This window comes from Amborella trichopoda, chromosome 7 (genome assembly GCF_054954075.1).
Source record: "Amborella trichopoda isolate Santa Cruz 75 chromosome 7, AtrichopodaSantaCruz75HAP2 v2.0, whole genome shotgun sequence".
Lineage (NCBI taxonomy): Eukaryota > Viridiplantae > Streptophyta > Magnoliopsida > Amborellales > Amborellaceae > Amborella > Amborella trichopoda.
The window spans coordinates 40,450,117-40,522,205 of NC_142342.1; the positions used below are offsets into that span (position 1 = coordinate 40,450,117).

A 72,089-nucleotide genomic window follows, 5' to 3' on the forward strand; every position below is an offset into this window, starting at 1 on the left:
AAGAGATATTTAATTATATGGGGAATATACTGTGTATTTATTGCCAAGTTTGGGGATGTAATCTTGTAGATCCCAAGTTTGGGGATATCCTGTAGATCCCAAGTTGGGGGATCTATCCAAAGTTTACCCTAGGGATATCTTGTAGATCCCAAGTTTGGGGATGTAATCTTTAGAACTTGTCAACCAACTTGAAATAAATAATTAAATAAGTCTCACTCCCTATGTGCTTAAAACATATGAGATCTCAAGATTGCACGGAAACCGTTCAATCTTTGGAGGGAATGATCTAGATATTTAAGAATTCAAAATCCACATTTTCATGATAAATGATTTTATAGGACTCTCTCCACCCATATGTGTAGGATCTCAAAGGATCACCATTAAATTTGGTACTGATCTATAGAAAAGTCAAGTCCCACACCCATGCGATAACTTTTTTAGATACATGGGTGAAGCCGAGTCCTACAGGATCATTACTCCATTTTCATTTGAAAATAATCATCTAATTGTAAGTATATAGATCTCCAAATTTCAAAATCTCCCTAATCAGTTTTTGCCAGATGGAGTATATGTATAGTATACTCCCGAAGGATCACCATATTACGCTAAAAAAAAATTTGTCTAGAGAGAAAACGTTCGGCACGATGCCCTTATTGTCGATGTTGGACGGAGATGAGGAGAGAGAGAGTGCTTGCGGAGACAGAAAGAGAGAGTGAGAGAGAGGACTGAAGTGCTTGCGTAAAGAAACCGGCACGCCACGTCACCATTTAATTTTCCACGTCACCAGAAAAACCAAAAAAAATGAAACAAAAAAAACCATGGAATACTGCATTGTACGCCAACTATTTCTTTTCTCTCTCTAAATAAAACATGGTTTATTAGACTGTCTCGGTTTGTATGCAGCCAACCCCCGCATACGTAGAAATACACGTTTATTAATAAATTTATTTTTGAGAGAGGTTTTTTAGACTTAATTTTAAAAAATTTAATTTTTAAAGAGATCATGAATATAAAATAAATAAATAAATTTTAAAAAAAATTAAAAATAATAATTTTAATAAAAAAAAACATTTGAACCATCAATTTTTATTATTTTTTTATTTTTTTTTGATAAAACACGTACTTGCATATATCCATCCATTTCTAAGATAGATACTTACACTTTTGTTTTGGACCGCATGTGTAGTTATACGGTCCATCCCGCATGAAACAATTTTCCATATTAGTCACCCCATCCATCCCCTTTTCTAACACAGAAAAACCACATTCTTTTCTCTCTCTAGAAAATGCCTTAGTGGATACCTAATGTCCGAATCCGTTTCCTTCTCTCTCTAGCAAAAAAAAGTATACCCACTCCTTTCTCTCTCTAGAAAAAACGGAAGTACTTTATTAGCAGGCAGCCGTGGCCAAGCATCAAAGCATTCGCAGACACAGCATAAACCTGTCCTTTGCAACAATGGCCACATCTGCAAACCCCTGTGACCTGGCAAAAGTAAAAGCACTATGGTGGCCTTTCTCTCTCTCTCAGCCATGGCTTGCACGTCTGATAAAGCTTACACACTTCTCTTCATTTCCTCAAAGGCTGCCTAAATCCGTTATGGCCATGGCCGAAAGCTGAAAAAATTAGGTCGAATGCTTCGATTCTTTGGTGGTGGCGTAAAAGTTTGGGAACTAGGGGGTCAAAGGCTTTGAATCTTCTGTTGTGGTAATGGTTAGAAACTATAAACAAATGGAAAAGCAGAGTTTGATTCGTTTGTGATGACGGAAAGTTAGAAAATTGGGTAGAAAAAGCACTGATCATGGTGGGAAGTTGAAATAGAGTGGCGAAAATTCTGTAAGGAAACGGGAGAGAAGTTTCTGAGTCTTCTGGTTTTCAGTGGAAAGTTCGGTTGCTTTGTTAATGGTAGAGAGGTAGAAAATTATAGAGAAATGAAGCTATTGGAATTGTTCTAAGTTGAATGAAAAAAGAGAATAAAGCTCTGATTTTTCTAGTAATGGAGAAGAACTTAAGCAAAGGAAGAAAAGCTTCAATTGCACTGGATATTCACTATTGCTTGCTTTCCAAGATTCCGGTAAGATTTTTTTGCATCACTTCACGGTTTATTCAGTGGACTAAAAGAAGAAGCTTTAGTTCTTCTGGCGTTGTTGGAAAGTTGAAGCCATAAGAGGAAATAAAGTTCGTTTTGGTAAATAAAAAGAGAAAAAAGCTTCAATTGCATGCTAATGGCTCTTTAATTAGAGAGATAAAGGGGGAAAAGAATTTATTTTTCTTAATTTTCAGTGATATTTTGTTTTAGACGCAGGGGTAAGATTCTATGGCAATTATTCTTTGCTATATCAGCCTTTTTATGATACGCTTATTAAGAAATTCATGGTTGTCTCTGGCTTTCTTTCTGCTCCTTTAAGGCCAGCCTGTGTTTGCTTCGTCTAGGGTTTGTTCCACTGTTTTCTTAATTATTTTTCTTTTCTTCTTTCGTTATGTACATATAACTTCTATGAAGCATGCTAATCTGAATTATCAACAAAAAAGGAAACCAGTTTTGTAGTTTGAAAGTTAGCCTGTGTTTGCTTCATCCTGGGTTCATTCTATTGCTTTCCCTTCTTCTGCTTTTTCGACTCCTTTAAACGAAATTATTCCCTATTTTTATATTTCTGCCACTTTCTACTTTATGATAGCTGGTGTTTGCTTGTTTGAGGGTTTATTCTATGATTTCTACTGCTCTTTTGTCCCTTCTAGAGGAAATTGACTGGTAATTTGTTTTTTTGTACGAGTTTTCTTTCTGATTCTTTAAGCCTTGGAATCATGAATTTCTGTGATCAATCATGTATATGATCATGGAAATCCGCTTTTCCTGTCTGGCAGTTCAAGTTTTCAAACGTCAGGTTTGTCTATGATGGTGTGATTCATAAATTTCAATTCTACTGGAATTTAGGGTCTTGGATGGCTTGATTTCAGATTATATATTGTTTATTATCAAAATCTAAGAAATGAAGTAGGAAGGATCCTTGACAAATAGATTTAACAGGTATCCTTGCATTGATTATTTACCATTTCTTTTTTTTATGTTTTCTGTTTTTGCTCATTAATTTTGACTCCGTTAGTCCTTTGCAACTTCATCTTGAATTCCCCACTAGGTACTATTACACTCTTTCTAGATACTACCAATAATTTGTTTATTGGTTTTTATTATGAATTCCTGTCCTTTGTTTAATTGAGTCCCAAACATTTTCATTGATTATATGTTGTTGCACAAGTTTGTTCGATTTCAATTCTGTAATGTATGCTTTTTGTTGCTTTGTTTCTGCTTGCTTGAGCATTTAGTGGACCTGGAAATCTGGATGTAGATGTGGTTGTTTTGTGTGAGATTATTAACTTATTTTTATCTTTTTCCTGCTATTCTTAATTCTATCTAATCACTCTTTTTCAGCTATATATTTGCTCTTAGAGTTCATATGCATTTAACACCTATTTTGGAGCCTGGATTTGTTGATTAAGTTTCTAATTTATATAATTTTATTTTTGATGAAAGTTGTAATTTTGATCCCTTCAAGTTAGCAAAACCATCTCTTTGTTTCAGTTTCATAAAAATAATAATAATAGTAATAATAATAATAATAATAAACTTATCTTTTTTTTTTTCTTTGTTATTCTAGATTCCTCATCTCGTACTTTTTATCCTTGAACTATTCTTCTGAGTTTTTTTTTAAGGGTGTGGTTTGCATAAGGTTGCAACCTTGATCCAATTAAGGTACACCTCTAAAATTTATCATAAATGCAATTTTGATATAAAAAATTTTTAAGATGGCTTTAGAATCTATTTTCATCTCTAATTATAAAATTTTAAACTCTAAAAATGGTTCAAATCAAGTAGATCTATAAACACGTGAAAATCTTGAAAATGGACAGTCCAAATAATGTGTTGCTAGATACATTATTTCGTGGACTCAAAATCTTTTTTTTTTTTATATTCATACATCTCGATGTCGAGATGATTAATTAAGGGTTTTCCGACATCCATACAACCTTTTATGATGGATTTTTGAGGTGCACCTTTAATTCTATATTTTAAGGTTGCAACCTTATCTAAACTTTTTCCTTTTTTTAATGTGGTTTATACCAATCCTTCTATTGATAAGGCAAACACGAAAATCATCTATACCAAGTTTGTTTGATTCATCTGCATTCTGGTTCTTATTTTCTTCTTTACGTGGCCTTCCAGAAAAACACTTCTGTAATTCGTGCACCCATTTCTTTATCTTTAAATAGTATAACAATGATATCTTTTTTAGGATAAGTAAGGATGATGTTATTATGTCCAGGTGTCCAGCCTTTCTTTTATTTAGACTTTTTTGTTTATAATTTCCTGTTTTCTATTCTTTCTCTTTTTTTTTATTACTTAATGCTCTCAATTACCTTTTTTTGGGCGGTTTGCTGTTTTCCTTTTGGGATGTAACATGTTATGATGAATTCATATTCTTCATTTCTTTTGAATTTTGTGCATTTTCACAGTTTTCTCTCTAAGGTTTGCGGGATAGTGTTTTTTTATTTCTCCAATTTTTGTATTTTCCTTGTTTATGTTGGAAGTTTCATTTTCTCGGGTTTGCATTTTCCTGCATAATGTTCAGATATGCCATTCATTTCATTTCCTTTAATTGGCCAGTCATTGGTTCTCCTAGTTTATTGCTCCAATTTGATTTTGTGCCTTTGTTTCCATTTTATATTCCCTTTTGAATCCCTTCTTAATTGTCAAGCATATTTAAATTTGCATATTTGTTTTTGTAGGCTTATTTGGCTCAATGTGATATGTTTTATAGTATTTTAACTTTTCCCTTCTTCATAATTTCTGGTTTGGGCATTTGGATGGTCTTACTTGAAACTGTTCACTTCTGTGCTTGATGTTTCTTTTCTTTAGTTTGGTTTTTTATATTGTTTCACTCCCTGTTTCAATTTCTGATATGCTTATGAAACTAGGGGGGTCTCTCTGTATTTGCTTCTCTAGGATTTCATTGGTTCAGCTTTACCTTGAAGTTCATTGTGTTTTCTTATGTGTTTTGTGCTGTTCTCCTGTTTTAGTCATGCATTTTGCAGTTTCACTTGGAAGCCTGGCATAATTATCAAAAAGAACAGACCAAAGCATAGTTAATGCTTGTGGCTTCCTTCAGAGTATCATTCATGTTTTCTGCTGTAAATTCCTCTCTTGTGTGATTTATTTCGTGAATTTTGGCATTTCTTTATTTTTTTCACCCTTTTCAGATGAGCATTTCTTCGTTGAGATTTTGTTTCATTGTCTTCTACATTGTTTGTAAATCATTGGTGGCTTTTCTACTGAATTCTTGTTCTTCTTTGAGTTATGGATCTGTTTCTGGAAGTCGAAGCGATCTTGTCCTAGTAATATGCTTTGAAGACAACAGTTATGTTTGTTCTATTCCTTTCTCAAATTCTGTATCCTAACTAGAATCTTTGAGGTGTTCTCATTTTAGCACAAATCTTATGAATTTTATGTAGTTCATTGCTTTCTCTGAGTTGATGCATACTGGGAAAGTTTTCAAACTTTTACTACAGGAAAGTGGTGTTTGCTAAAGAGTAATGCAGTTTATTTTGATTTTTCTTATTCATATGATTACAATTTACTTTTAATTTTTATAAAGAATATGTTATCATGATATTTACCGGATGTTTGCATGAAAGAATTGCATTGTATTTGTTGAAAACAAAACCTTACAAAACTGAAAATCTATTTTGGTTTCAATTTCATCATCATCATCATCATCATCATCATAGCCTTTTTTCAATTATTTGGGGTCGGCCACACGAATCCTGGTCTACCAGCCTATTCTATTAAATGTCATACTCTCAGTGAGGCCACAAGTCCTCATATCTTTTCAAACTACTTCCAACCACGTCCTTTTGGGCCTACCCCTTGCCATTTTCAATTTTTCAACTTGAACTAACTCGCACCTCCTAACAAGTGCTGCATTGGGTCGGCGCCACACATGGCCAGCCCGTTGAAGTCTACTCTCTCTCATCTTATCGTCAATTGGTGCCACTCCTAAATTTTTTCGAATAGATTCATATCGAATTCTATCCTTTCTTGTCTTGTCACTAATCCATCTCAACATCCTCATCTCCACTACTCATTCAATGGTATACTGTTTTTTGTCTGCTCAGCATTCTGCTCCATAAAGCAAAGCTGGTTTCACAGCTATGTTTAGAACCTCCCCTTCAGCTTTATTGTTATGAGGCATCACATAAAATTTTAGTTGCTCATCTCCTCTCCGCCCACCCAGCTCTAATTTTGTATGTAACATCGTCCTCAATCTCTCTATTTTCTTAGATTATCGACCCAAGATATCAAAAGTACAGTCTTTTTTGTACTTCTTGGCCGTCAATCTTTACTACTTCCTCTTCTCTACTCCTATTATTGCTGAACTTGCATTCTATATACTCTGTCTTAGTCTGGTTAATTTTAAAACCTTTGGATTCTAGAGCATCGCTCCAAAGTTCTAACTTTGTGTTAACGTTATTCCGGGTCTCATCAATCAAAACTATGTCATCTGTGAACAACATTCACCATGTTACCTCATCTTGTAGGTGCTTAAGTAAGTCATCCATAACTAAAACAAAGCATATGGGCTCAATGCTGACCCTTGATGTAGACCTGTTCTCACTGAAAACTCAGTCGTCTCTCCACTAATAGGTTGTACACTAGTTAGCGCTCCATCGTACATATCTCTCACCAAGTCGATGTAGTGCTTGGAGACTCCTTTCTTTTCCAACACCCGCCAAATCAAATCTTGAGGTACTCTATCATAAGTTTTCTCTAGATCAATAAAGACCATATGGAGGTCTTTTCCTTTCACCCTAAACTTCTAAATCAGTTATCTAAGTAGAAAAATAGCTTCGGTTGTTGATCTTCCTAGCATGAAACCAAATTGGTTTTCAGGTGAACTCGTTTCATGGCTTAGTCGTTGCTCAATCACTATCTCCCAGAGCTTCATAGTATGGCTCATAAGCTTGATCCCTCGATAGTTCGCACAATTCTGTATGTCTTATTTATTTTTGACAATAAGTTCCACAATACTTGTCCTCCATTCGTTTGCAATGTTCTTGGTTCTCAACACCTTGTTGAACCGCTTCGTCAACCAATAAATACCAATCTCCCCTATGCACTTCCAAACCTCGATTGGGTACCATCTGGTCCTAAAGCCTTTCCTATCCTCATCCTTTTCAAAGCTTCTTTTACTTCCGACATCCTAATCCTACGAATGTATCTATGACCTCCGCCATCATTTATACCAACAGTTCCTTCTACTGTTATGTTCCCATTGTATTCGTCATTTAAAAGTTTTTGAAAATAAACTCTCCACCTTTCCTTGACCTCGTCATCCTTCACCAAGACCCTTTGATCCTCACTTTTAATGCATTTAATATGGTTTAGATCCCTACATTTTTTTCTCTCGTTTTTTTGCTAATTTGAGGACAACTTTTCACCTTCTCTTGTTCCTAGTTTGTTATATAGATTATCATATGCTTTAAGTTTAGCTTTAGTTACTATTTGTTTAACGTTTTTCTTAGCATTTTTATATTCTTCTAAGTTTTTATCATTTCTATTACACCGTTAAGTTTTATAACATGATCGTTTCTCGCTAATGGCCTTTTGAACCTCATCATTCCACCACCAAGTTTCCTTATTATAATTTCTTTTCCCTAGATTCTCCTAAGTCTTCTTTTGCCACTTTCTTGATACAGTCAGTCATTTCATTCCATATGACATTGATATCATTTTCAGAATTTCATTTTCCTTCCTCAACTAATTTATCCCTAAATAAGTCAATTTTCTTATTTTTTTAAATTCCACCACCTAGTTCTTGGACACCCACTACTTTCGCCCTTCTTTTCCATGTCTTTATGCAGACTTCCATAACCACAAGCCTATTTGGGTTTCAATTTGTGGAAACGTAAATATTAAAATGGGAAGATAACTTTCTCTTCCCTTTCTTGCATAAGCTTGGAAGAAATTAATTGTTATCAGACTGCATAGTCCATGCTGAACTATAGTGATAATTCTATGTGATACATTTCAATTCCCAGAAAAGGCATACTTGAAAACTCTTCCAATACATAGTTATCTTGTTTAGGAGTGTCATCGAATATAGAACTTCATCGAAACGAATGTATTCCCTGACTCTCTCTGGTGTTTGTGATCAGGTTTAATGTTGTTTTGCTGGAGCTTACTGTATGAGTGAGAATCTTTTCAACATTGGTTCTGTCTATCATGGCAAAGATTTCTCAACAGAGGCGGTCCATAAGGACTGAAAAAGACCATCCAGGATGCATATGGGGACTGCTGAGTATCTTTGACACTCGCCACAGCCACTCAATTAGAAGGTTGATTGCAGACAGGAGGCATGGAAGTGCTAGATATGCTATTGGTGAGGGCATCGCTGCATAAGGCTGTATCTTGTAGCGCCTGAAATTTCGTGTGCAGTTACTGAAGCATATTTAATTCAAGCTACCCTTTTCCTTTTTCCCCTTATTTTTCTGTGTCCGAGTTACTTCGCTTTTCTATCTTGCTTAAAAAGCATATCAAAGTACTATGTGTTCATTGTATTCCTTTTGATACTTTGCTGGGCCCAGAATGTTTATTTTCTTATGTTTCACTAAATTTGATCAAATTACTATGGCATTCAGGTTTAGGGAATCACATTGTATACAGTAGAACAAGTCCTCGAACGGATGTTGTTTTCAATAGTTAGCTTATGTCTAATCATCCTCTCTAGCTATGCCATATTAGTATAGCATAGCTGTGGATTTGTTGGTTATCTCCCGCTCTTGAAAAGCCAGGAAAGTGTTTCTCTCTGTATTGGTGTATGTTCAATAGAAAAAACAAACAATAGCCGTAAAAACTACGAGCTATGAATTTATTAAAGTTTACCAAGGAGAATGGAATTGCAAAGTTGCAGTAGTAAGACATTTGGTAATTGTCAGAAGGGATCTGTTACAGTTTATGCAGTTGCTTTCTCGTTCCCCTGGATACTTTTTTACTGGTTTCATATGCTAATCGTTACATGTTATCACTTTTCAGGTAATAGATATTCAAAAAGTACACTCAACATGCTCCCTGGAGTTGATAAAAAACAGGAAACCATCGATTCAGGAGTACCGGTAAGCCTATCATACGTATGAAGTTACTTTTTCCCTTACATCACTAGTAGATTACACTGGAGATGGGTTCTGTTCAAAGGTTTAACAACAGAAACTTTTATTGTAACGTGTCATATTGGGGACCATGGATAATCCATCCCTCCCTCCCTCGATGCAATACTATGTAGCATAATATCACTAAATTTAAATTGGTTCTTTTTATGCCTCAGGTCAATAAAAAAACAGAAGAAAATGTGCCAATGAAGGTGAATGAAGCGATCAAAGAAAATCATTCAAAGAAGCAGATTAACAGTGCTCTAGCCTGTGGGCTCATACCCGATCCAAGATTAGGATCTCATCTAGAAGTGAACCATGCTAACCACCATGATGGGCTAGATAAGCAGCTTATTGAGAAACAAGTTCTTCTTCAGGAGAAGTTGGGAGAAGCAGCAGAGGCCTTTCTTAACCAGAAGTTCATGGATGCAACCAAAGATGGAACAACGCCCCACCCCAAGGAACTTCTTGATGCCCTAGAGATATTAAATTCAAACAAGGAATTGTTTTTAAAGCTCCTTCAGGATCCAGATTCAGTATTAGTGAAGCATATCCAGGCATTAAGGAATGCTCAGACTAAGAAATCAAAAAGAAATTCATCGAAATCACTTGAAGAATCCAAGTTATCAGAGCTTCTCCTTAGTGAAAACGTAGAGCCTGTGGAGCTTCCCAACGAGAGAAAACATCAGAAGCCTAGTGGGCATAAAATTTTTAGGAAGAGAGAGAAAGCCAAGAGTGGAGACCCTTTAAGAGAGAAATCTGAAGGTCTGCACTCAATGCCTAATGGTCCCCAAATCTCAACCAGAATAGTATTGTTGAAACCTAGCCTAGCAACTGCTCACCAAGATGCAGTTGGATCAAATCCAAGTTCTTCACATAAGACTGAATGTGAATTATTAGGCAAAGGAGCTGGCTTCTCTCTCAAAGAAATTAAACAAAGGATTAAGCATGCAATAGGTGACAACAAAAAAGGGCCTTGGCTAAGTATGGATGGTTTTCTTCATAGAGCTCCTTATGGGGCCAAACATTTAAAACAACTCGATAGCACGGTCGCAATGGATGTTGAAAGGACCACAGAAACAGATATAACTAGTGGTAATTCTGGGGATAGTGAGAGAAACTCTAAAACTACCACACCTACCAGCAGGAGAGAGAGAGGAGGCAAACTAAAACTAAACCAAGTTCACTTAAAGACTGATTCTTTACATTCACTATACCTCAACGGTCTTGGGACTTCAAGTTTAACTCTTTCTCCAGTTAGTAGAGAAGCCAGAAAGCATCTCAGAGAAAGATTGAGTTCAGAGAATGAAGAGGATATGCAGAGCCCCAAACAGGCTCCAAGAACCTTAGGGAGAATACTTGATTTGCCTGAGTATAATGCATTGTCACCAAGGTTAATTGCTATAAGGGAGAGGAAGCCCTACAATACTTCTGATTATGAATCAGAAAGTGCACTGCAGCAGGTGCATTGGAATATGGATCTCTCAGAAGAAATGTCTAGAGTTTCTAATTCTGGCATTGAGAGTTCTACTATTGTTGATAAAGTAAGCTCAAATTGCATAAGACCTGATCTTCAATCAAGCCCAAGGACCCCAAAAGAGCTTGGTAGTGAGAGAAAAGATGAGGGCATCCCTTCTGTAGAAGATTTATTTCCATCAGGTATCTTTTTTTTCTTTTTGCTAAGCTAGCGGGAGTAAACCTCTTGGGTGGGATTCAGTCCTCGTTCCTCGTTTTCAAATGTTTTAAGAAATTCTTGTTCAGAGGAACCAGACTAGGAAATCAATCGGTGAGAATAAAAAAACTAACAGGCTCATTAAACAACAGTTGACAAATCTGTTAAAAATTTGACTATTCTCATAACTCTGTTTTACAGAAGATACTGCAAAAGCGTCTCTGAATTTTTTTAAAAAAAATTGATATTTTCTTTAGTAGTATTCGGTTTTTACTATTTATTGTAACTTTTTGAAAAATGGCATATCATCATCATCATTGTTATAGCCTTTTTCCAACTAATTGGGGTCGGCTATACAAATCCTGGTTCCCTATTCTGTCCTATTAAGACCATACCTTCAGTGAGGCCATAAATCTTTATATCTTTTCTCACTACTTCCAACCATGTTTGTTTTCTGGTAAATATTTTCAGTGAGGCCTTTTAAAAATAGCATATTTGTTTTCTGGTAAATGTGAATGCATGTGTGTGTATATAGATTTTTAAGAACTTACATCTTGAAAAATATAGGAAAAATATCGTGTTCTTTATGTCTCTTTATACCCTTGTTTTTATGATTGTAAATATTCCCTTATATTTGGTTCTTCCTGAAATTGGCGCATGAACTCCAGCAAGAATAAAAAAATTGGAAATTTTTCTTTTAATTACCTCGATGAGAAATTTCGGGAGTAACACACTGCATGTGTTTGGATAGGAAGTGCATCTGTAATATACATAAAAAATATCTCAGAATTATTTATTTAATATCATGGCCATTTTGGTTATAGGTCTATTTGTTGTCTCTGTACTTTTCTTGTTCAAGACTAGTTGATTTATGAGATGGCTTCCACAGCTGATAATGAGATAAGTGATCTCGATCACATGGAAAGAACAGAAGGCAGTGATGTGTTGCATGTTACCGAAGAACCGGAAAGCATTGGAACCACTTCAGAAAACACAAAGGAGAACCTTCTCACAGATACAACTGAAAATTGTGCCCTAGAAAGAGTCTTGGAAGCAAGAGAATCAAGCTGCAAATGCTCTCATTTTGACCTCCAAAAGAATAATATTGAAGAAGTCCCTCTACTGGTAAATTTTGTACATATATTATCCTTTCAATGAAATTTATTTATTGTGTGTGTGCACGCGCTCGTGTGCATGCATTTGCATGTTCATGGATGTGTTTGTCTAAGAGAGAGAGAGAGAGAGAGAGGCCATGCACAATAACTCCTACTCGGAAATGATGTTCTCTATTTTGAAAGAAGAAACAAGACTTGCAAAACTTAAATGCTTGTCTTTTCTTCATTTAGTCCCCAATATTGAAAGTGATACAGGAGTTTGCTTGTTATCATGCATTATACTGTCATAACGAAATGCTTGATTTTTGTTTGGTCTGAAATGTTGACAATATGTATTTATAGTAATAGAATTACAGAGGTCATCACGAGGAGTAGCGGTAAGGCAGCACCCAAGCTCGGCGCTCTGTACAAAAAAAAATTTACATTTCTCAAAATAGAAGTGAAAGCACCTGCACATCAGGTGCTCAAAGCCTGTTAAAGACTATGACAGCAAGAGAGCATGGCACTAAGAGAGAGTGATTTCTTTTTCTCTTTTTTTTTTGGGGGGGGTGTGGGGGTGGGGGTGGGGGTGGGATGGGGGATGCAGCTGATACAGGGTAACAGCAAGATACAGTGAGAGGGGAGAGGCCCCCGAATAATAGAAATTCAGAAAATAGAAGAGAACAAAGTCCATTCATTTCACATGCCGTGTTTGGCGAGTCAGCTGATTGGTCCATCAACAAAATGCTTGAAGTTTGTTGACCATTAACTGGAAAAGAAAAATAATGATACAGAAATAAATTGGCAAGAAAAATGTCAATAAAGAATATGATTTTTGCTTTTGGTTTTGCAGGAAACAACCGTGGTAAAATCACCATCGAGCTCCCCAACTCGTTACTTCTCATCTAGCTATTCACTAATCCATGAAGCTGAGGCCTTGGAGAGCATATGTGAAAAGCCAGAGCTACCAAGTCCTATATCGGTTCTGGATCCATCTTTCCATGAAGATGTGCTCAGTCCTGCAAGCTCCCTCAGCCCTCGACAAGGTGCATTTTCCTTATATCCATATGACTAGATTTTTCGTTTTTTTGTGAAGATCTATAACAAACTATCAAATTGCCGTCATTTTTTATGAAGATCTATAACAAACTACTAGTTTTGGAAGCAAAGACAACCTATATTTTTGCCTTTGTACTTTTTTCCTTTCTCCTAGCTTTTTCTCTGAAAAATGACGACTGATATTGAACTTATGATAAACGGACACTAAGAAAAGCAAGACATCACTTTCTCTGCAATTGAGTGTCATATTAAATCTGTATTCCCTCCCACCAGTTTTGGAATGGAAGGCAACCATTCAATTCCTTATGATTGAGAGAGAGAGAGAGAGAGAGAGAGATTCTCATAACTCATAACACACACACGCACACAGATTCTCATAACACATTCACCAGCCTAAAATAACACACATTTAGTAACTTGCATTAGTAGTCTTTGCCAATAGAGATAATGTGATGCTCATATAGTTTCTCACTCTTTCTTCCTTTCAGTTCGAATCATTGATGAGCGACAAACTCCATCACGATTCGCTGAAGAGCTCCATATAGAACCACGAAGAATCCAATTCAAAGAGCCCAAGAGCTACAGAGACCCGAAAATTTCCATTGAGAGAAATGCAGCCATATTTGAGTACGTAAGCGACGTGCTTGAGGCCTCCGGATTCAGCAAGGGCGGGTTTCAGGAGAGCTGGCATTCATCAGACGAGCCATTGGACTTTTCTCTATTCAATGAAGTAGCATACCCATCTTGTCAAATTCATGAAGATCAGAGGCACCTCATATTTGATTGCATCAATGAGGTTCTTGTGGAGCTTTACAAGAGGTATTTTGGTTATTCCTTATGGTTTTCTCTCTCTAGAAATAACATTCGGCCTATCCCAACCAGTAAGCATGTATTGGAAGAGGTATGGACAGGAATTAGATGGCATTTACAGTCAGAAATACTACCCAATACATTGGACTCTCTCTCTAAAAGAGACTTGGAGAGAAGGGAAGGTTGGATGGACCTTGGAGTCGATATAGAACAACTGATAATAGAAATTGAAGAAGAGATCTTTGAAGACTTGATAGATGAGGCCGTCTTTGGCGACTTGTTGGAAGAAGCTTCTTCTGATACATGGTAGAGGAAACACTGGTTTCTGATTTTGTGGGGTTCTTAGGCTGCTTTGTTGGCGTGTGTACATTTGGTTCGAGATTAAGTTTTGTGTTGTAATTCGGTGTGAATAGGTCCTTCCCTCTCTCTCTACAAATTGTAATTTAGGAGGTAAATGTGTATTTGAGGCCAATGCATTCCTTGGCAGTGTAAGATATCACAGAGGTGTTATTTTTAGGAGGAATGTTATAATTGTACTCGGGTTATACAGAAATAAAAGATGAGTTACACTGTTTTCGATACAATTTGAGAGAGAGAGCACTCAAACTTCATCATCAAAAATCAAGAATAAGAGGTATCCAAGCCTCTGCTATTGAAGTTTGAATTTCCAAACAGGTTTCTAGATCTGATTTGTGAATTGTCCATTTATGGTGCACCCATGCTGTAAAAACTCGAAAGTAGACTGGAAATCTGCTGCATAATTGCTTCCATGAGAACACGCTCACTCACACGGGCTACCTTTTAGAGCTCTCTAAATCCACACACATCCGAGCCTCCAATGGTGGAAGAAATTTGGGAAAAAAGACGAAATCCCCTTCTAAAATTATTATCCCCCTAGAAGCCCGTAAAACCCCTCAAAAAATATGTTTAACTTCCTCAACTTTTTCATTATCTATGTTATAGACTTTTACTTTTCTTTGTTCATTCTATTAGTTTTTCTCTCTCTAGATATGTATTTTCTATCTCCAGTCAAGCTCTATGGTCTTATTTAGAGTTTTTATATGTGAAAAAAACTCTTAAGAGTAAATTAATATGTATGACAACCAACGGAGGTAGTTTTAGATCCTTTAAAATAACTTGTGGTTATCCTACACCAATGAATATAGCTAATCTATTCAATATAAGTTCTACTAAAAACTAGTGCTTCGAACAGTGCAATGAGTCATTTTTGTGGTGGCATTATGTTGTGCTACCCACTCAATTTGTGCAAAATTTATCCTAAAGAAGTTAATATGAATGTAGGATTTATTTGAACTGGATTTATTGTTTCATTATGGAGTTTAAATAGTCATGAGTGTTACATGGCCTAAAATATGAAAAAATGAAGTTCTTTATTGTGATTTTTCTAGACTAAATTATAAGTTCGACTTTAATTAATTTTTTACTAGTATAATATGACATTTATATGGTTGCCCTATGTTGTGCCACCCAATCAATTTGTATAAAATTTATTTAAAAGAAAATAACCAGCATATAGAATTTATTTAAAACTGTTTTAAAAAATCATGATTCTAATTTTGTATTTCGAGAAATATATCTTTTTCAAATTGAATTAGAATTTCATTTAAAACAATAAATTTTAATCTCTCCCGAGGTTTTTAAACTTTTGAATTTTAAAAGTCAGTTAAATTGAATGTTGATGTGATTTTGACCATTTTTAGTTAATATGAAAAAATAATAACAAACTAATTTGAAATAAAACATTAAAACACCCATTTTAAACTACCCTATATCAGGGTTAGATGGGAAATCCTGAATCCGTTAGATGGCTATAGTGGATTCCGTTTAAAAAATCAGCAAAGTCAGTTCGGACTCTGGCAGTAGCCGAGCTCAAGCCCAAGTTTTTCTAAGTAGGGATCCAACTTGGGGATCTTAAAAAAATTCAAAAAAATATATATATATAAAAAATAAATAAATATATCTGTAACATATTTATTCATGTGTTTTATCGTTTTGGCAAAGATTGAAAAGTATTTTAGCCATGAAATTTAGTTACATATTGATTCTTCAAAATCTATTTTTTTATATAATTATAATTTTTTTGAGTTTAAATTAATCTTTTTAAAAATTTGACCCTTTTTCTTGAATTTATGCTCATAAAAAGAAATTATTATTTATATGAATTGGAAAAATGTTTGGTGCATCCAAGGCCGCACTTGTTGCTATGCGGGCTTGGAGCTCTACTCCATCCACTAAAATGGGATCATATAAACAGTACTCCAAAGAAAAAGAAATATCAATGATTCAAATATTTTCTCTAAAAATATCATTTCTAATTTTTTAAATTTATTTATTTTTACAGATCAATAATCTTCATATTAAAGATTATATATTGCCCAGAAATTAGGATCAAATTCCATTTGAAAAATACATTATTAAGGGGCCCGCATATCTACATGTGAGTCGTGGACTCATAGAAGTATCCATGTGAATTAAATTTTCAAGAAAGGGATGTTTATAAAAATCAAATTTTATTGTGCTCTTTTTACTAATTTATAGTATTTATGAAATGTACTCCATTAAAAAATAGTAATGGAGAATATTATCTTTAGTAAAAATATATTGGTTATTTTGGAAGAAATAAAAAGTAACTTCGTGGAGTGTAGGATTTTAGTATTTAATGTTAGCATGGTTCAAACATCTTGCGTTAAAAATATTGTTTCATTATGCTCCCTTAGGAGTACGTTGTGTTTATGATCCCTCAGGAAGTAGATGTCATGGCATTTATGGATTTAAAAGAAATTTATAGTGTGTGTGATATTATGAATATCTGAAAATAAAAATGTTACAAATTGTTTTAAAAAATAAGAGTTTCTTTTCGTATAGCATGTGATGGAACATACAATAAACTGACATTTTTACTATTGGTTGGTGACAAGTACAAAAGAAACTAGTTTTTAATAATGAATCAATTTCATTATAACAATAAAATATAAAATAAGATAAAATACTTTATATTTATAAGATAGAGTATTGTCTTTACAATATAAGTTCACACTACTCGAGGATGTTAAAGTATATTTTTTTAAAGTGCACCCAAGGGACTACACTGTATGGTTGATCCATCAAGAAAATATTTATTAATAGTGTTTTATGCATGCTAAATATGAGGATCTATTTTAAAAAACGCAGTTTAAAAGAAAACATTTAAATTTTTAGTTCTTAGTAAAAGTTTGTGGTGAGACATCATACACCCTTGAACACATAAGATCAACTTCTATGGCATTTTGTTATTTATACGCAATAATGAATGAACTTATATTTTTCTTCTTCTTTTCTTTTTATTTTTTTTTTATTTTTTTTTTTTTTTAGGGTGTGGTTTCCATACAGTTGCAACAGTAAAAAATCCCACTACGGTGCACCTCCTAATTTTATCATAATATATAATTTTAATGTAAAATGTTCTTCAAATTATCTCAAAATCTATTGTTATATCTAATTATAAAATTTTAAATTTCAAAAATAATTAAAATCAAATAAATCTATAAACATATGAAAATCTTAAAAATAAACAGTATAGATAATATGCTGTAAAATACACTATTTCTTAAACTTAAGTTTTTTTTTTTTCATGGTCATACATCTCGATGTCGAGATGATCAATCAAAAGGATTTTCAACATTAAAACTACATTTTCCGATGGATTTTTGAAGTGCATTCGTAGTTCTACATTATAAGATTGCATCGTTATATAAACTTTTTCCTTTTTTATATGCTATTTATTGATGGACACATAGGGAAACCTCTTGTAATCGGAACCTAACCTAGTTCTCTTTATTTTCTTTCCTAACCAAACTCCAAAGCTAAGATAAGTTTTTTGCTTGACACCTAATCACGAACCTGGTCATGTTTTATATATAATATAATATAATATAATATAATATAATATATACATATATATATATATATATATATATATATATATATATATATATATATATATATATATATATATATAGAAAAGTTGCTAGAAAAAGAGGGAGGAAGAAGTCCACAAGTGAAGAAGACAATTTTTCTAAGATTTAGATGGCTGGGTGATTAAAGAAAAACAAAAGGGAGGTAAATTCTATAATTTGGACAAAAGAAAAAGTAAAGAGGGAGTTAAACAAATCTTTTTTTTTTGGGTTGAACATAAGGGATTTTATGGGATATTTATAAGTTATTTGATTAATTTGAGATTATAATTTTAGAGAGAGGGGTTTTTGTCCCTTTTCCCATGAAACTTCGCTCATCTTGCACGAAACTTTGCCTCCCCAACTAAAACATGTGCTTTGCAATATGTACATCCAGAGGAGTGATATAAACAGTGAAATGGAAGAGATGCACAATTCTCTGTACCCTTTAGGAGTAAAGCACAGCACAGTTTGGTCTGCTCCACTATTCATTCAAGGAAACATTAAAAATTTGATAATTAACTGTAAAAATTTGAAAAGGATTAGAAATTAGCTAAGTCATTAGACCTACATGATCTCTCCCTCTCTCTCACTTTACAACTAAAGTTCTTCCAGCTTCACATCCAATCGGAAGTTTTAACCAGCAGCCTGGACTATCTACTCATCTTCTCTTTCTCTTTTTCCCACTCGAATTCCTTCCCTGCAAAAACTCAGCCCAAACCCCTGTGCTTTTCTTACAAATTGCAATGCTTCTGCTTTCTAAAGCTTCCTCATCTTCATCATCATCTTTAACACCTTTAGAATTCTGGTCTTGCTCGACATTTTCTCTGTCATTTCGAGCTCTTGCAGGGACAAGTTTGGCGTGAAGTTTTCTCTCAAGGGGGTCAGTTATTGCAACCGTTTTTGAATGGGGTATGTACTTAGCACCCAGTCCAAGCCTAGAATGAGTGAAATATTCAATTAGTCTAGAACTGTTACAATAAAACAAAACCCAAAGGAAATGATAGACAGGATGGGAGAAATATTTCCAGAGTAAAAAAGAGTACTAACAACCAACATCAATGAAGTGGTGTGAGAAACCTCTACTTCATGAATGGAATAGTAAGGATGTTGACAATAGCAAAAAAGAAATTGGGAAGGACTTGGTAGTTTGGAAAGAATTTAGTTAAGTAATTTGATCTTGGAGCATAAATTACTTCACTGGCTCTATATGGTTGAAGATTAAAATTTTGGAAATTGTTCCATGGCCATGTCATGTCACCCATGGATTTATTTTAAAACTAACAAAGCACATGTCCCATGTTCACAGAATTCAAATGTGTAATACAGGCCAAAAAATTTTCAATTGTTTTCCCCACACAAGGCAAAAACATTAGAAACTAAATTTTAGTTTGCAGATTTGTTTGTCCTTTGATTCATTTTCTTTCTTTCTATGTAGTGAGAACTTAATAAAGGCGTATAAAGCAACCAAGTCTAGACGGTCATGACAAGGTTCAGCCACTTTCACATTTCCAAGGTTGGGGGAGTATTACTTTTCTTTATATTCTCAGAGCCCGTTGCCCGCTTGTGATTCACCACACACAAATTCTGTTCGTTAAAATTGGGGAACCCTGTGAGGTAGTAGACTAACATGTTCTAATTCCATGAAGGTTGGAATCATGTGATTGGAGGTTTATGGGTTCAAGGAATTAATGGGAGAAGGAGATCATAGAATCCAAGGGCGGGTGGGGTTTAGAATTTGTAAGAATCTCGATTTACTATTATTTCTTGAAACATGAGAGGAATGATAAAGAATGACTACAGAGCAAATGGGAAAAGTGGTAGAATGGAAGATGGAAGACCTGGATCAGGAATAATACTGCGGCCACTGATGCAAAGGAGGAGGCAATTTCCTTTGTTTAGGGAAGGTGAAACCTAATGATGGGTTTTGTGCTGGAACAAATTACTTTAGAAAAGTAAAAACCGTTGATACGTAGGGACAGTTCTTCGACAAATTCTTAATTTTCTTCTGTTTTTTTTTTTTTCCCTAGTTAGAATATGACAAATCCTTATTTAGGATTTCATCTGTGTTGATAAGCACCAGTGATGAAGCCAGTTGATCACGTCCTTATTAAGGATTGCATCCTAATAGACAGGGGATACTATTACTGCATTTCCGAAAGAACACCCATCGTTATTTAGGATTGCAACTGAATTGGGATACTATTACTACATGGTTCATCCAGAGCCGCTGTAGAAGATCGTATCACTGGATCCCCCAGAGTTAGGCTCAATCAAGTTAAAAACGATGGGTGTTCTTTCAGAAAACCTCGTAGACAGGGGTGTCTTTTGCGATAGCCAAGGATCTGTTTTGTCATCCTTCTAGGGAAACATTGGAATCATAACCTCAACAATGACCAAAGCCCTTGTGTTGCTCTATGGACTCAAACTGTTTGACCATAGGTAGGGCTCTAGTCTAGGAGTCCAAGGAGATTCAGAAAACATTACCAGGTGGTGGTCCCCTCGCCCCCCCCCCCCCCCCCCCCCCCCCCCCTCCTCTCTTCTCCCACCCCTCTTCTATCTCTCTCCAATTCACACTTTACCTCACACCCAGTGTTTTAAAATGCGGCCGCATCGCCACATATGTGGCCACATCATGCGAGATGCGCTCGCATCCGCATCCTGTTCATGCGCATATGCGCTTTTAATAGATGCGGCCGCATCATGGCTGCATCCCGCATCATGGCTGCATCAGACCGCATCTCACCCGCATCTATTTCCACGAATTTTTTTTTCGATTTTGACCCTTGGGGAGGGGCAAAATCGTCTTTTTTTGTTCCAATGTTTAGGGAAACTGTTTGGGGGGTTACTATACCCCCTAATGGAAGATTTCCAGCTACTTTTGTGGCTTTTTTTGCATCGAATCGAAGGAAAAAAAAATATGGCAAAACTTCTTTTTTCATCCAAATCTTTGATTTGGCGGTTGTTTGATACTTGGATGTTCATTTGATGCCTTTTATTGTTGATTTGGGGATGTTAAGGTGAATTTGTGATAAAAAATTGGGGATTTCAGAGGCCGTGAAGAAATCGAACACTACTTCACATAGTCGGTAACTTTTTATTCCTTCTTGTACAATAATACTGTTATACTTATTTTTGGGGCAATGTCTTCTTCTCAATCTTCTAGTAACAAGGATCCGGCTTGAAAATATGCTAAACTAAAAAATCCGAAAGATAGAAATTGTGTGATATGCTTGCTCTGTGGAAATACTTATATGGGTGGTATTTTTTGACAAAAAGAGAATTTAGCTGGAATTTCTAGGAATGTAAGAGCATACCCACAAGCTACAGATGATATAAAAAAGGAGATTAGAAAATATTTGGATAGATTGAACAAAGATAAAGAAAAAAAAAAAGAGCAAAGAATTACTTGATGATATGCAATTATTTGATGATGTTGATGATGATGATGATGATGATATGTCTAAAGTTGCTATGAGGCAAAGGGGTACTCATACTCCAACCTCAAGAGATAGGGTTATAAATATTGGTGGTAGTGCTGAGAGAAGAACACCTCTCTCTAAGGGACCAATGGATGCTTTTTTCACCCCTAGCCCCGAAATTGTGATTCAGGAGAGAGAAAAAAACAAAACAAACCACAATTGACAATAAATATAAGAAAGAACAAAGGAAGTCGGTATGTAAGCGGATTGCAAAGTGGATTTACAAGGCCGGCATTCCTTTTAATACTATAACTCTGGATAGTTTTGCATGTATGGTTCAGGTAATTGGGCAATATGGCCCAGGACTTATTCCTCCTTCACTACATGAGGTTAAGGAGCCTTTGTTGAAGGATGTTGTATTTGATGTGAATAAAATTTTTGATTTCTCAGAGAGAAGGGTAGGAGAAATATGGGGCCACTATTATGTGTGATGGTTGGTCCGATGGAAAATCAAGGGCATTCATTAATTTTTTGGTTAACTGCCCAACAGGTACTTTTTTTGTTAAGTCTATTGATGCATCAGACAAATCACATGATGGTATATACTTATCGGGCTTGATGGATGAGATTGTCGATTTTGTTGGGGAGCAAAATGTGGTACAAATTATCACCGACAATGGCGCCAACTATGCTGCAACTGGGCATTTCTTGACTTTGAAAAGGAAGCATATGTTTTGGACACCTTGTGCAGCTCACTGTGTTAATCTTATGCTTAAGGAAATGGGTACAACATCTTTATTTAGTGGGGCGATTTCAAGAGCTATGTTTGTTGTTGGATTTATTTAAAATTACACCATAGTCCTAAGCATGATGAGGTATTTTACAAAGAAGAGAGAATTAGTGAGACCGGGTATCACTAGATTTGCCACGTCATTTCTCACTCTTCGAAGCCTAGCCAAGCAAAAAAATGCCTTGAGGACCATGTTTGCTTCAAAGCAATGAAGTCAAAGCAAATGGTCAAAGCATAAGGATGGGAGAAAGGCTGAAAAATTTATTTTGAATACATCTTTTCAGAGTCAAATAATTATTGCATTGGAGGTGGCTCGCCCTTTAGTGAGAGTGTTTCGACTGGTTGATGGTCATTCGAAGCCCGCCATGGGCTACATACATGAGGCAATGACTAGGGCAAGAACTGAACGAAAAGATTTTTTAAAGGATGATGAAAATATGCACAAGGCTATTCTTGAAATTATTGATAGGAGATGGGATACCCATCTTCACAGGCACCTCCATTCCGCCGGTTATTTTCTAAACCCATCTCTTCACTACAAGCACCCATCCATTGAGTCAGATCGTGTAATAAATGGTGGGTTCTTAGATGTGCTGGAGAGGTTAGTGCCAAACAAAGATATCAAGAATGAGATCCAAAGCCATGAATTGATTACGTTCAAGTTAGCCTTGAAAAACTTTGGGAGAGATATTGCCACTCGAAATAGGAACACTACAGATCCAGGTAAAGGCCAAAAGCCCAAAATTAATCGTACTTAGTCTCTTACTTTATGTATAGTTCCATTGTTTATTTTATACCCTTAATTTTTAACTATATTCTAAATTATAAAATATTATACAGCTGCATGGTGGGCATTATATGGAAGTGAGACACCAAATCTAAAACGTCTCGCTATTCGAGTGTTGAATCTCACATGTAGCTCATCTGGTTGTGAACACAATTGGAGAGCATTTGAGAATGTAAGTCCTTTACTCCTTATTCCTTAATCCTTATTTCTTGAATTTCAATTTTCGAATCTAAAATGTAATTTATCTAATTTTAGATTTCTACTACAGCTCCTTAAAAAAAAAAAAAATAGGTTAGAGCATAAAAAGTTGAATGATTTGGTTTATGTGCGGTATAACGAGCGGCTTATGGAGAGGTATGAAAATCGCACGAAGCTCAACCCTATTCAATTATATGAAGCTGATGGTGATTCCATAAGTGAGTGGACCGTGGATCCAAGACAAAAGCGTGTGTTTGAGGGTAAGGATCTTACATGGCTTGATGTCGAGCTAACAACAGAGGTTAATGAAGAAGATCGACCTAACAGTAGAGCACAAAGGAGTAGAGGAGCTGTTGAGTCTAGTCACACTCGCACATTAGCTTCAGAGGTCGAGGAGGAAGCTGACTCAGAGGAGACCGATGAAGAAGAATACATGGAGGCCGTCGAGGACGATATTGATGATGCGCATGACGACTCTCAAGATGACTTGTCTGATTGATATTTGAAAAAATGAAATTCAAATTTCAAAATTGACTCTCAAAATGAATGATTGTATTAAGTTATTAACTATTAACTCTTCTTGAGCTTGACTTTTGGTTTGTATTTTGTAATATCACTATTTTGTGCTTATGGTTGTTGATGGTTGTGCTTATGGTGCAAATTGGTGCTTATGGTTGTTGATTGTTGAATGCTTTATGAAGCTGGTTTCAAGTTTCTAGTTTCTATCAGGGGATAGTGGATAACTGGATACAGAATTTCCGACAGCTAATAGTTTTGAAGTTAATCATTAAACTAAAATACCTACTATCACATATATCACCTTCATATTTTTTTCTATGCATTAACTTATTTTTTTAGATTGATTAGAATTTTTTTACATTTATTGATCGCATCATCATGATGCACCCGCATCTGGGCCGCATCAGGGCCGCATCCCGCATTTTAAAACACTACTCACACCCCACAATTTTGTTGGCCATATATGTAGAGATTGTGATGCTTGAACATATCAAGTTTAGCTTAATCTCATGGTTCTAGATAGAGAGGAGTTTAAATATGTGTGCATGCTAGTCATACAAACTGAGAGAGCCAAGGAGAAAGAGAGGTAAAATTTTAAAGGTATGATTCATAAAGCACCTGGCTGGCCGACTTTCAACATCAGGAAACAGTGAGTCATCGGCATCCGATCCACTCATATTCTTGACCCATCCTTCTGCCTACAAATGAATCAAGATGCAAAATGTAAAGTACAAGCCCACTTATCACTTCATTTTCTTCTGATATTTTTGAATCATGATAGAAAACATGTTACACCAAAAATGGTTACCATTTTCTTCCCATTTTCTTAAATCTAAATCTTAATGCAAGAAAGAGAACACCAATACCAAGAGCTCATGAAAAAATGACTGTAACATTGAGAACTGATAATCAAATCGCAAAATAAGCATTGGCAAGCTTTCATCACATTTCTGAATATCAAATAAATAAACTATTGCATCAGAGATATAGCAAACAATCCCAAAGAAATGGTAATAGGCATGATGTACTGAAAAATAGAAACATCATAAACATAGATTTGGTCAATTTTGCGACAGTAATAACATTTTAAAAAATATATATCATGAAGAAAAGCCAATATATATCATGAAGAAAAACCAGGTACATTTACTAGAAAGTGGGTAGAGATTTATCTATTGGAAGAACTTTAGTTCTACAGAATACTTACAAAACAGTTCTAGCATCTTATTGCCTCCATTAAAGTAAAGAAGGCAAGCAAAGTTTCAAGCTGCAAGCCAAGTTGGAATCCTCAGATTCAAAAGCAGAGGAGCAACTGCAACAGGAGGTTCTAGGTAACCTATACTTTACACTTCAAACGCATATGCACTCCAATCCATTCGAAGTCAAGACTCAACAAGTGACCTTACGGGAGGTTCTAGTAACCTAGTAATCATGATTCAAATTTCAAAGGCCAGGTATTCTCAAATCCAGCAGGGATTCAGAGTCTATCCATTCACCCAAAACCAGGTGCATAGACGCTATTCCATGTTAAGATGAATTCGCTCTAGACTTCATCTAATTCTAGCACAGAAATAAATAACAGGTCCATTGATTTTTTGTGGTCAAATTCAACTGAGTTTATGCAATTCCTTTTTCAAGCACTGTTTTCAGTAAATTGAGAAACATCACATTTAGAATAAAAGAAAGCCTAACTTGAAAATGGAAAGTAAAACGAGAATGAGAACTAATTGACCATTGCTTATGTGTTCAAGAGCAATGCTCATGCCTTCTTACAATTGATTTTGCACAAAAACTACCCTTTTAGTTACCTAAGACCAGCAGTAAAAATTAGACTACAATAATGTAGTCGTCTCATTATAACAAAACATGCATAAAAAGTTATAAATCAATGAAAAGTTGTAAAAATTTGAGCATTCAAAAGTCTCAGCGATGATATGTAGATAACCTAGAAGACTTTACTATTTCTTTTTTCTTTCTTTTTTTATTTTGGTAAGAAATAGCCTAGTCGATTTTCTCCAACAAGAAAGAATGCAAGAAAACTTATTGGTTGAAGGGTCAAGTCAAAAGCATGATGTTGACCATTTCATTTTTTGAAATTGTTAAGTGTAGTATAAAAGGAGTAAATATTACAAAGATTCAATGAGAGAGCCCACAGGCTGGGCCACTCGGCAAAAAATAAACTCCCCCGTAGAGGGTAGTCCTATACAAAAAATGGGTAGGGCTTATAATAGTTGTCCATCATAGAGATTATATAAAACCGTGAGAAGCCCAAAATACAAAATGGTCCGAAAGTCCTAAGAGGGAGTGCGAGGGGGCCAGCAGCGGCAAAAAACGAGCTCTCATGGATCTGAGGCGCTTGAGGACACTCCATATTTAGCGAGTTGGTCCGCCAGGGCGTTTGCTTCCCGCCATGTATGCCTCCATAAGATGTCCATAGCCCTGCAAGAATGCATAATCTCATCATAAATCAAGGAGAGGTACCAAGGAGGAGGAACTATGCCTGCTGCCCAAGTGATAATGTTTTGGGTGTCTCCTTCTACAATCAGTGGTTCGCCCCACATGGAGTAAAACATCTTGAGGCCAGAGAGGAGTGCCATGGATTCAGCTAGCTGGGAGTATGTGTGGCCTATGTATCTGGAGAGTGAGGTGAGGATATGGCTGTGGTGGTCTCGAAAGACCCCTCCCACACCTGCTGGCCCAGAGTTACCGAGGGAATACCCGTCGAAATTGAGTTTAATGAGGTCTGGTGGAGGAGGGGACCAGTTGGAGGATCTGGAGATCAGAGGAATTTAGGTGTGAAGAATATTTTTCCAATGCTGCAGGAAAGTAGAAGCCTGGATGCCTTTGAAGGCCTTGTGGTTTGAATCCCAGAAAATGACCAGGGCTGTGATTTTTTGAAACAGAGCCGGGGCTTCGCACTTGGATCCTCGGAAGATCCTTGTGTTTCTTTCGGTCCAGATAACCCACACAGTAGCCGCAATGGATGCCTTTCACAAAATCCTTCCTGCTTTGGGCCATGGAGAGTCCATCGCGAACTGGAGGAGGGCCGGTAGGGAAGCAGGTGTTACCCAATACAGGTCGAAAAGACCTAAAAGCCGACTCCACAGATCATGGGCAAATAGCAATGGATGAAAAGATATGGATTGCTCTCTTCTTCGCAAAGGCACATCGCACACCGATTGGGAATGGGAACTCCCCTCCGTTGGAGCTGGTCCACCATTAGGGGGCTTTCTCAGAAAAAGCAACCCAATTAAAGGCTCACACTTTGGGAGGAGCTATAGTCGCCCACACCTTAGAGACAACTGCTATCGGGGAGAGGGGAAAGGTTGGTGGCTGCATAAGCTTTTTGTAGAATGAGGCCACCGAGAAGCAGCCCGAGGGGTGGGGTCCCCACTAGATGGTCCGGCCTGGAGTGGGCTAGGAAGGTCGAATGTAATAGAGAAGATAGAAGCTAGGAAGTCCAAGGTTTCGGGGTCCGAAAGGGGGCGTCTGAACGACAGGTTCCAAACCCTAAGGTTGCAGAGATGGGCATCTCGCCTGCAACAGAGGACTTGTTGGTGACTAGAGAGAAGAGAGAGAGGTACAAGTCCCTAAGCGGGGTATGACCTAACTAGAGGTGTGACCAGAACTGGATAAGGTGACCTTCCCTTGGGTGGAAATGGATGTTTACCTGGAATTGGGCTAGAGAAGACAAAAAGGACTTCCATGCCCCAGACACTCTACTCGGGGTTCTCCCTTCCGACAGCCAGGTGTTGGAAGGTATTCTATACTTGCCACGAATGACTTGAGCCCAGAGCTGACTGTTATGAGTTGCAAGAAGCCACCACCATTTGCCGAGAAAAGCTGTGTTCTATTTCCTTAGAATCCAGATAACCAGTCCACCAAGGTGCTCGGGTTGGCAGACTTTTTCCCACGAAATGAGGTGTTATTTTTTGTGTTCCGCGACGCCTGACCACATGAAGTTCCTTATTAACTGTTCTAGTCAGCTAGCCACTGTCGCTGGCATGTGGGACAAGGACATGAGGTATACCGGGGTATTGGCCAGGGTCGCCTTAATGAGAGTGTATCTACCTGCGAAGGACAGGAACCTTTCTTTCCACCCTGCTAGGCGATGATTGACCTTTATCTATTATGTGAGACCACTGCTTTTTTTTGGGTTTTTCTAGGCCCAGCGGCATGCCTAGGTAACTCGTAGGAAGGTCTTCCACTTTGCACTCCCAGTAAGGGATGAGGCTTCTAGACTCAAAGAGGTGAGTGCTACTCTGATCATCGTGGAATTCTCCATGTTGACTTTGAACCCTGTGGCAAATTCGAAGCATTTTAAGAAGATGTGCAATGTCTCAATTTCCCACAGAGCAGGATCTATGAAGGTGAGGGTGTCGTCAGCGTACTGTATATGAGATACCATTGGGCCCCTAAGGCTGCTTTTGAAGCCAGAGAGAAGGCCCGACTGGTACATACAGGAGATGGACTGGCTAAAAACCTCAGCTGAAATTGCAAATAGGAAGGGTGAACGGGATCTCCCTACCGGAGACCCCTAGAAGAAGGAAAGTAGCATTTCAAGGCTCCATTAATTAGCATTGAGAAAAAGGGAATGGAATAGCAGCCTCTCATCCACTTTCTCCATTGCTCCCCAAACCCCATACAGGCCATGGTTTCGTCAAGTATCGACCAATCGACATGGTCATACACCCTTTCCCAATCAATCTTGAAGATAAGGCTCGGTTGTTTGGCTAGGTACCTAGAATGTAGGATTCATGCGCCACCAGTACCCCATCCAGAATTTGCCTTTCTTTGATGGAGGCACTCTGGGAGAGAGATATTACAAAGGGAAGGACTTCTTTGAGTCTTGTGGCGAGTACTTTGGATAGAATCTTGTAGGTGGAATTAACAAAATTGATCGGTCTGAAGCCATTCAGTTCTTCAGCTCCTTCAACTTTCAGAACAAATGCAATGACCGTTGTGTTCATGGCTTTGTGAAGTATTCCCCAATGAAAGAACTCTTCAACGAATTCCAAAAACTCGGGTCTGAAGGTTTCCCGTAGAATTTTGAAGGGAACCACTAGGAATCCATTCGGGCCTGGTGCTTTGTCTTCACCCAAGTCCGCTAAGGCTGCCAAGATCTCGGTTTCAAAAAAAGGGCGTCCCAACCATGGAACCCAATGAGCCAGGACCAAGCAAAAGTGAAGGTCGGCCATCCTAGGTCTGGGGCCCGGGCAACAGTATACAGCGATTTGAAGAAAGATAGGATGGCTGCTTCAATTTCGAGAGGTGCAAGATCCTATTTCCAACCTTGATCGTGGAGATAGAGTTGTCCCAGCATTGGCAGTTCGCAATCCTGTGGAAAAATCCCGTGTTCTGGTCCCCAGAGCAGAGCCATTTGACCTTGGACCGTTGGAATCAAAAGATCTCTTTCTTTTTTGAGGGTTGAGAATCAATATAGTTTGTGCTGACTATTATCCACCATTATATCATGTAAAGTTAAAACCTCAACGATGCCACTGGGCCACTCAACCTCCAACCCCATGGAGACTAACTCGGTCTTTTGACCATATTTAATCGCTTAGAAGTAACAATCAGGTTGTCTTCTGCCACATGCTGAGAGCAGCCAACCACATTGCAGATAGGCTGGCCAGGGAGGGTGCTGCTAGAAGGCCCACGAATTACACATCTCCCCCATGATTTTCTTGGTCATCTCTTCCACCATTCCTGAATTCCTGTATCTCACTCACACCTTCCCCTTCCGCTCCCCCCGTCTCCTTTGTTTCTCACACTCTCACAGTTTTTTTGTTCTATTTCTTATAGGCTACAAGTTTCACAGGCGATTCCTCACCTGTTTTTTGTACTTGAGAGTGCCCATGTTGTGGGTAACCAGTTCCCCCTTTTCCCTCCTTGCTTTCCTCTCTCTCTCTCTCTCTCTCTCACCCAGTCTGTGGGCTGCCAACTTGAGAGGCCATTTCTAATTTTCTTCTCTCTCTCTCTCTCTCACCCAGTCTGTGGGTTGCTGACTTGGGGGGCCGTTTCTAATTTTGTCTACACACACACACACACACATAAAGCCAACTAATCTTTCAACAAAAAAAAAGTTAAAACCTTGAAGAAACCGGCAAAACCAGTATATGAATCAAGGTACAAAGCATCAATTCCAATCACCAGTTCCTTAAGGTATAGAGATTCCAATTGAACTCTTCTACACCACTCTTTGATCAACTCTAAATGCACGATGATTCGAACTTAAATACAATATTAGCATAAATATCTAGCCTCATGTACACAATAATACTCAACAGATCACTAACAAATTAATTTGGGTTTTTCTCCTTTTGGTAACTAATGAATTTTTGTAGTTCATATCTAAAACTCGGAGTTTAAATACATTAAAGATTGTGAACTTTCTCTTTTTACGGTTAGCTCCGAAGTTGCCTGTATGAAGAAGAAGAAGAAATTACCAGTTTGAGGGCTTTCCCCAGAGTGACAACTTGTTGAGAAGGTTTAGCTGAGAGTGACTCTGTGCTCATATTAAATCGAAATTAACCTGATAAAACACTTACTTCATTGAGAATCAGAAATCCACTTAAACTGACTTTTACAAATCATAGAGATGCAGTGGAACTCAATGACAATAAAGCAAGAAAAACAACAAACCCATCAAAAAGATTAAATAAATTGAGAAACAGAGAGAGATATATAAAAATTTCCATATAATTCCATAGAAAGACAACATTTAATTTTTTGATCCTCCCACGAGTGAATTCACAACAGGAAAACAGCAGTTAATAGTCATAGGCATGTCCATTGCACGGATACTTAAGGCCAAACAAGTACAGAAAATAAATGAAAAAATGCAAATCAAAATAGTGAAATGTCACAACAAATTATACGTCTAAATGAACAAAATGAATAACAACCAGGGAGAAAGTATAAAGAAGCACCAAATAAGAAATGAATAAACCACATTATCAAAAAAAATATTTATTAACTGGTTATCATCACAAAAAAATTTAGAAACCAAAAAATCCATAAGGCCCAAATGGTGTTCTGTTCATGACACGGTTATACACCATCAAATGCTCTAAAGAGAATTTAGAAAAAAGACAAAATAAAAGTAAGCAATTCAAATACTAGGGGGATAGGGCACAAAAGGGCAGAAAAGAGGAAGAGAGAGAGTGTCTCTATGGGGGACAGAGAAAGAGAGAAAAAGAGATACAAAGGATGGGCCCTGCGGGTGGGGGGCAGCTGTGGCTTAGACAGTGAAATTGTGCAGAGGGATGTGGCCTACCTTAAGCTTAGAGGCAATGGCAGGGGGCCGTTGCGGTTTGCTTGGGGTAATGGGGTTGAGGAGCCAAGATTAAAGGGGTTTGAGGAGAGGAGCGTGGGTAAAGGGATTGACAGAGGAGCTATTAACTACCTCAGCGAACTAAGAATTTTCTACTCCCAAATTTTTTACCATAAAATAACATATTCAGAAATGACTTTTGAGTATAAATAGTTCATGTATTTTAAAAATAGTATTTTGGTCAAAACCCCATAAAAAATAAAAATCAAGCTTAAAAAGTATCCTTCGACTTCATTTTTTTTAAATAAAAGTTTCCTTTGACTTTTTGAATCATATTTGGATTTTGGAAGCAACTTAAAATTTCAAGTATGCCCTTTCTTAAAATTTTCAAACAACATATTGCTAATGTATTTTTTGACTTGTAAGGGTATTTTGTGGTTGAAATTTCAGAGTAGGAAATTCCAAGTTCAACTTTAGAAATGTGTAGCCTAGGTTATAATGGGTTAATAATGGTGGATTTATCAAGTTTGGGGTAGCATTTTACTAAAATTATTAAAAAAAAATTATGGGTAACTTCATTATTAAGTAAAAGTACATGTGTAATTATCAATAAAAGACAAGGGGTACTTTTGTTATCTTTAAAATGACAGTTGAAATTTTCACTAAAAGACAATAAAATTTGTACTAATAAAAAATTTCCTTACGTGGACACTTTTAACATGTATGTGAAAACCTCTAAAACACATTTACTTAATGATTAAGCTACTTATAAAAATTAAATATTACCAAAACGTAAAGAAAGTAATCATTCTTATTAATTACACCCATCACAATGTTAACATTTGTATTTTGACCATCACAAAGCTCATTGAATCGATTATCATCTTGGCGGCCTAAAGCAATCTTTAACGCGAGTGAATGAGACGTGCCTTCCTTGGCATGGCTAAAACTTGATTATGGTACTTTACATACCTGAACACAACCTATTTATGTTTAGCATCTTTGTTTGGATGTGCATCCAGTATTTTATGTGATTGCCGCATACCAATGACACTGAAGGGGAAGTTCTATAGGATAGTTGTAAGACCAGTCATGCTTTATGGGACGGAATGTTGGGCAGTCAAGAACAAACATATCCATAGGATAAGCGTAGCTGAGATGGAGGATGTTAAGATGGATGAGTGGCAAAACAAGAAAGGATTCGGAATGAACATATACGAAGGAACTTAAGTGTGGCTTCAATAGCCGATAAGATGAGGGAAAGTAGACTTAGGTAGTGGCCATGTAAAACGTAAATTTAATATAGCACCGGTTAGGAGGTGCAATTTGGTTCAAGTGAAAGGCCCGAAAAAGACAAGTGGAAGGCCCAAAAGGATATGGATAGAAGTAGAGAGAAAAGATATAGTGACTTAGGTCTTACTGAGGGTACGGCCCTTGATACAAAGAATGGAGGAACAGGATTCATGTAGCCAACTCCAAATAATTGGGATAAAGCTTGGATGATGATGATGATGATGATCGTTTTTTATGAACAACCTCATCGTACACCCACACCTTGTTTAAGGATGTCAATTTGCAAAGACCCCCTTTTTTGTCATTGTAAAAAGCTCCCTTAGAGCAATAATATCCTCTTTCAATCCTTTGACCTTCGTTAGTACAAGTTTTCCCTTGTGAACATCAAATACATTTGCTCAGGCAAAGCATAAGTAATAATTGTCGACATCATCTTATGTACCAAATATCATGCTTAGATAGAATTCATTTGCTCTGTCCCTTTTTCTGTTCCTTTTGTTTTTTAGTGTGGAGGAGGGGGAAGATGTTGTTTCAAAAAGGGAATCAAGTTCCATCATTTGCATGACCTAAGTTATCATGGCCTAATGCAGTGGAAGATAACACACCAGTTGAGATCATCAAAGTCATTTAAGTCAACAGAGTTATCTATGCCCTCACTCGTGTAAAACAAAAAAGTCATCAAGATATGAAGTACGAACCCTAGACCTCTTTTGACCACTTAGCATCGGATGTGTTGTTACCTGAATACCATAATGCTGGTCATGGTCATTAGTATCCACTGCTGGTGATGGTTTTACACACCTAGAATCTTAAGTGGATCGCCATTATCCTCTAAAGGTGGATTTTCTACATCAAGGACTTCTAGGAACATAGCATCTCTATTGTCAATGAGACCCTTATCCTTATGGTAAAACATATAACCCTTTGAACCTTTGGGATATCCTATAAAATTATATATTAGAGTTTCCCAATTTATCTTTGTGTTGGTGTAGAATCAGAACATGTGCTATTGACCCCCAGTTCTTTAAGTTGCTAAAATTAGGTCTCCTACCAGAGTAGAATCTATGGCTAACCCTATTAAGTTTATACATAGCAATGCTCAATGCTTCTTCCCAAAAGTTCTTAGGTAGACTAGCATGAGCATCATAGACCTAGTCATCTCTAAGAAGGTTCTATTGCACCTTTTAGCTACACCGTTATGTTATGGTGTCTAAGACATAGTAGTATGCATTTAAAATTTTAAATACCATTTCCTTTGCAATAAATAATGAAGGCTTCTGAGGAGATGAATTCACTTCCTCAATCAATTCGAAACATTGTGATGTTCCTACCGGATTGAGTTTTTACTTCCTTTTTATACATCTTAAAAATTTATAAAGCTTCTGACTTAAATGGTTTCCTAGTCATTTTTCTGACGAATATTGCTGACAAGTTTGGACTTACTTTATTTAGATTCGGAATGAGAACTTCCTTCAACAACCTAGTTATTTTGTTTTTACTTGTCTATCCTAGCCTAAGGTGCCAAGTATATGCATCAACAACTATTACAATATCAAGATAAGATTAAGCATAACTTTAGTTCTCATTCATATTATTTACATTAGAAGGACTAGGTTCTACTCATCAACCAAGTGTCCCCAAGCATAAATCTGGCCATGCTCACCAATTGAGAAATATAACGAACTTCAAAGCCATTTCGAATAAGTAAGGGGACAAATACAACACTATGGCTCATACTAGCCACAAAATACACATTAATCAATGCAAGATTAATTATCTCTACACACAGTCTATACCAAAGTAGGTGTTGTTTCCCATGTAGATGTGCTTTTCTTTAAAGGCGTGTTTGATAAACTATGGTGTTGCTATTTCACCTGTTTGGTATTGGGAGAGCTGGAAACTGCATGTTTTAACCGTTCATTATGTATATAATTGATTTGATGCGCAAATGCATATTTTGAATAAGATTTTCTTGCTACAAACTATCTAATGCCTTTCTTATAAAATTTAGGGCTAGGCATCTTAAAAATGAAAGACACTCAACAATAATTGAATTGCAACCACACAAGTACATCAGAAAAAATAAGTATATATCCCTCTTAAAAGGTTACCACAAACAACATCTTATGAAATACAGACAACTGAAAGAGGAGCCATATGGTAAGAAGAAGGAATCTACACTGTATATGCATGATAGCAGTATTCTACAAACTAGCTGTAGTAAGCAAGGAAATTAAAGGATATAGAACATTGACTGAAGACCAGTCAACCATACTGGATAAAGGAACTTCATTATCCAATGGAAAGCATGTCAATGAAGATTCTTAGAGAAAAATATACATAAAACATATCATAAACAAAATATTAAAGGAAAAAGAATGAGAACCATTATTTGGAACCTAATTAACAGCCCAAAACTGCGGTGGCAAAAATCTATTGTCTCGGGGGTAGTATCTCCCATGTATTGAGGGGCATAAGTAAAATCATGGGAGGAAAAATTTACATCCAAAATAAAGCAATAGAAATGAAAAAAAAATGAAAATTCACAGTACCAGAAGATCCAAAAATATAAATTGCATCAAGGAATTTAAAGTATATGATTTTTTATTTTTTGTGCAGCAATATCAACTTATTTCCTAAAAATTCAAGGGGAGAAAAAAAATAATCTTTACACTCACTGAATACTAATTCATCATGAGATGCAATACATTTCAAACAGATTTAACAGCATGCAAGCCCTAAAATCAGAAGATCTGAAATCACCAAGAGGATTATGCAAAAACCATCACAATGAAATAATTGAAAAATAAAGCTCTCAAAACCTTAAACCGTAATCCACAAACCAAACCCTATGTTTTAAAAACTTAAGACCCAAAAATTCCTAAAATCCAGTAGCTCCACGACCACTAGGCCCCATTTCCCAGATCCCATACCCTAATTCATCCAAAACCATGAGACACTGCCCATATATCATAGCATACAAGCTCTGAAAATTATGTGTGCAAAGATGAGAGAGATTAAGCAGAGAGACCAGGAATTTGTAGGTGAAGAAGATTGATTTGCTTGTTTTTAGAGATAGAAGGTCGGATGGAGAAGCTAACGAGCATTGTGAATGTGAGGTGGGGATTAAAACAAGAGCCATTTTCTTGGTGGTTGAAACAATTCAAGAACTTTGCAGCATTAATGTCATCTCTCTCTCTCTCTCTCTCTCTCTCTCTCTCTCTCTCTCTCTCACTTGGTCTAATGCAGTCAGCAAACCAATCATCTCAGTTGGTAGGCTTAGAGTTTAACTCAACTCGTGGTGGAGAAGGGCAGGGAGGGAGAGTGGAGCAAGTAAGAATGAGGAATGGGATGGGAGAGGGTCATAAAGTTTTCCGAGCGGGGTTACTTAAGGGAACTACAAAATGGGGAAAAGTGAGTTCCAAACTGGGGAAAAGCTATAGTTTAAGGGAATGTCTGGGACTTTCACCTTGTTTCTCTATTATCAAATGCCCCTTAAGTCCTTGGAAAGGGCATTGGAGCTTGCAATATGACAGTTCGTGCCCAAAATGAACCAACCATCCTTTGATGTCATGGTAACCAGGCAAACACTCTATGACTAGGAGACAACTTCATGCCTTTTGCTCATGTTCCTACAAGCTTTGAATTTTGTGGGTTTCAATTTTGAGGGCATGATCTTTGAAGTAACTGAGCTTACCACATGTTAAGCATCTTGGAAGTACCGGTTTAGTCTCATGGTTGTGGAGCTTGGTTCCTTTATTTTTGAACCTATTGTCCCTCTTATAGAAATTTCCATGAAACCTTTCGTTATTAGGCTTGGGTTAGCTAGTTTAGGAGGACCTTGAGCAAGAGTGAGCTCACTCTTTTTATCTTTGTTCATATGTTCTCGCTCTAGGATTAATTACATGGGTAGGTCTCTTAGACTAAGGGATTTTGCATTCAAACTGAAATTGCAACCATCCTCCACGAGGTCGCAAGATTGTCTAAAAGAGTGAAGACGTGCATGTGACCAGGAACTTCATTCCAGACAATGGCGAGGTCCTTAATCATAACAAGCATTTTGTTTACATGGTCCACTACATAATCACCCTCCTTCATTTCCAATGAATTGTATTGTTCCAAGAGCAATTGAAGGTGCGTTTCTCATATTGTGTCATATTTCTTTTCTATTACATCTAGCATTTTCTTAGATGTCTCATAATTTTCGAATCCTTAACAAAATCAACTTGCATAAAAATTAGCACAGATGTCTTTGCTATTAGGTCATCTTCTAGGAATTTTTCTTTTCCTCTACATTGGGTTTATCACTAACAGTTGGTGGGTCATCTTTTAGCCCATATGGTATCATGTCTTAGATAAGTAGATATTCCATCTTCCTCTCCGACAGCCTAAAGTTGCTTCCATTTAATTTTTCTATTTTGATAACTCAGCCATCACAATTCTATTACCATCACAATTCTATTACCCGTGGGACTTGCTAAGTTATACACTTTTAAGCTGATGTCTGAGCAACCTAAATATTCTCTAGGTTCTAAACAACACAATATTGTAAAAGAAACTAACCAGAGACCATCGAAAAATGACTAAATATTTTGGGTTATGCCCACTGCAGAATAAAAATGGTCAAAAGTTGCAATCAATTAGCAATAAACCCAAAATTTCAATTTATATCTTCTTTAAATGATTGAATGAAATCGTAATTCACCACTTGTTAAAACTAGTCCATGCACTGTAATTTTCTTCTCTAATATTCGCAAGAGAAGAATACCAATAAGGAGCGCAAAATCATATTATCAGTGCCCTAGTACAAATTGGGTGAAAGTATATTAGCAATCAAAAAATTGCTGATAATTATCAGCAATCAAAACTATTGAGTATGAGCAAACAGAAACCTATCATAACCACAAAAATCATCCCCATTTTTAAAAGCGGCATAGAAGCGTAATCTGATGGAGACAATAAAAAGAAACTACATAAACAAAATTTGATTTTCAGCATGCTACAAGATGGGCGAGAAAAGGAGAAAAGAGATAACTTTCAAGAATTTTATTTTTATTTTTAGGATTGATTCTCAGCAGCAGAAACTAGAGTTTTAGGAGTACAAAATCAGACCAAGCAATCAAACAAAGGATACTGCAGCACTGAGTAGAAGTAATGATGTACATGAGAAGAAAGGAACTCCAAACCTCTTTGAAAATGGCTGAATTGGAGTGTCGATGATGTATTATGGTTTCCTGAGGAGATGACGCTCTTGAGCTCTGCAACAAAACCAGTAATTTGAACCTCATCTTGGTGCAAGAAAAATAAACTTTAAGGCTTTTCTTTAGAGCAGGAGTTTGCACACACAGAGAGAGACAGAGAGAGAGAGTTTTAAATTTTGTGCAAGGGAAAAATTAAAAACTCTCTCAAATTTGCAATGGTTGGGAACGATGGATTTTAAAAATTTTAATATTTTATGATGTATTACTCATATTCCCCTGCACCTCTTCTTTAACCTAAGCCATCTAGAAAGGCGCCCGCCTATGTGCTAGGTGGCTAGGACAGGCGCCACCCGATTTTTTGGAACACTGATTCAACCAAAATAGTTATAAATTTTGGTTCATTCCACATACTGAAACCACATAAACTACAAGTGATTTCCATATCAAAGGGCGATCATCCATGTGCTTATTCTACTGACAACACAACCCTGTTGTTGTTTTCTCTTTCACCAATATAAGCTCAAGCATTCAAGTAACAACCATAAAAAATAGAAATTACAAAACAATTTTACTTGGAGAACTCAAACCGAGATTGGGTCCTTTTGACATAATAATAACGACAAATTCCTTGTATTTTTCACAAAACAACAAACGAATTCACTCGTAAATAATGATAAATTCTTAGTTTCTTTCCACCTCCAAATATGACCACCCATCTGTTTATACTAGTACTGACTAAATCAAAAACCATGCTTGGATTTTCCCATTTCATAAATGTAAGTTCAATCCATGGAGAATTGAGCAGAAACACAGATAAATTATTGAAAAGAAAAAAAAAAAAAGAGGAGAGAGAAAACACCTCAGTTATCTAAAAAATCCATCTTTGTGCAAAGACGAACTTCCTTTTCATTCTCAACAATAAATACCAAATTTTCACCATCAAAAGCATCTCCGCATAATGATAAAGAAACAAACAATACCCCAATAATGGATACCAAAAACCCCACAAATGAACGCCAAAATCCAAAATTAAAACCCAGTTAATATAAATTTCATTAATACAAAAAAGGAAGCAGAAAAAGGGAAAGAAGAAAAAGGTTACTCATACCGGGTAGAACCAGGCGAATAGTAACACGGCTTCAGGGAGCTTGGGCTTGAAGATGATCAAATTTCATGACTTCACGATGAGAAAAAAGAAAAAATATAAACAGGCTTCACAAATTGAGACCGAAGAGAGAGAGAGGTTAAGAGAGAAGCGAAGAGAGAGAGAGAAGATTGGGGATGAGAGAGTGGGTGTTCTCGCTGGGGCTTTGACGCGGGTATTTTAAGTGAGAGAGTGACGGCTACAGTATGAGTGAGAAGGTGTACGTTTGTTTTTTTTTTTTTCTTGTTTTTTTTTGCGGTAATTGAGTGGGGGAAGACAGGTCTTACCCGGTTTTTTCAAATTGATTAGGAGGGACAATTGTTTCATGCGGCCTGGACCGCATGACTACATATGCGGTCTAAATTCTTACTAAAATTATTATTCATATTTTTTAAAATTTATTTATTTATTCATATTCATAATCTTCATGTTAAAGATCACACGTCTTTAAAACTTAAGTCTTAAAATCCATCTCAAAAATAGATTTATTTAGAGGCCTTCGTTTCTCATATGTGGGTTGGGCTGCAAAGAAACCACGGTTAACTTTTTTTTTTTTTTTTTATTAGAAGTTTTAGTGGGGCGGTGTAAGTGGTGAGAATGAAAACCACAACATAGTAAGTAATGTGTGGGGTGCTACCACCACGACACGACCCTAGCCCTTTTTCAAAAAAATAAGGTCTACCTTCATAAAACAAATCTTCTCCAAACAAAAAACGTTTTTAAAAGTGAGATATGGTTTCTATGCAGGGCAAACCCGTATTTGTAGAAATACAGGCCTCTTAATAAATTTATTTGTGTTCAAGATAATCTCACGAGAAATGATACATTTCAGTGGTGAAGTAGGAGCACATCTCATTTTGTTCTTCACTTTGATTGAGGTCTATGATAATAGTTTCATTTTCTAATGGCGGTGTGAACCTTATCGCCTACTCTTGCAAGAATGTACTATTTATGTGCTCCCTCCATCAAGCAAGATACGTACTAGGGATACTTTCAAATTTTGGGATGTAATCTCTACCATCCATAGACTAATATTGGTAAAACTATTCCGAAATAAATTCTCTATGCACCAGAAAAAGCAAATGTCTCGAGATTGAATAGAAGCCGTCCAATTTTTCGAAGGGCTAGAAAACTCAAATTTCAATTTTTTTTTCTTTTTAAAAGAATTATCTAGTAATTTTTATATGGTTCGTAAAATTTTATGACCAAAAATAGGTGTTTTCAATGAGGGAGTGGATGCACAGTATGTTCCCGTGCATAATACACGCACAGTATGAATGGACATTATGTGGTTTGTAAAATTTTAAGCCTAAAATGATCCTCCTAAATCGCACTATCCTAACCAATGTGTGAGTGTGTATGAAGCTAACGAGAATTAAGTACAAAGAAGCCACAGGCACTTTTAGTACAAGGAGCTCGTCGTTATTTTTTTCTATTAGATTTTGAATTCGGTGGTTGTAATTGTATTATTGATTAGATTCAAAGTTAAAAAAAAAAAAAATGAATTTTACAATATGTTCTAAGCCATTTCATTTAAAATCTAATGTCTAGGAGTTAGCCATTCAATTTGAAATCTAATGTCTAGGAGTGATTCTAGCGTCCTTATAATAATAGTAAATTGTGTAATAGTATACAATACCATTTCTAAATAACTTTTCTTGTATGTATTTCTAATGAATCCTTTAGTAAAGTTGTAGATCTGTCCACATAGAACCTTATGTGTGAGAAAAATGTCATGAGAGCGAGCGAGAGGGAGAGAGAAACATCTTAAGGCATATGAATTGCTGATATAACATATACCCCCTCTATAAAATTGTAGTCCAAATAATGCCTTTAGTCCTATGAAAAGCCATGGAAACCCCAAATTTAAAAACACAAAAAAAACAAAACAAAACAAAATAAAACGTTTTAACTCCCTCATTATCTTTTTCGCTTGTCCAAATTACAGCATTTATCCTTCTTTTTTTTCCTAATCACCATGTTATCTAAATCTCGAAAAAATTCTGCCTCTCTCTCTCTCTTTCTCACTCGTGAACCTCATCCTCTTTCTCTAGCAACCTTCCATGTATATTCTCATCTTGACAAGTACGTTAAAAGAGGCATCACAAAATCCAATCGTACAATGAGGTCATTAGAAAAATAATAAATAAATAAATGAAATAATTTGGATAATAGAAAAGACAAAGAGGAAGGTTAAGCGGGTTTTTTCTTGTTTTCTTAATAACTTGGGAGCTTCTATGGGGTTTTTTTTTAAATAAGCCCAGGGGGTTATTCACAATAATAGCTTTAGGGAGAGGGGTATACATCTTTCACTCTGAAATGCAATAGACCCTAATATTTTCATTACTTCTTCTAAAAATTTGATTTTCCTTCCAACTCGAGCTTGTATATCTAACAGCTAATTCCAATGGAACCATACTTCAATTCGAGCTTGTATAATTACAAGCAACTTCCAACAAAACTATTAATACTAGAAGGGAATGTATATAATAAGATCATTTACTTTTGGTACGAGAAAATCACAATATGACAATTTTTATGAGTCCTTACACTCACATATAGAGGTCCCCTTAATAATTTATTTTTGAAGTAGAATTTGATCATAATTTTTAAGGAATATGTAATTTTTAACATGGACATTATTAATATATGAAAATAAGTAAATTTTAAAAAGTAAAAATGATATTTTTTGGAAAAAATATTTGAACCGTTGATTTTATTTTTTCTTTGAAGAACTAGTATTTACAAGACCCGATTTTGGTGGATGGTGTAGGATCTCTTAACCCCCATAGTAGCAGGTATAGGCATGGACGCACCAAACAATTTTCCTTATCCAATAGATGCAACATATGGTACTATCAACCGAACAAAAAAATCAAAACATAATTTCTTGAACTATGTGACAAACTTTAAGTTGTCAAATCTCAAATCCAATTGTGACCTCCTCGTACAAAAAATAAATAACCTTACAGTATTCAATGCCGTACTAAAAACTTACCAGCTTATATATCAATCACGTGAGCCTTACCAGATTTACATTCATCCACGATTAGTTATTCCCAAAGAAAGCTTCCCATGATCAATTTTGGTGAGTTCTCAACGCTACTCTTTGGTCTCCAATTTCTTAAGTCTAAAAATATGGGAAATTTGATTACGGTGAAAAGCGATTCGCTTAATGTTATTTAAGTAGTGCAAGCTCGAACAAAGAGTCCCTTGGAAGTTGAAATCCATTTGGCGACAAGTGACGAATTTGACGGAGTTGTTAACCTTAACCTTTAAACATGTCTCCAGGGAGTCCAACATGTTGGTTGATGGCTCTCGCTTTGACTCTATCTCTATCATCTATGATGTAATATGATTTGCATTAATAAAATTTGATAACCGCGGTCAAAAAAAAAAAAAAAAAGTTTCCCATGATCCATATCGTTATAAAAAACCCATGGCTGCAAATGCTATCACCGTCCAATCAATTTATGACATGACCCAGGTGATACGTTCTCTTTACATTACTGTCCATCATTCGATTGGAGGGGGATAACACTGATGGCCACAGACTTCCCATAATCAGAGGAGATCAGGGTGCAATACACTCCTTTTTTTTCTTCAAGCCATTCATGTACGGCTTAACTAGAAATGAACACATTGTTCCACAGAGAATGAATGACTCCCTAAATGAACCACAACTTTTTGCCAGAGATTTTCACTTCCTTAGAGAGAGATTTTGGTAAGGCATTACTCTCTCTCTCTCTCTCCAAAACAATATCTATCCAAATACCAACCCATATCCATATAGTTCTTACAATACAACACATAAAATCATCTCAAACCAATCCTCTCTCTATCTCCCTCTCTCTCTTAATCATATGGGATCTGAATGTACGCTGCATCGCACATAAAGGGCACATCAGCATACATGCCCGCAAGCGCGCACCGGATGCACTCGAGCACTGTAAAGAGGTATCCAAACGCGACGGCTGTCCAAAAGTGCATCCCTATCTTTCCCCAGTACATCGACAACGGCAGCCAACGACTAACTGTCCCGACCACCTGCAAAGCAATCTCAAGTAACATCCCCAACACCACATGGAACCTAAAGAAGTGAGGCCATTCCTTTCGCCGCACAACACCCAAATAGGCGACGAAGAAATAGAACATCAAGAACCAACCAGGTAGTCTCCCTATTGACCCAAGAAATGGGTAGGTGAGAAACTCAAAATCCTCTAAGAAGGGGTGAAGATTATAGGCGGGTTCAGCATACATCCAAGTTTCATGGAGGGGCATTAGGTATGGAAGGCAGGCAAGGGTTCGCCACCACCACTTGGGCTTTTTGGTCATTGGGGGGTAACGGTAGGAGGAAGGGACATCCTTTGAGGCCTTTGGCCCCATGCGCTTGAGCCTATAACTCGTAGAGAGGGAGGGAAGCCGGTGAAGGGAGGAAAGAGAAGGGATAGTGCTTGTTAGGCTGCCGTTCGAGCCACATAGCAAGGGAGAGGAGGAAGCCGAGAGGTGGGTACCCGCGCAAAAAGCAAATCCTATTTTTCCATAAATATTGCGAACATTGATTTAAGTTTCAACTAGCTAAACTTTTCTTTAAAGCGTTATAAACAGTGAGAAGATTTAAGTTTCAAATAGAGAGAAGATAAAATGGATAAAAGAGAGGATTAATGAATATTGAACTCATTGACCAAACTTCCAAATAGTGAGAAGCTTGCTGGAAATTTCACATGACCAACCAAAATAATGCAAAATTGTGCTTTATTTTTTCATGTTTATTGATTCTTGTAGAAGACAAATCAAAATTCGGTATATGATGAAACATAGGAAAGGGATTAAAGGCAAGCTACAATTGAATGATTATGCAGAATTGATCAATACAGACATGGAAAAATTTCTAGTAGTAGTCCGATAAATATGGGCACCACTAAGCTTCTATACTCAAGCCATTATAAGGTGACAAATAGTGTCTTCAATTGTCACTACCCGAAAGTTTCACAAAAAACACAGAAATTTTAAGAACATGTTGAAATTGATAGGTTTGTTTTTTTTTAACTTATTTGTCATTTTGCTCAGGTTGCCTAGTTGAGTTGTCTCTGGTGAGGGGAAATGCACCAAGCCTTTTCCCGACAAGAGGGCAGTATTTATTATGGTTCCATAGTCCATTTAAGAATACAACTTTTCCTTACCATTAACCCAAGTCAAAGTCATGATACCAAAGCAAGGTGGTCATGCCATTTTCATCCTAAATAAATAAATACATACATAAATATATACATATATAGTGTCTGTGTATGCATGTATGTATGCCGACTTATGGTTTGACAAAGGGTATACGTGGAAGTGGAAGGCTCTAAAAGGGCAAGAGAAAGTGCCCAAAGGACATGGATGGACAAAGCAAGAAGAGATATGATGACTTATAGTTTGATTGAGGCTATAGCACTTGATAGGGAGGAGTAGCGGAACAGAATTCTTGTAGCCGACTATAAATAGTTGGGATACAGCTCAAATGATGATGATGGCGACTATGTATGCATAAATGTAAGCACAAATGACCAAACCATGAACTAGAACGAATTCCTCACAGGATACCCCTCCATTTCCTTCCTGACTCTATTAAAGATGTCGGGTTTTGTAACTTATTGAAGTGAACAGATAAAATTCAAACAATCAGAGACACAAAATTATGCCTCGAAAAGAGAAACTTAGAAATTTGAAATTCAAAAAAAAAAAAAAAAAAAGAAGGAAAAAGCCGAGAAACATAGAATTTAGCAATTAGTCCTTTTACTCATAGACAAACCAAATAAGCATTCTCATGGGTTTGCATTAACTGTTAAAAAAAAAGAAATCTTGGTGTCAAAACCCTCACAAAAATCCAATGTAACGAGTACAGATGTTAGATTATTACTTCTATCCCATATCTAATTATCATTGCTCATTTCATAAAAGTTAAGAAATTTTTAAATAACTAGTAGATACCTCTTGATGGCTGCTGCCTCCATGAGTTTGAAACAATTGGGCGCGAAAACACGACACGAGGGAGAGAAACACAAGAAAATCTGTTAACTGCAATTTTGTGGGTCAAACCCTCACAGTAGAAGCTGGGTTTTGCAGGTATACTTTGCAATGCTGAGATTCCACTGCACAATTGTAGGGCCATGACCCTACTCAAAAGCTAAAAACAGATAGTTTTAACAAAACCATAAGAATTAAATCAGAAACACAACATAAAGGATATATCATACACTACTATTACTAGCACTGCAGCAGTTAATCCAATCATATCAATATAAAGCACCCTGTACAATACAATAACACTATAGCATAGAGAAATGAGGGTAGAATACATAAAACCAAATAAAAATATGGAATATGATCATGTGAAACATATAAATCTTACATTGGTCCAAAGTTATAACATAATGTATCTCAAATTTCTCTCAAATTATTGATAAAAATTTATCACAATCTTTTTGTCCAATAGATAGTGGATTGCTGATTATGCTTAGCTCAATCAACATGCAATTTTTCTCTCTCACTCCCTCCCAAATGATAGTCTTTATGTTTGGCACTTCCATGAAAACTAAACTGAATAAGCAAGCTCACAAAACGTGCTTTTTTTTTATGAAGAAGTGCAAGAATAAACAAAATGTCGAAAATGGTTTCCGATTAATAAGAAAGTTGTATAAAGCATATGTCAAGTAAGATATGCTCAGTTACAGTTAGAATAAAAGAAGGATCTTGGGCAGCATTTGATTCAACCAATGATTCAAAAGTCGGCGAGTCAAACCGGACTCGTCCAATTCGACTCGGGAATCGGCAGACCCGATCCGGTTCCAGTGAAATGTCGAAAATCGCTCGGTTCTAGAGAAGAACCGGCAATTCCATGCCGTAAATCGTCATGTGACGTCATGATTCTCCCGATTGTTCGATTCATGACGTCATGGCCCGTAGATTCTTCAATGGGCATTTTTGTAAATTTTCTTCGATGGCCATTTTTGTAAATTTTAAAAAGTACATGTACCTTAAGGTCCGCACACCTCGTCACGTGACTCTCCTCACTTCGCACGCGTTATCCTCGTTAACTACAAAGAGGTATTTATTCACTACAACTTCCTTCTACCTCTTCGATGTGGGATAATGTGAAGGTAGTAACTTGAAACATTAATATGTTATACATTTTGTTCGCGCTTTTAATACTACTAAGTAGCATGTGGCTTACTGGTTATAACTTTCTTTCTGCATGTGGCGGGCGTGGGTTCCATTCTCCTTGGGACAAAAGGGGGATCTTTTATCAACTATTTTCTTGTCAATTTTATTTTTGAGGTCAAATTTTTTTTTATAAAAAAATGAAAGGTATTTTTATTAGTTTCGCTTTTTGTCAAAAAATTTTAATATCAAAAAAATGAAAGGTTTTTTTATCAATTTGGCATCTTGTCAAATTTTTTTCTTATCAATAAAATAAAAATTTTCTTATAAAAAAAAATGAAAGGTTCTTATCAATTATTTTTCTTGTCAAATTTCTTTTTTTTGTCAAAAAAATAAACAGTTTTTGTCAAAAAAAAAAATTTCATAAAAAGATATTGTCAAAAAAAAAAAAAGTTCTTAAAAAATAATAATAATACAACAAGTATTTTTGTCATAGGAAAAAAATGAAACGTTTTTTATCAATTTCACTTTTTCTCAAATTTTTTTCTTATCAAAAAAATGAAAGGTTTTTTCATCAATTTTGCTTTTTGTCAAATTTTTTCTTATCAATAAAATAAAAAGTTTCTTATAAAAAAAAATGAAAGGTTCTTATCAATTATTTTTCTTGTCAAATTTCTTTTTTTTGTCATAAAAAAAAAAGTTTTTGTCAAAAAAATAAAAAGTAATAAAAAATATTATCAAAAAAAAAAGTTCTTATAAAAACAAAATACTACAACAAGTATTTTTTTTCAAAAAAGGATCTTGCTAAAAACAAAAAAAAATGTAATACGACAAATATTTCTTGTGAAAAAATAAAAGGTTTTTGTCAAAAAAACTAAAATATTCTTATAAAAAAATCATCCTTTATTGTAGTCCATATATGATTATATACTTCATCCAAGATAGTTCTATGATTTTTATTTTGTGTGATGTAATTTAACGGTTAAAATAAGTTCATACAGAGAAAAAATATCTCAATATTCACATATTGATGAAAAAAATGAAAATAAATAATATAGTATCCCGATTTCTTATTGGATTCCAAAAAAACAACATTTATAATAAATTTTAATAATTTTTTTATATTTTTTTATATTTTTTTACAGTTTAATCCGACCGATTCCCTATTCGGATCGCCGATCCACCGATCCGGATGGGTTTTTGGGGTGCCCGATCTGGGCCACCGATCCGTTTTTTAAACCACAGGATTCAACAATTTTGAAATTTGTAAAAAATTTCAAATTGAGTTTCACTTAATTGTAGATTGAAGAATTCTTATTTGTTCTGTGGGGGTGTTTGATTATGCAATTGACTATTTTTCAAGTTAAACTACTACCCCTTTGATTATACTTTCAAATTGCAATTGGACATGTTTCCTACTAGCACAAAAAGTGGGAGAGAAAAGAACAACCCACAAAGCACAACAACAATGAAATAAATGAAAAATAAAGCTCTCAAAACCTTAAAACCTAATCCACAAACGAAACCCTACGTTTTAAAAACTTATAACCCTAAAATGCTTAAAATCCAGTATCTCTGTGACCACTAGGCCCCATTTCCCAGATCCCATACCCTAATTCATCCAAAACCATTGAGACACTGCCCATATATCATAGCATACAAAGATGAGAGAGATTAAGCAGAGAGACCAGAAATTTATAAGTGAAGAACAATGATTTGCTCGTTTTTAGGGAGAAGGTCGGATGGAGAAGCTAACGGGGCATTGTGAATGTAAGGCGGGGATTAAAACAAGAGCCATTTCCTTGGTGGTTAAAACCATTCAACAACTTTGCAGCATTAATGTCATCTCTCTCTCTCTCTCTCTCTCTCTCTCTCTCTCTCTCTCTAATTTGCTCTAATGCAGTCAGCAAACCTATCACCTCAGTTGGTAGGCTTAGAATTTAACTCAAGTTCTGGTGGAGATGGGCTGGGAGGGAGAGTGGAGCAAGTAAGAATGAGGAATGGGATGGGAGAGGGTCATAAAGTTTTCCCAGAGAGTTGCAGTGCAGGGTGACCCTGCGTCGTAGTTTTAGTTAAGGGAACTATAAAATGGGGAAAAGTGAGTTCCAAACTGGGGAAAGCTATAGTTTAAGGGAAAGTCTGGGACTTTCACCTAGTTTCTCTATTATCAAACGCCCCCTAAGTCTTTGGAAAGGGCATTGGCGCTTGCAATATGACAGCTCGTGCCCAAAATGAACCGACCATCCTATGATGTCATGGTAACCAAGAAAACACTCTATGACTAGGAAACAACTTCATGCCTTTTGCTCATGTTCCTGCATGCTTTGAATTTTGTGGGTTTCAATTTTGAGGGCAAGATCTTTGAAGTGGCTAAGCTTACCACATGTTAAGCATCTTGGAAGTCCCGGTGTAGTCTCATGGTTGTGGAGCTTGGTTCCTTTATTTTTGAACCTATTGTCCCTCTTATAGAAATTTCCTTAAAACCTTTCGTTATTAGGCTTGGGTTAGCAAGTTTAGGAGGACCTTGAGCAAGAGTGAGCTCACTCTTTTTATCTTTGTTCATATATTCTCGCTCTAGGATTAATTACATGGGAAGGTCTCTTAGACTAAGGGATTTTGCATTCAAACTAAAGTGAAATTGTAACCATCTTCCATGAGGTCAGAAGATTGTCCAAAAGACTGGAGACGTGCATGCGACCAGGAACTTCATTCCTGGCAATGGCAAGGTCCTTAGTCATAACAAGCATTTTGTTTACATGGTCCACTACATGATCACCCTCCTTCATTTGAAATGAGTTGTATTGTTCCAAGAGCAATTGAAGGTGAGTTTCTCCTATTGTGTCATATTTCTTTTCGATTACATCTAGTATTTTCTTAGATGTCTCATAATTTTCGAATCCTTAATAAAATCAACTTGCATAAAAATTAGCATAGATGTCTTAGCTATTAGGTCATCTTTTAGGAATTTTTCTAATTTTTCTTTTCCTCTACATTAGGTTTATCACTAACAGTTGGTCGGTCATCTTTTAGCTCATACGGTATCATGTCTTGGATAAAGGAGATATTCCATCTTCCTCTTTGACCGCCTAAATTTGGTTCCATTTAATTTTTCTATTTTTGATAACTCAGCCATCACAATTCTATTGCCCGTGGGATTTGTTAAGTTAGACAGTTTTAAGCTGATGTCTGAGCAACCTAAATATTTTCTCTAAACAACACAATATTGTAAAAGAAACTAACCAGAGACCATCAAAAAATGACTAAATATTTTGGGTTATGCCCACTGCAGAATAAAAATGGTAAAATATTGCAATCGATTAGCAATAAACCCCAAATTTCAATTTATATCTTCTTTAAATGATTGAATGAAATCGTAATTCACCACTTATTAAAACTAGTCCATGCACTATAATTTTCTTTTCTAATATTCACAAGAGAAGAATGCCAATAAGGAGTGCAAAATCATATTCTCAGTGCCCTAGTACAAATTGGGTGAAAGTATATTAGCAATCAAAAAAATTGCTGATAATTATCAGCAATCAAAACTATTGAGTGTGAGCAAACAGAAACCTATCATAACCTCAAAAATCATCCCCATTTTTAAAAGCGGCATAGATGTGTAATCTGATGGAGACAATAAAAAGAAACTAAATAAACAAAATTTGATTTTCAGCACGCTACAAACTAGGCGAGAAAAGGAGAAAAGAGATAATTTTCAAAAATTTTATTTTCTTTTTTAGGATTGATTCTCGGCAGCAGAAACTAGTGTTTTATGAGTGCAAAATCAGACCAAAGAATCAAACAAAGGATACTGCAGCACTGACTAGAAGTAATGATGTACATGAGAAGAAAGGAACTCCAAACCTCTTTGAAAATGGCTGAATTGGAGTGTCGATGATGTATTATGGTTTCCTAAGGAGATGACGCTCTTGAGCTCTGCAACAAAACCAGTAATTTGAACCTCATCTTGGTGCAAGAAAAATAAACTTTAAGGCTTTTCTTTAGAGCAGGAGTTTGCACACACACACAGAGAGAGAGAGAGAGTTTTAAATTTTGCGCTAGGGAAAAATTAAAAACTGTCTCTCAAATTTGCAATGGTTTGGAACTTTGGATTTTAAAAATTTTAATATTTTATGATGTATTACTCATATTCCCCTGCACCTCTTCTTCAACCTAAGCCATCCAGAAAGGCGCCCGCCTAGGTGCTAGGCAGCTAGGACAGGCACCACCCGATTTTTTTGGAACACTGATTCAACCAAAATAGTTTTAAATTTTGGTTCCACATACTGAAACCACAAAAACTTCAAGTGACTTCCATATCAAAGGACGATAATCCATGTGTTTATTCTACTGACAGCACAACCGTGTTGTTGTTTTCTCTTTCACCAATATAAGCTCAAGCATTCAAGTAACAACCATAAAAAATAGAAATTACAAAACAATTTTACTTGGAGAACTCAAACCAGAGATTGGGTTTTATTGCCATAATAATAACGACAAATTCCTTGTATTTTTCACAAAACAACAAATGAATTCACTCATAAGTAATGATAAATTCTTAGTTTCTTTCCACATCCAAATATGACCACCCATCTGTTTATACTAGTACTGACTAAATCAAAACCAGTGCTTGAATTTTCCCATATCATAAATGTAAGTTCAATCCATGGAGAATCGAGCAGAAACACAGATAAATTATTGAAAAATAATAAAATAGGAGAGATAAAACACCTCAGTTATCTCAAAAATCCATCTTTGTGCAAGACAAACTTCCTTTTCATTCTCAACAATAAATACCAAAATTTTCACCATCAAAAGCATCTCCCCATAATGATAAACAAACAAACAATACCGCAATAATGGATACCAAAAACCCCACAAATGAACCCCAAAATTCAAAATTAAAACCCACTCAAAACAAATTTCATTAATAAAAAAAAGGAAGCAGAAAAAGGGAAAAGAAGATAAAGGTTACTGTAGAACCAGGCGAATAGTAACACGGCTTCAAGGAGATTGGGCTTGAAGATGATCAAATTTCATGACTTCACAATAAGAAAAAAAGAAAAAATATGAACAGGCTTCACAAGTTAATAGAGAAGAGAGAGAGAACTCGAGAAGACTGGGGATGAGAGAGAGAGAGAGTGTGTGTGTTCTTGCCGAGGCTTTTGACGCGGACATTTTGAGTGATAGAAAGAAGGCTACAGTATGGACCTGTTTGATAACTGGAAGCAAGTTCATGAACTGTAAATTAGAAGTTCCTACAGAACTGTCAACTTGAGAAGTTCTTGGTTTCTGTGTTTGATAACCTCCTGGAAAGTTAAGAAGTTTCTGGTTTCTGTGTTTGATGACCTCCTGGTAAGTTAAGAAGTTCTTGGTTTTTGTGTTTAATAACCACTTAAAAAGTTAAAGAAGAACTGGGTATCTGTATTGGATTAGAGAAAAGACTAGTTTTCATCCCATTGGCAAGAGGTACATTTGTCATATGTCCACCACCACTAACACCACATGATAAAAATGCAATTTGGTTTCTAAACTGGCATATAGTCCATACCAAAAGAAATTGTATAGAAGCCAGGGTCCCATCAAATGGTATAGAAGCCAAGTTTGTGAATATATGAATTCCTCTGCCCAGTTCTTGTGCCACTTCTGTAAGTTTGGCCTGAAATTGTACACAAAATAGTGATAATATAATTATTAGATATGCAAAATGGTAAGTGCATGTGCATAAGTGAAAGTGGTGCAATTGACCAGTTCATCATGCGCGCAATTGCACAAAAATCAGCATACACATGAACAATATAAAAACCAACACCCCAATACAGAATTCAACCACAAGTACCATTCTTCCAACATGAAGAAGGTACACACCATCTCAAGAAAAAGGAGAAAGAATCGCAGATCATACTGTTACATATACATGGGCTCCAAATTGAAGATCATACTGTTACATATACATAATGACTTATATTGTAAGCTGCAGATAACAATAAATAGGTTTAACATTAAAATAAATTAATGAAAAAAAAAAACACTAGATGCAAGAATGTAATGGAACAATAATACAATAATTTTACTATCAAACCCTATGAACTATGAAATGTACGAAAAGAACCTCAGAAAATCTAAAATCCAAAAAGATACCACAAATTAGATGGTCTAAGTGACCTATATGCATCAAAACAAAAAAGTTAGGTGATCAAGAAAAAGGCTTCAGGACATCAATTTTTGGCCACCGAAATGCATGCGATGACTATAGCCTTTCTTCTGTGAAAATGAGCTTTTCACAGACTAGATTCCACTGAAAAAAATTCAATTCCAATGTCATGGAACTAGATAGATATGAATGTGATTAGTCTAAATAAGCTTTAAAAAGGATATCAATTGTTTTGCTTTGTTTTAGATATAGGCCAGCCAAAACCGTCATATAGTAGCCATGTTTTGGAACAAATTTCCCTGAATCAATGGGGCCATATCATAGTTGAAGAAATTACATTTCTGACTTTCTTTTGTACAAACCATCCGTTTAAATGATAATTGGACTTAAATTTCAGCAAATAAACCCTGAAATGATTTAGTATAAAGATACACAGAAGGAATCCAAACATAAAAAACCGTTTTCTTTATTAATTCAGCAGTTTCATCAAAATTAAGAATAAAAATTGAAAGAAGCTAGGTTCTCCTTCCATGAATGTATTTTCTCACCCATTTTTTAGCCCAATTTGAAGCGAACCAGGGAATTGGTAACAAAAAAAAAAAAGTGTAAACAAAACAAACAAAAAATCCAAGTATTGGAAGAAAATGCGGCCTGACAAGCAAAATTACACAGTGAAACAATCAAATTAGTTCAAAAACATGCAATGAACTATAACCAAAAATTTCAAAGCAACATGAGAAGCAAGGTGATCAACTTACATAAAAATAACAAATTAACAAAGCAGGAAAGCAATCACTTTGCCACCAAAGGGCATAAAACCTCAAGAGCCCTAAAATGCCAAAGACAAAATTCCAGGTCAGCACTCTATACTGCAGAACGTGCACGGAGAGTGCAGAAATCCATCAAAAAAACACAATTGAGAAACCATAATTTCTAGGGTAAAAAGTAAGGCAGAGGGATAAAACAAAAAACAAAAACTGAGCAAGCAAAAAGAGAGAGAGAGAGAGAGAGAGAGAGAGAGAGAGAGAGAGAGAGAGAGAGTTCTTACCGTGATCTTAACGTAGGGAACATAAAAAAGCCCTAGTCACTGGAGCAAGCCACTTCTGGCACAAGCGGTGTGAGCAAATGGAAACCATGAGAGATAAAAATTTTTGAAAGACAGGGGAGCGTGGGCATTTAATGGGGGTTAATGAGTTTTTTCTTTTTTTCTTTTTTTCTTTTTTTTTTTTTTTCTTTTTTTTTTAAAAAAAAATCAACGAGGAAGACGGGCCTTATCCGTTTTTTTCAAATAGGTTAAGAGGGAAAATTGTTTCATGCGGCCTGGACCGCATGACTACATATGCAGTCCAAATTCTTACTAGAATTGTTATTTATAGTTTTTAAAATTTATTTATTTATTCATATTCATTATCTTCATGTTAAAGGTTACATGTATTTCTACATAATGGGGGCTTGGCGGCATAGAAACTAAACTAGGGTTTCTTTCTTCTGTTTTTTCTTTTTTTTTTAAGGTATTAGTGGGGTAGTGTAGTGGTGTGAATGGAAACAGCAACACGATAACTAAGATGTGAGGTGCTACCACAAAAAGAATGTCTAAACAAATCTCCCCCAAACAAAACATTTTTAAAAGTGGGATCTGGTTTCTATGTGGGGTAAGCCCGCATAAGTAGAAATGCGGGCCTCTTAATAAATCTATTTGTGTGAAAGATCGTCTTAAGAGAGATGTTACCATTCAGTGGTGAAGTAGGAGCACACCTCATTTTGTTCTTAAGTTATTTGAAAGAAAAAGTTTATATAAGGTTGCAACCTTAAAATGTAGAATTACAGATGCACCTAAAAAATCTATCGGAATGGTTGTTTTAATGTTTAAAAACATTCTAATCGATCATCTCGACATTGAGATGTATGTATATAAAAAAATAATGATTTGAGTCCTATAAATTGTGTATCTTGCAACACATTATCTAGACTATCCATTTTCAAGATTTTCATATGTTTCTAGATCTACTTGATTTTAATCATTTTTTGAGTTTGAAATTTTCTAATTAGATATGAAAATAAATTTTAAGATAATCCTAAGAATTATTTACAACAAAATTACATATTATGATAAAATTTGGAAATGCCCTTTAATTGGATTGTTTAAAGTTGCAATCTTATTGAAACCACACCCTTATTTGAATTATGTGATAATAGTTTTATTTTTTATTTACTGTGATGGCATAAAGGAGTTTGTTTTCTTGTACTTCTTACAAGTATAAAGAAATTTCAGTTTTAACTGTCTGAACCTTATCGCCCACTCTTGCATAAGTGTACTATTTATTTGCTCCTTCCATCAAGCTAGACACGTTCTAGGGATACTTTCAAAGTTTGGGGATGTAATCTCTATAACCAATAGACTAATATAGGCAAAATCATTCTGAAATAGAGAGGGGATGTAATCTCTATAACCAATAGACTAATATAGGCAAAATCATTCTGAAATAAACTCTCTATGCACTAGCAAAAGCAAATGCCTCGAGATTCAATAGAAGCTGTTCAATTTTTGAAGGGCTAGATATAAATATCAGGAAACTCAAAATTCAAATTTTTTTTTAAAAAAAATTATCTAGTAATTTTTTTTAAAAAAAATTATCTAGTAATTTTTATGTGGTTCCTGAAATTTTATGACTATAAAGATCCTCCTTAACATGTGTTTTCAATGAATGCATGAACATTATGTGGTTTGTAAAATTTTAAGACTAAAAATATCCTCCTAAATCACATTGTCCTAACCATCATGCGCGTATAAAACGAACGAGCAATAAGTACAAGGAGGTCACATGTACTTTTAGTATAAGGAGGTCATAGTTACTTTTGTCTATTAGGTTTTGAATTGGAGGTTGCAAGTGTATAATTGATTAGACTCAAAGTTCAAAAAAAAAATTTGAGTTTTACGACATATTATAAGCCATCCAATTTGAAATCTAATTCTATGAGTTAGCCATCCAATTGGAAATCTAATGTCTAGAAGTGATTGTAACGTCCTTGTAACAATGATAAATGGTGTAATAATATATAATCACATTTCTAATTAACTTTTATTGTATGTATTTCTAATGAATCCTTTAGTAAAGTCGTAGATCCGTCCACATAGAACCGTGTGTGAGAAAAATGTCATGACATAGAGCGAGAGGGAGAGGGAAGCACCTTAAAGTATATGCATTGCTGATATAACATATACCCCCTCTATAAAATTATAGTCCAAATAATGCCTTAGTTTTACGAAAAGCCCAAAGAACCCCCAAAATTAAAAAAAAAAAAAAAAGAAAAAAAAAACAAAATGTTTTAACCCCCTCATTACCTTTTGGATTGTCCAAATATAATATTTATCCTTCTTTTGTTTTTCTTAATCACGATGTTATCTAAATCTTGGAAAAACTCTACCTCTCTTTTTCTCTTCTTCACTTGTGAACCTCTTCCTCACTTGTGAACTTCTTCCTCTTTCTCTAGGAACCTTCTCTGTATATTCTCATCTTATGAACCTTACAAGTACGCTAAAAGAGGCATCACAAACTCCATTCATACAATGAGGTTAATGGAAAAAAAAAAAAGAAGTAAATATAATAATTTGTATAATAGAAAAGCAAAAAGGAAGGTTAAGCGCGTTTTTTCTTGTCTTTTTAATAACTTGAGAAATTTTATGGGCTTTTTTTAATATGCCCAAGGGGTTATTTACGATAATAGCTTTATGGAGGGGGGTATACGTCTTTCACCCTGAAATGGAATGGGTGTGGTTTGTATAGAGCCTAAGCTCTAAACAATCGAATTAGAGCCTACCTGCAAATAGTGTCGAGAAATGTGGTTTTAATATTGGAAATCTTTGTGATAACCTTCAAATATATTTTCATATTTGTTTACAAAGTTTAAAGCTTAAAAAATAGTATAGATCGACAGATCTATGAAAACTTGAAAATCTTGAAAATTGACGGTCCAAGAATGTGTTACAAAACACACTATTTCCAAAACTTGAAATCCATTGTTTTCCTCATGACCATGCATCTTGATGATCGATTTGAAGATATTTGGGCATTAAAACAACTTTTTCTAGTGAAATTTTTGAGGTAGAGTCAAATTTGATCGTTTAGAGTCTCAACTCCATATAAACTTTTCCCAAATGTAATAGACCCTAAGGGGCTATTTGGGTAACTGAAAATCTATTACGTGATAATAGATTACAATGAAATATGTATTTCCACTCTTTTGGTATAATGAAATGGAAAAGGATTATGCAAGATTTCTCAAAAAAGTAATAAATCCATTGTACGCTGTGATAGATGAAAAATCTATTATTGGTGAAAAATCTATTATGAGAGTCACATAGTGAAAAATCTATTATGAGAGTGATAGGTAATTTTGGGAGATCTTTCGTGTGGCCTACCCTATCCTTGATTAAAAAAATATTCTAAGCCCTTCCTCTTCATAATAACTAGGTGATCCTTCATTTTTTAAGCGCGTTCCCTTATCTGAAGGCATCAACTGTCATATAAAAACAAAAATAATAAAAATAAAAATCAGTAATCAATGATAAAGTAAACCATACAATCATGATAAAAAATTTCACACAATATAATGTGATCCCTCCCTTTCTAAACTCGTCCCCTCATCTGAAGCATCAGCGTCATATAAAAACAAAAATAATAAATAAAAATCAATAATCAATAATAAATTACACAACACAATCATCATAAAAACTTTCACACAATATAATCCTCATAAAAGATTACTAAAATCTCAATTGAAATAACATACCACTTTAGTCTTTTCCAATACCTCAAAATTTTATACGGCAATTACCAAACTTTCTAATTTACTAATCAAACTTCTTTCTATTTTTTAACTTGTATGAATTTAGTATCATAAATTTATTGTTTATTTGAAATTATATAGAGAAACATTTGAAAGACTTCTATAATAAATAACTAAAAATAAGGCTTATCATAATAAAATCATGTTATTCCAATCATATTGTTCCAATGAATTATCATATTAGAAACATATGATTGCATATAAGTGCCAAAGGCACTTAAAATAAGTAGAAAATAGTGTCATAACTGTAAAATGGTACAAGTTATTATTAGAAAATCTTTTTGAAATGGTGATAATGTTATTATTAGAAATCTTTTTGGAATGGTGTAATGATGATTTTAATTTTTGGTAGAATTTTGTGACAAAAAAGAAACAAATGATAATTCTGCATTTTAGTGGAATTTTGTGACAAAAAAGAAATAAATGATAGTTTATAGGTACGTGCTGGTAAAATGTTGGTAATGCATTTCCTATATTTGTTCCAGACATAGCCAAACAATAACAATGTATTTCCCAAGTTGCATCCAAATACTACCCAAACAGTAACAATCCATTTATAGATAATGTATTACGCTAATAATATATTTTACAGACAATATATTTCCAAGTATCCAAACGGCCCGCTTAGGAACCAGCTAACTTCCAATTGAACCATACATCAATTCAAGCTTGTATAATTTTACAAGCAACTTCCAACATAACCATCAATACTAGAAGGGAATGTATGTAATGAGACCTTTTAAGTCACAATCATTATCAGGCAGTCCATAAACTCACATGTAGAGGTCCCTTAATAATTTATTTTTAAATAGAATTTGACCATAATTTTTAGGGAATATATAGTTTTTAACATGGAACAGAGTCCGTTAGATGTTGCGGTCCATTTGGAGAGAAGTGAGGAATTTGTCGGAGTTGTTAATCTTGACCTTTGAACTTGTCTACAGGGAGTCCAACATATTGGCTGATGGCTTAGCCAAGCGAGCTGTCTTGCTTGACTGTATATCTATTATCTATGATGTAATTTTTTTAGCATTAATAAAATTTGATAACTTCGGTTAAAAAAACAAAAGTTTCCCACGATTCATATCGTTCTAAAAAACCCATGGCTGAAAATGCTATCACCGTCCAATCAATTCATGACATGACCCAAGTGATAATCCATTTTCTTTTCATCATTGTCCATCATTTGATTGGAGGGTGATGGCCACAGACTTCCCATAATCAGAGGAGATCAGGGTGCAATACACTCCTTTTTTTTCTTCAAGCCATTGTTGCTACGGCTGAACTAGAAATGAACCACATTGTTTCATAGAGAATGAAAGACTCCCTATATGAACCACAAGTTTTGCCAGAGTTTTCACTTCCTTAGTTATGCCTTAGGAAATTACCAAAATCTCTCTTTTTATCTCTAAAACAATATCTATCCAAATACCAACCGATATCCATATAGTTCCTACAAAACAACGCACAAAATCATCTCAAACTAATATAATTTAGTTGGGACTTGATATATATCTGTACATAGAGTATTTTTGTAATTTGTATTATATATTGTTGAGATGATTTTTTTATTTTTTTTTTAAAGAAAAAAGTAGTTATCTTTGTAATTTAAGAGAATAAAGAGGCTTGAAGAAGCGAGCAATTGTAACCTTATTTTCTATTGTCCGGGACGTTGTTTTTTTATTTTGTGTTTATTTTTATTTTTTTGTTTTTGTGGATTGTTTTTTAAGGGTCGTCTAGACTTACGAGCCAATTCATTTGTTGTTTGCTGAAAAAACAAAGAATTTGTCGTTATTATTATGTCAATAAAACCTAATCTTCGGTTTGAGTTCTCGAAGTAAAGTTGTTTTGTAATTTCTATTTGTTATGTTTGTTACTTGAATGCTTGAGCTTATATTGGCGAAAGAGAAAACAGCAACAGGGTTGTGTTGTCACTAGAATAAACACATGGATGATCGTCCTCTGATATGGAAGTCCCTTGTAGTTTTTGTGGTTTCAGTACGTGGAATGAATCAAAATTTATAACTATTTTGGTTGAATCAGTGTTCCAAAAAAATCAGATGTCGCCTGTCCTAGCCGCGTAGAGCCAAGGTGGCGCCTTTCTAGATGGCATAGGTTAAAGAAGAGGTGCAGGGGAATATGAGTAACACATCATAAAATATTAAAATTTTTAAAATCCAAAGTTCCAAACCATTGCAAATTTGAGAGAGAGTTTTTAATTTTTCCCTTGCACAAAATTTAAAACTCTCTCTCTCTCTCTGCAAACTCCTGCTGCAAAGAAAACCCTTAAAGTTTATTTATCTTGCACCAAGATGAGGTTCAAATTACTGGTTTTGTTGCAGCACTCAAGAGCGTCACCTCCTCAGCAAACCATAATACATCATCGACACTCCAATTCAGCCATTTTCAAAGAGGTTTGGAGTTCCTTTCTTCTCATGTACATCATTACTTCTACTCAGTGCTGCAGTATCCTTTGTTTGATTGCTTGGTCTGATTTTGCACTCATAAAACACTAGTTTCTGCTGCCGAGAATCAATCCTAAAAAAGAAAATAAAATTCTTGAAAATTATCTCTTTTCTCCTTTTCTCGCCTAGCTTGTAGCATGCTGAAATCAAAATTTGTTTATGTAGTTTCCCTAATGTAGAGGAAAAGAAAAATTAGAAAAATTCCTAGAAGATGACCTAATAGCTAAGACATCTATGCTAATTTTTATGCAAGTTGATTTTATTAAGGATTCGAAAATTATAAGACATCTAAGAAAATACTAGATGTAATAGAAAAGAAATATGGCACAATAGGAGAAACTCACCTTCAATTGCTCTTGGAACAATACAACTCATTTCAAATGAAGGAGGGTGATTATGTAGTGGACCATGTAAACAAAATGCTTGTTATGACTAAGGACCTTGCCATTGCCAGGAATGAAGTTCCTGGTCGCATGCACGTCTCCAGTCTTTTGGACAATCTTCCGACCTCATGGAGGATGGTTACAATTTCACTTTAGTTTGAATGCAAAATCCCCTAGTCTAAGAGACCTGCCCATGTAATTAATCCTAGAGCGAGAACATATGAACAAAGATAAAAAGAGTGAGCTCACTCTTGCTCAAGGTCCTCCTAAACTTGCTAACCCAAGCCTAATAACGAAAGGTTTTAAGGAAATTTCTACAAGACGGACATTAGGTTCAAAAATAAAGGAACCAAGCTCCACAACCATGAGACTAAACCGGGACTTCCAAGATGCTTAACATGTGGTAAGCTCAACCCCTTCAAAGATCATGCCCTCAAAATTGAAACCCACAAAATTCAAAGCATGCAGGAACATGAGCAAAAGGCATGAAGTTGTCTTCTAGTCATAGAGTGTTTGCTTGGTTACCATGACATCAAAGGATGGTTGGTTCATTTTGGGTACGAACTGTCATATTGCAAGCTCCAATGCCCTTTCCAAAGATTTAGGGGGCGTTTAATAATAGAGAAACTAGGTGAAAGTCCCAGACTTTCCCTTAAACTATAGCATTCCCCAGTTTGGAACATAGTTACTGGAATCTCTCTACCGACCTTGCGCTTCCGGTTCCGAAACCCGATTCCGCGTTTCCATTAAGGAATCTCCACGGAAACCATTGAAACCCAGGAAACTCGATTCCTTTATTTCGAAATCTCGATTCGACACATCTTTAGATACCATTTTTTGAAATCAAGTAAACTCGATTTCTTAATTTCAGAATCTTGATTCAGCACATCTTTAGAAACCATTTAGAAGAACTAAAAAAACTCGATGCCTTAATTTCAGAATCTCGTTCCAATACATCTTTAGAAACTTGAACCCATTAATTGTGGGTAGACATTCCCAAATATATCGAATCTAGATTCCAACAAGGATTAAATCTTGATTCCACGTCAATTGGAGTAGAAATCTTCCTTCGAATGCTTCTAGTGGTTGCAGGATTTCATTATTTTACTTGTGTCACTGGATCGCCTTTACTTTAAATTTAAAATATAACTGGTAAATACAACAGATACAATTAAAAGTAAAAGCATGGCATAGACATAATCCTATTTTGTCTTTATAATAATGAAGTCAAAATCACAATTTAGAAATACTTGTCTTTTGTATATAAAGACCATAAGTTCAATAGTCAACACAATCACTTTAAAATTTGGGAAACCTTCTAATAAGAAACATCCAATATAGGTTCTAAAGTTGATGAGGCTCAAGATATACTTGTCGCTTCCTTCTCCATAAAAATGAAATCTCGATTCCTGGTAGGGGTCGTCAAATGCATTCCATAGTCCATATTATCGTAAATCTCGATCTCAAACTAGCGTGGATCTTTGATCCATATACTTCAAAAACTTGATTCCAAATATGCTAGAATCACGATTCGAAATATCAGCATATCTATGTTCCACATATGTCAAAAACTCGATTCCATAGATGTTGGAAACTCAATTCGCATATTAAGGAATCTTGACTCTTGAAGTGTCTATTCCAGGGGGATGGAAATCTCGATTCCAAAGAGGACGGAATCTCGATTCCATATGTGGATGAAACTTGAATCTATTTCAGTCAAAACATGATTCTCAAAAACTATGAATCTCGTTCCTAGCGATTCCTATTGTACAGATAACGATTCCTACGGCAAGAATCTTCGATTTGGTTGCGATTCATCAACTATGGTTTGGAACTCACTTGTCCCTACTTTATAGTTCCCTTAACTAAAACTACGACGCAGGGTCACCCTGCACTGCAACTATCTGGGAAAACTTTATGACCCTCTCCCATCCCATTCCTCATTCTTACTTGCTCCACTCTCCCTCCCAGCCCATCTCCTCCAGAACTGAGTTAAACTATAAGCCTACCAACTGAGGTGATAGGTTTGCTGACTGCCTTAGAGCAAGTTAGAGAGAGAGAGAGAGAGAGATGACATTAATGCTGCAAAGTTGTTGAATGGTTTCAACCACCAAGAAAATGGCTCTTGTTTTAATCCCCGCCTCACATTCACAATGCCCATGCCCCCTTAGCTTCTCCATCCGACCTTCTCTCTCTAAAAACAAGCAAATCATTGTTCTTCACTTACAAATTCCTGGTCTCTCTGCTTAATCTCTCTCATCATTGTACACATAATTTTCAGAGCTTGTATGCTATATGATTTATGGGCAGTGTCTCATGGTTTTGGATGAATTAGGGTATGGGATCTGGGAAATGGGGTCTAGTGGTCACGGAGCTACTGGATTTTAGGAATTTTAGGGTCTTAAGTTTTTAAAACATAGGGTTTGGTTTGTGGATTAGGGTTTAAGATTTTGAGAGCTTTATTTTTCAATTATTTCATTGTTGCTGTGCTTGTGGGTTGTTCTTTTCTCTCCCTCTTTTTGTGTTGGTGGGAAACATGTCCAATTGCAATTTGAAATGATAATCAAACGAGTAGTAGTTTAACTTGAAAAATAGTCAATTGCATAATCAAACACCCCTACGGAACAAATAAGAATTCTTCAATCTACAACTAAGTAAAACTCAATTTGAAATTTTTTACAAATTTCAAAATTGTTGAATCAAATTCTGCCCAAGATCCTTTTTTTATTGTAACTGTAACTGAGCATATCTTACTTGTCATATGCTTTATACAACTTTCTTATTAATCTGAAACCATTTTGGACCTTTTGTTTATTCTTGCACTTATTCATATAAAAAAGCACGTTTTGTGAGCTTGCTTATTCAGTTTAGTTTTTCATGGAAGTGCAAACATAAAGACTATCATTTGGGAGGGAGTGAGAGAGAAAAATTGCATGTTGATTGTGCTAAGCATAATCAGCAATCAACTATCTATTGGACAAACAGAATATGATAAATTTTTATCAATAACTTGAGAGAAATTCAAGAACGTTATGTTATAACTTAGGACCAATGTAAGATTTATATGTTTCACATGATCATATTCCATATTTTTATTTGGTTTTATGTATTCTACACTCATTTCTCTATGCTATAGTGTTATTGTATTGTACAGGGTGCTTTATGTTGATATGACTGGATTAACTGCTAGAGTGCTAGTAATAGTAGTGTATGATATATCCTTTCTGCTGTGTTTCTGATTTAATTCTTATAGTTTTGTTAAAACTATCTGTTTTTTGCTTTTGAGTAGGGTCATGGCTCTACAATGGTGCAGTGGAATCTCAGCATTGCAAAGTAGATCTGCAAAACCCAGCTTCTACTGTGAGGGTTTGACCCACAAAATTGCAGTTAACAGATTTTCTTGTGTTTCTCTCCCTCGTGTCGTGTTTTCGCGTCCAATTGTTTCATGGAGGCAGCAGCCATCAAGAGGTATCTACTAGTTATTTAAAAATTTCTTAACTTCTTTTGAAATGAGCAATGATAATTAGATATGGGATAGAAGTAATAATCTAACATCTGTACTCATTGGAATACATTGGATTTTTGTGAGGATTTTGACACCAAGATTTCTATTCTTTTAACAGTTAATGCAAACCCATGAAAATGCTTATTTGGTTTGTCTTTGAGTAAAATGACTAATTGCTAAATTCTATGCTTCTCTTGTCGTTTCCTTCTTCTTTTTTTTTGAAGTTCAAATTTCTAAGTTTCTCTTTGCAAGGAATAATTTTTTGTCACTGATTGTTTGAATTTTTTCTGATCACTTCAATAAGTTACAAAACTCGACATCTTTAACAGAGTCAAGAAGGAAATGGAGGGGTATCCTTTGTGAGGAATTCATTCTAGTTCATGGTTTGGTCATTTTTGCTTACATTTATACATACATAGTCGTCATCATCATCATCTGAGTTGTATCCCAACTATTTGTAGTCAGCTGCAAGAATTCTGTTCCACTACTCCTCTTTATAAAGTGCCATAGCCTCAATCAAACCATAAGTCATTATATCTCTTCTTACTATGTCCATCCATGTCCTTTGGGCTCTTCCTCTTGCCGTTTTAGAGCCTTCCACTTCCACGTATACCCTTAGTCAAACCATAAGTCGGCATACATACATGCATACACACACACTCTATATATATATATGTATGTATGCATGTATGTATTTATTTAGGATGAAAATAGCATGACCACCTTGCTTTGGTATCATGACTTTGACTTGGGTTAATTGTAACGAAAAGTAGTTTTCTTAAATGGACTATGGAAAAACCATAATAAATACCACCCTCTTGTCGGGAAAAGGCTTGATGCATTTCCCCTCACCAGAGACAACTCAACTAGGCAACCTGAGCAAAATGACAAATAAGTTAAAAAAAAACAAACCTATCAATTTCAACATGTTCTTAAAATTTCTGTGTTTTTTGTGAAACTTTCAGGTAGTGACAATTGAAGACACTATTTGTCACCTTATAATGGCTTGAGTATAGAAGCTTAGTGGTGCCCATATTTATCGGACTACTACTAGAAATTTTTCCATGTCTGTATTGATCAATTCTGCATAATCATTCAATTGTAGCTTGCCTTTAATCCCTTTCCTATGTTTCATCATATACCGAATTTTGATTTGTCTCTACAAGAATCAATAAACATGAAAAAATAAAGCACAATTTTGCATTATTTTGGTTGGTCATGTGAAATTTCCAGCAATCTTCTCACTATTTGGAAGTTTGATCAATGAGTTCAATATTCATTAATCCTCTCTTTTATCCATTTTATCTTCTCTCTATTTGAAACTTAAATCTTCTCATTGTTTATAACCCTTAAGAAAAGCTTAGCTAGTTGAAACTTAAATCAATGTTCGCAATATTCATGGAAAAATAGGATTTGCTTTTGCGCAAGTGCCCACCTCTCGACTTCCTCCTCTCCCTTGATATGTGGCTCGAACGGCAGCCTTGCAAGCACTATCCCCTCTCTTTTCTTCCTTCACCGGCTTCCCTCCCTCTCTACACGTTATAGGCTCAAGCGAATGGGGCCAAGGGCCTCAAAGGATGTCCGCTCCTCCTACCATTACCTCCCAATGACCAAAAAGCCCAAGTGGTGGTGGCGAACCCTTGCCTGCCTTCCATACCTAAAGCCCCTCCCTAAAACTTGGATGTATGCTAACCCGCCTATAATCTTCACCCCTTCTTAGAGGACTTCGAGTTTCTCACCTTCCCATTTCTTGGGTCAATAGAGAGACTACCTGGTTGGTTCTTGATGTTCCATTTTGTCGTCGCTTGTTTGGGTGTTGTGTGGCGAAAGGAATGGCCTCACTTCTTTAGGTTCCATGTGGTGTTGGGGATGTTGCTTGAGATTGCTTTTCAGGTGGTCGCAACAGTTAGTCGTTGGCTGCTGTTGTCGATGTACTGGGGAAAGATAGGGATGCACTTTTGAACAGCCGTCGCGTTTGGATACCTCTTTACAGTGCTCGAGTGCATCCGGTGCATGCTTGCGGGCATGTATGCTGATGTACCTTTATGTGCGATGCAGCATACATGCAGATCCCATATGATTAAGAGAGAGAAAGGGAGATAGAGAGAGGATTGGTTTGAGTGTGTGTTGTTTGTAGGAACTATATGGATATGGGTTGGTATTTGGATAGATATTGTTTTGGATATATATATATATATATATATATATATATATTGGTAATTTCCTAAGGCATAACTAAGGAAGTGAAAACCTCTCTTGTGTTTCATTTAGGGAGTCTTTCATTCTCTATGGAACAATGTGGTTCATTTCTAGTTAAGCCATAGCAAGAATGGCTTGAAGAAAAAAAAGGAAGGTATTGCACCCTGATATCCTCTGATTATGGGAATCTTGTGGCCATCAGTGTTATCACCCTCCAATCAAATGATGGACAGTGATGAAAAGAGAACGGTTTATCACCTGGGTCATGTCATAAATTGATTGGACGGTGATAGCATTTCCAGCCATGGGTTTCTTATAACGATATGGATCATGGGAAACTTTTTTTTTTTGGACTGAAGTTATCAAATTTTATTAATGCAAATCAAATTAAGACAATAGAGATAGAGTCAAGCGAGACACCTCGCTTGGCTAAGCCATCAGCTAACATGTTGGACTCCCTGTAGACATGTTCAAAGGTCAAGGTTAACAACTCCGGCAAATTCCTTAGTTGTCTCCAAATGCATCGCAATATCTAACGGATTCTGCTCCAGCTTGCACCACTTAATCTCATTAAGCGAATCGCCTTCCACCGTAATCAAATTTCCCATATTTCTATACTTAATAAACTGAAGACCATAGAGTAGCGTTGAGAACTTAGCAAAATTGATCATGGGAAACTTTCTCTTGGAATAACTAATCGTGGATGAATGTAAATCTGGTAAGGCTCACGTGATTGATATTTAAGCTGGTATGTTTTTAGTATGTGATTGAATATTATAAGGTTATTTATTTTTTGTACAAGGAGGTCATAATTATTTTTATCCATTGGATTTGAGATTTGACAACTTAAAGTTTGTCACATAGTTTAAGAAAATATATTTTGGATTTTGTACCCGATTGATGGTACCATATGTTACATCTATTGGATAAGGAAAATTGTTTGGTTCGTCTACTATGTGGGCTTAGATACTACACCATCCACCAAAACCAGCTCTTGTAAATAATAGTTCTTCAAAGAAAAAGTAAAATCAACAGTTCAAATATTTTTTCCAAAAAATATCATTTTTAGTTTTTAAAATTTATTTATTTTCACATATTAATAATCTCCATGTTAAAAATTATATATTCCTTGAAAATTATGATCAAATTCTATTTCAAAATAAATTATTAAGGGACCTCTGCATGTGAGTTTATGGACTGCCGGATAATGATTGTGACTTAAAAGGTCTTATTATATACATTCCCTGCTAGTATTGATGGTTCTGTTGGAAGTTGCTTGTAAAATTATACAAGCTCGAATTGAAGTATGGTTCCATTGGAAGTTAGCTGGTAGATATACAAGCTCGAGTTGAAGAGTTGGAAGGAAAATCAATTCTTTGGAAGAAGAAATAATGAGAATATTAGGGTCTATTACATTTGGGAAAAGTTTGTATAGAGCCGAGTCTCTAAACAATCGAATTTGAGCCTACCGCAAAAATTTCACTAGAAGAGGTTGTTTTGATGTCCAAATATCTTCAAATCGATCATCATCACATCAAGATGTATGGTCATGAGAAAAAAAATGGATTTCAAGTTTTGGAAATAGCGTTTTGTATACAAGATTTTCAAGTTTTCATAGATATATTGATATATACTATTCTTTAAGCTTTAAACTTTATAAATAAATATGAAAATATATTTTAAGGCTATCACAAAGATTTCCAATATTAAAACTACATTTCTCGACACTATTTGAAGGTAGGCTCTAATTTGATTGTTTAGAGCCTAGGCTCTATCCAAACCGCACCCATTACATTACAGGGTGAAAGACGTATAGCCCCTTTCCTAAAGCTATTATCGTAAATAACCCCCTCGCCATATAAAAAAAAGCCCATAAAATCTCCCAAGTTATTAAAAAAACAAGAAAAAACTCGCTTAACCTTCTTCTTTGCTTTTTCTATTATACAAATTATTATATTTACTCTTCTTCTTTTTTCTAATGACCTCATTGTATGAATGAAGTGTGTGATGCCTCTTGTAATGTACTTGTGAGGACAGGGAAGGTTGCTAGAGAAAGAGGAAGAGGTTCACGTGTAAAGAAGAGAGAAAGAGAGGTAGAGTTTTCCAAGATTTAGATAACAACGTGATTAAGAAGAAAAAGAAGGATAAATGCTATAATTTGGACAATTGAAAAGGTAATGAGGAGGTTAAAACGTTTTGTTTTGTTTTTTTCTTCTGGTTTTTTTAAATTTAATATTGGGGATTCCATAGGCTTTTCATAGGACTAAGGCATTATTTGGGATATAATTTTATAAAGGGGGTATATGTTACATCAGCAATGCATATGCCTTAAGGTGCTTCTCTCTCCCTCTTGCTTTCTCTCATGACATTTTTCTCACACAAAAGGTTATGTGGACGGATCTGCAACTTTACTAAAGGATTCATCAGAAATACATACAAGAAAAGTTATTTAGAAATGTGATTGTATAGTATTACACCAGTTACCATTGTTACAAGGACGTTACAATCACTCCTAGACATTAGATTTCAAATTGGATGGCTAACTCCTAAACATTAGATTTCAAATTGGATGGCTTAGAATATGTCGTAAAATTTGATATGTTTTTCTTAACTTTTAGTCTAATCAATAACACATTTACAACCACCTAATTCAAAATCTTATAGACCAAAGTAACTTTAACCTCCATGTATTAAAAGTAACCATGACCTTCTTGTACTTAATTTTCGTTAGCTTTATACACACGTTGGTTAGGACAATGCGATTTAGGAGGCTCTTTTTAGTCTTAAAATTTTACAAACCACACAATGTCCATACATTCATTGAAAACACCTGTTTAGGAGGATCTTTTTAGTCACAAAATTTTTGGAACCGCATAAAAATTACTAGATAATTTTTTTAAAATGATAAAATTTGAATTTTGAGTTTTTTGACAATTATATTTAGTCCTTCAAAAATTGGACGGCTTCTATTCAATCTCGAGGCATTTGCTTTCTTAATGCATAGAGAGTTTATTTCAGAATAATTTTACCAATATTAGTCTAAGGGTTGTAGGGATTACATCCCCAAAATTTGCAAGTTTCCGTAGTACGTGTCTTGCTTGACGGAGGGAGCAAATGAATAGTACACTCCTGCAGGAGTTGGCGATAAGGTTCACACTGTTACAACTGCAATTTCTTTATGCTTGTAAGAAAACAAACTCCTATACGCCATCACAGTAAATAAAAAATAAAACTATTATCACATAATTCAAATGAATTGAAGAACAAAATGACATGTGCTCCTACTTCACCACTGAACTTTAACATCTCTCTTAGATGATAGTTAACACAAATAGATTTAGTAAGAGGCCCGCATTTCTACGTATGTGGGCTTTCTCCACATAGAAACTAGATCCCACTTTTAAAAACGTTTCGTTTGGGGAAGATTTGTGTAAGCATTTTTTTTGAGAAAAAGGCTAGGGTCGTGATGGTAGCACCTCATACCTTAGTTATCATATTGTGGTTTCCATTTGCTACACTACTCCACTAATGCCTGCAAAAAAAAAAAGCTAACCTTGTTTTCTATGCAGCCAAGCCCGCATATGTAGAAATGCATGTCTCTTAATAAATCTATTTTTGAGATGGATTTTAAGACTAAAATTTTAAAGACGTGTAATCTTTAACTTGAAGATCATGAATATGAATAAATAAATAAATTTTTAAAACTATAAATAATAATTCTAATAAGAATTTGGACCGCATACGTAGTCATGCGGTCCAGGCCACATGAAACAATTTTCCCTCCTAATCTATTTGAAAAAAACGGATAAGGCTTGTCTTCAAACAAAAAAAAAAACAAAAAAAAAAAAAAACAAAAAAAAAAAAAAACAGAACAAAACAAAGCAAAACAAACGTAGACCTTCTCGCTCATACTGTAGCCTTCTCTCTCTCACTCACTCAAAATACCCACATCAAAAGTCCCAGCAAGAACACACTCTCTCATCCCCAGCCTTCTCGAGTTCTCTCTCTCTTCTCTCTTAACTTGTGAACCTTGTTCATATTTTTCTTTTTTTTCTTATCGTGAAGTCATAAAATTAGATCATCTTCAAGCCCAATCTCCGTGAAGCCCTGTTGCTATTGGCCTCGTTCTACAGTAACCTTTATCTTTTTTTCCCCTTTTCCGCTTCCTTTTTTCTATTAATGAAATTTATTTTGAGTGGATTTAATTTTGGATTTTGGGGTTCATTTGTGGCGTTTTTGGTATCCATTATTGGAGTATTGTTTGTTTGTTTATCATTATGGGGAGATGCTTTTGATGGTGAAAATTTTGGTATTTATTGTTGAGAATGGAAGGAATTTGAGATGCTTTTGATGGTGAAAATTTTGGTATTTATTGTTGAGAATGGAAGGAAGTTTGTCTTGCACAAACATGGTTTTTTGAGGTAACTGAAGTGTTTTCTCTCTCTTTTTTTCTTTTTTTTAACAATAATTTATCTGTGTTTCTGGTCGATTCTTCATGGATTGAACTTACATTTATGAAATGGGAAAATCCAAGCATGGTTTTTTATTTAGTCCATACTAGTATAAACAGATGGGTGGTTATATTTAGATGTGGAACCAAACTAAGAATTTATCATTACCTACTGTCGAAGATTAATCTCTTATAGTCTGATGAAAAATATATGTCAAATGTGGAGTAAAAAAGACGATTCCAAAAGGCCGTTAAAATCCCGAAAGGCTTGAGGCTCGGGCCTTCGGCTTCCACCATAGCCAAAGAATCTAACCCCGACACATGCCCTGCGCAATTGACGCTAAAATAACACTGCCCCATATCAAAAGACGACTTCCTCTCCATTTGACGAGCCTAGCCTATGGTTGAGCTCACAGGCCATTAGAGGCCTTTAGAACCTTTCACTTAACGGAAATTCAATTGTAAACTAACCAAAAAGATAAAACCTTCAATTGTAAACTAAACAAAAAAAAATCCATTCTCCCAATTCCATATCAAAGAATTGAATAAACCGCGTTCACAAATTCGAGGTGTCCCTCTCTGTCTAGTTTCCATCACTACATTGGTCAAGGTTCTCTCCAAATCAGAATAAATATTGATTCAATTCAAATAACCATAGAGTTTTCATCTTCATTTCACAAGAAAATGGACGAGAAGTTGGGTTTGGTATCTATTAGGGTTTCGAAAATTGACTTGAAAAGAGAGAGGTTTGCAAAGCATTAGAGAAAGAGAGTTATGGAAGAGAAGATTCAGGCTAGGGTTCCGAAAGAGATAGAGATTTAGCAGAGTGAGAGGGGTAGAGAAAGAGAGCAACTCTTTTGATGAGAGAGAGCCAGGAAAACAGAGCCTACTGCCGATTAATGATAGCTGCAATTAAAGCCAAAAGATTTCGTGATCCCGGGAGAGTACATTGTAAAATGTAAAACTAGTCCCCTTAGCCTCCTTACCATTTTCCAATCGAGCATGTAGGGTGGCAATTGACCTGGACCTACCCCGGGACCCTAGTGGTATACCCTTGAGTCGGGGTATGAGTCTAAAAATTCGACCCGGCGGGTTGGGTGTGGGTCCAAATCTTAGACCCCAAATATTACTCAGGTCTGAGTCTAGGTTTGTGTCCGATTGGGTCCGGGTCCATTAATAATTTTTGGGTTTCAATATATTACATATATTTAAATATAGTTAAATATATAAATATTTTATTTTTTTGGTCGGATCCAGCCAGACTCAGACCCGACCCGACCCGTTGCCACCCCTATTTATATTGGTGTTTTAAAACCCGAATATGGATTTGGAATCACTAATTCAAACGAGGAATTGGCCGAGGCCAATAATTTACTAGTCATGGCCATGACCAATAATTTTTTAAAAAATTAAATGTTTTGGATCACTAGTTCATATTGCCAGCCCAGTGTCTCGCACATTACCAATCCAGTGTCCGACACAAATAATGTGGGGTGGGCGATCCACCCCATATGGGTTTAACTATAGCTTCATTCTAATATAAAAGAAGAAAAAAAATTGTCAAAAGATATGGAGTTGTTAGATAAGCACAGCCCATATGTGATGTGCTTATCTAACTCAATCGTGTAATCAATATTAGTCATTTTGTGTCGTGTATTGACTCATTCATGAATGCATTTTATATTAGGTACTTATCGATGAATTCAAAAGTAGTCATTTTTTAGGGTTGGAATATGACTAGGGTCCTTCTCTTTCTAAGTCAATGTGATTGAAGCAAGAAAGAAGACCGATTTCATACTAGGCCTCGTTTTGTTCTTTTGAAATGGGTGTCACGGGGAGATACCTCTCCTTTAATTAATATCTCCTAAAATTGACATCTCATTGAATACAGGTGTATGCAGTTTGGATAACATCTTGCGAGAAACATAAAAGATGGTTGTCTACCATTTGGATTACCTACAAGAGGCTCGTCTTAGAAATTCAGAGTTCTATTTGTTTTTTTTCTTTTTTTAAGTTCTACCATTCTCAATAATATGTACTTCTTATTACTGTGGGTAAATTTTTTATAAGATATTTTTTTGTAGTTTTTTATAAGTAGGGAATAAATGACAACATTTTAAAAATTGCCAAGTATGAAGGATAGAGAGATAGAGATCGTGTGTTAGAGAGATAGATAAAAAAAGAGTGTGAAAGATAGAGAGAGCGGATTGATAAAGTGAGTAAGAGAGAGTGAGGTTATAGAGATAGAGAGAGAAGACAGAGGGAGGGAAGGATGGAAAAGAGATAGCAAGAAGATAGAGGTTTGAAAAAGAAATAGAGAGAGAAGGGTTAGAGAGAGGAGGGAAATATCGAGAGATGGAAGTATGATGAGGTTTTTTTGTAGAAACCTCAACTCACACTATCAAAGGTAGTTTACCGCATAATTTCGGCTCCCAAGAAGCATTCCCAACTCCCGAAAATATTAATTCCATCTATTTTGGTGGAACTGATATTTCCACAAAATGTGCTTAAAACGTGGATACATG

General features: G+C 35.6%; 3 protein-coding genes and 1 pseudogene across 8 annotated transcripts; 2 read left to right on the forward strand and 2 right to left on the reverse strand.

The window, feature by feature from the left end:
- Nucleotides 1-1,377: 1,377 nt before the first annotated feature.
- Nucleotides 1,378-14,418, forward strand: LOC18422996 (uncharacterized). Of its 2 annotated transcripts, none has more exons than XM_088871304.1 (7): nt 1,378-2,072; nt 8,210-8,433; nt 9,087-9,166; nt 9,376-10,858; nt 11,761-11,996; nt 12,819-13,055; nt 13,489-14,418. In XM_088871304.1, exons 2-6 carry the CDS (start codon nt 8,277-8,279, stop codon nt 13,038-13,040), a joined length of 2,178 nt encoding a protein of 725 aa, XP_088727430.1. In that variant the 5' UTR covers nt 1,378-2,072; nt 8,210-8,276; the 3' UTR covers nt 13,041-13,055; nt 13,489-14,418. The 2 variants fall into 2 exon arrangements, with proteins under 2 accessions (XP_088727430.1, XP_006827597.2); XM_006827534.4 differs by having other exon boundaries at nt 12,819-13,011; nt 13,513-14,418.
- Nucleotides 14,419-18,206: 3,788 nt separating this feature from the next.
- Nucleotides 18,207-38,595, reverse strand: LOC18422998 (pre-mRNA-splicing factor CWC22-like protein (DUF3245)). Its single transcript, XM_011626685.3, has 5 exons — nt 38,382-38,595; nt 37,259-37,330; nt 29,953-30,038; nt 24,122-24,201; nt 18,207-18,725 (listed from the first exon to the last, which is right to left on the reverse strand). Exons 3-5 carry the CDS (start codon nt 30,019-30,021, stop codon nt 18,449-18,451), a joined length of 426 nt encoding a protein of 141 aa, XP_011624987.1. The 5' UTR covers nt 30,022-30,038; nt 37,259-37,330; nt 38,382-38,595; the 3' UTR covers nt 18,207-18,448.
- Nucleotides 38,596-41,775: 3,180 nt separating this feature from the next.
- On the reverse strand, nt 41,776-52,848 carry LOC18422864 (protein TIC 20-I, chloroplastic). 4 transcript variants are annotated; one of them, XM_088871308.1, is made up of 6 exons: nt 52,763-52,848; nt 52,473-52,543; nt 51,112-51,219; nt 49,425-49,496; nt 44,391-44,575; nt 41,776-42,949 (listed from the first exon to the last, which is right to left on the reverse strand). In XM_088871308.1, the coding sequence occupies exons 5-6, from the start codon at nt 44,569-44,571 to the stop codon at nt 42,273-42,275; spliced, it is 858 nt and encodes a 285-aa protein (XP_088727434.1). In that variant the 5' UTR covers nt 44,572-44,575; nt 49,425-49,496; nt 51,112-51,219; nt 52,473-52,543; nt 52,763-52,848; the 3' UTR covers nt 41,776-42,272. The 4 variants fall into 4 exon arrangements, with proteins under 4 accessions (XP_088727434.1, XP_088727432.1, XP_088727433.1 ...); XM_088871306.1 differs by having other exon boundaries at nt 44,391-44,586; XM_088871307.1 differs by lacking the exon at nt 52,473-52,543.
- An 8,442-nt stretch (nt 52,849-61,290) lies between these two features.
- LOC105421201 (protein TIC 20-I, chloroplastic-like) lies at nt 61,291-65,147 on the forward strand (annotated as a pseudogene). The gene is made up of 3 exons (XR_016058961.1): nt 61,291-61,427; nt 62,700-62,878; nt 64,326-65,147. The product of XR_016058961.1 is annotated as a protein TIC 20-I, chloroplastic-like (transcript).
- The last annotated feature ends 6,942 nt before the right edge of the window (nt 65,148-72,089 follow it).

Bases quoted from the DNA above. Each gene is read 5' to 3' on its own strand.
- LOC18422996 (XM_006827534.4), top strand. From the start codon at position 8,277: ATGGCAAAGATTTCTCAACAGAGGCGGTCCATAAGGACTGAAAAAGAC. The intron at 8,434-9,086 runs GTGAGGGCATCG...ATCACTTTTCAG, and splicing joins AAGTGCTAGATATGCTATTG to GTAATAGATATTCAAAAAGT. The intron at 13,012-13,512 runs GTGCATTTTCCT...TCTTCCTTTCAG, and splicing joins CTCCCTCAGCCCTCGACAAG to TTCGAATCATTGATGAGCGA.
- LOC18422998 (XM_011626685.3), bottom strand. From the start codon at position 30,021: ATGAGCACAGAGTCACTCTCAGCTAAACCTTCTCAACAAGTTGTCACT. The intron at 24,202-29,952 runs GTAATTTCTTCT...ATTCATTTGTAG, and splicing joins TGGGGAAAGCCCTCAAACTG to GCAGAAGGATGGGTCAAGAA. The intron at 18,726-24,121 runs GTGCTTTATGAA...CACTCATTCTAG, and splicing joins GTTGAAAGTCGGCCAGCCAG to GCTTGGACTGGGTGCTAAGT.
- LOC18422864 (XM_088871307.1), bottom strand. From the start codon at position 44,571: ATGGCCCTACAATTGTGCAGTGGAATCTCAGCATTGCAAAGTATACCT. The intron at 42,950-44,390 runs GTATCTACTAGT...ATGGAAAAATAG, and splicing joins GAGGCAGCAGCCATCAAGAG to GATTTGCTTTTTGCGCGGGT.